The 60,289-nt window shown below is 33.6% G+C and overlaps 4 protein-coding genes across 5 annotated transcripts; 1 reads left to right on the forward strand and 3 right to left on the reverse strand.

The window, feature by feature from the left end:
* Window positions 1-2,289: 2,289 nt before the first annotated feature.
* On the reverse strand, window positions 2,290-9,688 carry LOC140827929 (DUF21 domain-containing protein At4g14240-like). The gene is made up of 13 exons (XM_073190888.1): window positions 9,284-9,688; window positions 8,618-8,694; window positions 5,930-6,013; window positions 5,682-5,795; window positions 5,386-5,469; window positions 5,185-5,256; window positions 4,865-4,932; window positions 4,185-4,272; window positions 4,036-4,109; window positions 3,316-3,667; window positions 3,195-3,241; window positions 3,033-3,114; window positions 2,290-2,591 (listed from the first exon to the last, which is right to left on the reverse strand). The coding sequence occupies exons 1-13, from the start codon at window positions 9,531-9,533 to the stop codon at window positions 2,514-2,516; spliced, it is 1,470 nt and encodes a 489-aa protein (XP_073046989.1). The 5' UTR covers window positions 9,534-9,688; the 3' UTR covers window positions 2,290-2,513.
* A 7,981-nt stretch (window positions 9,689-17,669) lies between these two features.
* On the reverse strand, window positions 17,670-21,021 carry LOC140827479 (uncharacterized). Its single transcript, XM_073190154.1, has 3 exons — window positions 19,186-21,021; window positions 17,804-19,119; window positions 17,670-17,715 (listed from the first exon to the last, which is right to left on the reverse strand). The coding sequence occupies exons 1-3, from the start codon at window positions 21,019-21,021 to the stop codon at window positions 17,670-17,672; spliced, it is 3,198 nt and encodes a 1,065-aa protein (XP_073046255.1).
* Window positions 21,022-27,820: 6,799 nt separating this feature from the next.
* LOC140828588 (adenylate isopentenyltransferase 5, chloroplastic-like) lies at window positions 27,821-30,228 on the reverse strand. Of its 2 annotated transcripts, none has more exons than XM_073191533.1 (2): window positions 30,138-30,228; window positions 27,821-29,071 (listed from the first exon to the last, which is right to left on the reverse strand). In XM_073191533.1, exon 2 carries the CDS (start codon window positions 29,058-29,060, stop codon window positions 28,059-28,061), a length of 1,002 nt encoding a protein of 333 aa, XP_073047634.1. In that variant the 5' UTR covers window positions 29,061-29,071; window positions 30,138-30,228; the 3' UTR covers window positions 27,821-28,058. The 2 variants fall into 2 exon arrangements, with proteins under 2 accessions (XP_073047634.1, XP_073047633.1); XM_073191532.1 differs by lacking the exon at window positions 30,138-30,228 and adding an exon at window positions 29,204-29,296.
* Window positions 30,229-45,992: 15,764 nt separating this feature from the next.
* LOC140827930 (heavy metal-associated isoprenylated plant protein 32-like) lies at window positions 45,993-48,373 on the forward strand. Its single transcript, XM_073190889.1, has 3 exons — window positions 45,993-46,479; window positions 46,662-46,737; window positions 46,956-48,373. The coding sequence occupies exons 1-3, from the start codon at window positions 46,450-46,452 to the stop codon at window positions 48,221-48,223; spliced, it is 1,374 nt and encodes a 457-aa protein (XP_073046990.1). The 5' UTR covers window positions 45,993-46,449; the 3' UTR covers window positions 48,224-48,373.
* The last annotated feature ends 11,916 nt before the right edge of the window (window positions 48,374-60,289 follow it).

Consider the following 60,289-nt stretch of genomic DNA (forward strand, 5'->3'; position numbering starts at 1 on the left):
CTCAATCTTCATATTATATATAATATGTTACCTCATACATACGTAATTGAAAAATAGTTAAAGCAACCATATTGATGTAATTAAAAAGTGGGATGATCCATGTAGGATGTCAGCTAACATTAACTATATGATTTTTTTTTTAAAAAAAATAACCTAATAATTTTTGTCATAGGAAGAAAGAACTGGTCATTCAATAATATTTCTATGAGAGCTGATTCCGGAATATTGTACGACATATATTTTGTTTTAATGTAAAAGAAAAATCTAAAGGAGAGCATGCACATGTATAGAATACATCCAATTCCATCCTTGAGTACGTCAGGGAATTGAAATCAATATGAAAAAATAAACATTTTGTGCCAAATTAGGGTTAGAAACTTGATCTTTTTCCCATGGAGTTTTTGGAGGCAGACAAATTGATGACTCTGCATATTCATCTAACAGCGGGGGCCCTCTGAAATTCGGCATCCAATCAGGAGCCGACAGATATCACCCACAACAAAATCTTGCCCTAATGTAACCTGTATTTATATTCCTACTACCACTTGTCAGATTGACCATATCTCAGCTACCAAAATTATTTTTCAATCCTTCTCCAATTTCTTCTCCTCTCCCCCAAGAACATCAAAATCTTGATCTATCACTAAACTCTTGAATATTGTTCTCCCATCCACCTAAATTAAGCGTATTATTATGGATTTGATTCGAGTGCAGAAGTTCCGGTTATGGCCCAAGTACTGCTGCCGATACATACAAGAACAAAGGACCCGCATATACATCGTATGGAGGTGCTCGGTGACGCTCGTGCAACTGAAATTTGAACGTGTAAACTTTGAAGATTGAGGACAACTAATGCGAAAATCGATATATGTATCGCTAATTTGTATATATGGTGGGAATAATTCAAGCAATTAATTTGATGCATGGATATAATATCTATTTTAGTAGCAGTTCCTCTACATATTGAAAAGTTTGAAGCTCAAATTTTTATTTCGTGTAACTTTTAGCTTAATGAAGGGCTGGAAGTTTGAAAATCATGATCTTGTGTAGTATCTGAGCTATTATATATTAATGCAACACTCTTGTAATATATTAATGAAAGTACACAAAGGTATATGATGGTGATTTTGACCGACGTCAATATATCAGCGACGGTTTTGACCGCCTTCACTATATCGGTCGTCATTGATCATTAACGACGGTCGACGATGTTTTAAAACCGGCTCTATTGTGACGTTTTTTGGAGTGACATGCGCGCGTTGTTTGTGTATATAATACGCATATGTGTGAGTTATTAACAAATAGGCAGTTAATCTATATTTTATGCATTTGGATTCAATAATATTGTGCTCTTAATTAATTTCTAGCTTGTTGATCTAGACTAGCTTCATATATTGTTCATATTTCATTTCTTAGAGTAAAGATGAATGTGCGTGTTAATTAGATAATGTAAAATATTTTTTGATTCATTAATAAATTGAGGGGTTTTGTATAAGATCAAATAAGTAATTTTAATTAATTATGAATGTTGAATATTCTCCCGTTTGTTATAATATGATATGAAACAAAGTATTTGTCTTAAATTTGATTTTTCTACCTCTTGTTGATTAAGGCAAAAATTTGTGTGAGACGGTCTCACGGGTCGTATTTTGTGAGACAGATCTCTTATTTGGGTCATCCATGAAAAAATATTACTGTATTGAGTATATCTAATATGATATACGATAATGAAACATTTAATTATCCAAAAATGATTCAAATTCATCAAAATAATTGGTTTTCGTAGTTGAAAATATAATTACCTCAAAAAATACAAATCGTAGTCGATGAATAAAATAAACCAACAATTGTTTACTCTAAATTTCCAACTTAACTTGAAGAATTTCAATGAGAAAATTAAATACAACCGATGGCTTTTGCTCATATAAGAAATTATCGAAAATTTCACAATTTTGGTAATGACAAAAACCTTTGTGAGACGATCTTACGGATCGTATTTTGTAAAACAGATCTCTTATTTGAGTCATTCATGAAAAAATATTACTTTTTATACTACTTTTTATTGTGAATATCGATAAAGTTGACCCGTCTCACAGATAAAGATTCGTGATACCGTCTCACAAGAGACCTACTCTTTTATAATTGAACGAGAGTCTACAGTATTACTAATTGTACAGCTTATATCCTCCAAATTATATGTATTCATTATAAATCATAACAATAAGTGTATATGTCTCACGAACATCTCAACAATCATTCCTAAATTGACGACAAATATCATACAAGTGATCACACCAATCATATTAAATTTTTTATTAAATATTTATTGTCGCACCAAACTTCAACAACACTAAAGAACCATTTGGCATCGCACTTTTCACAACCTCAAGTTCTATTTTATTGCATTGCAAAATTTAGGGTCCATACATAAAAACGACCACGCAGCATCGCTGAGCTTCTTGATGACTATGTTACCTACACGAACGTCTCGGTTTCCGTATCGGCAGCTGGTTTCATCTCTTGTTTGCTGGAACTTCATCATCCTCACCTGGTGGTTTCTGGAGAGGGTGTCCTAGCTTACTTTGACTTCCCTAAGAGGATGCGAGAAAGGATAAGATGAATTTTGATAAGCAACGATCAGAAATATTTTGATATTATGTTATATTCTAATTAATAAAATTATATTTTATATTATGTTATATTATGTTATATTCTAATTAATAAAATTATATTTTATATTATGTTATATTCTAATTAATAAAATTATATTTTAAAGTTTAGATACCAGGTACACTATTATATTATAAATTTTTACATGACAATGATACTCGTGATAAAAATGTCAAGGTCAGAAAAGAAAACTGGATATACTACGTGTTTTTCAATATATTTTCAAGAAAAATATTTTCGAAAAACCGAAAATAGCTCGAGTCGTCTGAGTGAGTAAGTCCCATGAGTTCCACTGAATGCTGAGCATTTTCCAATCATATCGATAAAACTAGGAGAAGGGAGTTCTGTGATTATTTACTTACAAGCCCTTTTTGGACGGATACCCGTCGAAAAGATGGTGCACGAGCAACTGATGAAGCTGCAGCAGCTGCTGCCACTCGTATCCTGCAAAATGAAGCAGCATTATATCGTTTTTCAACCATAATCATCACAAATAGCAACAAGAACCTCCAAATTTCAAGCACCTTTTGTGCACATCCACAAATTCATCCGTCTCATCAACAATTTCCTCCTGTATCAACAAATAGAACCATGAGTAGAAGTATAAAATACAGGGGAATAGTGTATCTAGCGCTATTACTTTACCTGCAAGAGTTCTTCAAATACATCTTCCAAGGTGATAATACCAATAACTTCACCATCTTCAGAGTCATCTGATGGAGGCAATTTACCAACGATCATGTCATACGTAAGGTTATTTTTCGAGCCATGCCTTGGGACCTTCTCAATATCAACCACTACACTATCCACCTTTTCTTCTTTCTTGGATAATAATGGGGCCGTTAAATTTGAATCCCCATCCATGGGTTCGTTCTCTTCAGACTTCTCCACAATCGAAGGAGGTTTTTTGTTTTTGCTCTTGACAACAGCTGCCATATGACTGCTACCTTTTTGGAACTCATTGAGTATGTCATATAGTGGCATATCTGCTGGAACACTGAGAAGAAACTCTGTAAATAAATACTTCAACCATCGTAAACAAACAGTTGGATAAACAATAGTTAGGTACAGAGAAATCATATAATGGAATAAAATGAAATGATGTTGCTGCTAATGGATCTCTGATCGCCGACTCTGTCTCTGGGATTGAATACAACATGGTGCAAGATTTTATTCAAGGCATTATCGTGTTTTAAGTTGAACATCACAGATCAAATTTACACGCAAAACTTGTGCAGTTGTGCAGGAACTTTGGGAATGAAGAATATATCATGGGATAAGATGCAATAATATCGAGATTACAAAAAATCTTTTGATATAATTTGCTTCCTAACATTAATCATGCCGTTAAGTTCTCCACTGTACCGTGGGATTCTCCGTATGGAAACAGCACTCACTGGGGTCTCCGTTTCTGCTCTCACTGTAAGAAGACTCTTAGCCTGATGATAACAGAGTTACTAGTACATCATATAGACAAAGTATGAGAAAAATGTACCAATGTTAACAAATTTTACCAGTAAAAGTCCAATTATATTTTTTGGGTTCCCAGAATAGACAGGAACACGACTATGCCCACGAGCCAGAATCTTACCCATTGCTTCCCTGATGTAACAAGAAAATTTTGTGTAATATACAGATTAAAAGAAGAATTATAAAACAAGAGTGAAATAAAAGCCGCCCGCTGTCATACTGGCTGGAACCAACATCTTTCAGATTGGTACTTGTATATGAGATGCCACAATCAAAATTTAAGATATTCCAAAAAAATAAGAGAATAGTTTTACATTTGTGCTTAAGACAACGAAAAATGACAAAATGGTCAATGACTGGTTTCACTCATTGCGAGTTTGGATGCAGAAGTACTTAGCTTATGAACAATTAATTAAGCAAAGCCTTCTTAAGAGTTTTTTCCCTCAAAAAAGAGACTTTTATGTCTACATTAATAGTGAAAGATAAAGTTTCAACTTTATTAATTAGTTTTTTTAAAAAAAAACAGAAACCATAGAATCATATTTTTTAGCTTCTCAACATGGGCCTTTCATTGCATTTTTAAAAAAGAGCACTTCTTTAAACAGTTTCGCCATCTCAGCACCATCTTAATACATGCCTTTGCGCACATAGAGAAATTTCCAGACTAGATCCTAACAAGAAATTTCCACTCTCACTCAAACATTATAGAACTTCCATTTGTTACCAGTCTAACTTCGAATTGACATCCAAAGAAAATGTGGACTCGATTGGTGTCATTGCCTCCTCAGCGGTCTGTTTGAAGATGATGTAAAAGAAGAGAGAGAAACAGAAAGAACATCACTTTCAAGAAACTATAGAAACACTAAAAAGTTAAGTAATGATGACGACTGATGAAAATTAAGGTACTATTAATGAAAGACCATTAATAAAATTTTCCAATGTTAATCAAATACGGAAGCTATTGAAGATTCTATTAGCTGAGATCGAAAATGTTTGATGAGTCCCTATAATGTATGCCATATACAGCATCAGCATCAGACATACCTTCTCTGTTAAATCTAGTGCTCCACTAATAATCGTTGTCTCATCATGCGTGAGATCCCCTCCTTTCCCGGCCTAAAGATACAGAACAAACATTATCCCAAACGAGGAAAACATTCAGCGCATAGAAGATTTCAGTAGAATAACGGGTACGAACAGTTAGAAAAAAAAGAGGCATAATAGATATATTGGACTTTTTATTACCTCACGACCGTGAATAGAAACAAGAGCCTTCAGCTGAGCTCGTCTAAACAACACCTCATTATGTCCCAGTACACAATCTAGAATCTATGATAATGAAAATAATGAATAAAAATGACAGTCAAAATATATCTTTAATGAGTAGGTCTCAAGCATGATGTCACAAGAGGCAATCCATATCCATATATCAACATGCATTTGTAGCACCAAAAATTTTGAATCATGCAAATAAAATTGATTGTCAAACAATTAAATCCAGAGTAAACTTAGACATTTTGCTTAGGTAAAATAAAATTTACCTTTCCAATTGGGTAAGAGATTGGGTAGCAAATGATCATCAAAAAGCGCACAAGATATACAAAATTTGCACCTACAGCAAGTCCATACCTAGAGCAAATTGCTTGAGGTATAACCTGATAGCATCAAGTAACAAGAGAATTCATCATCATATGAGTCTCGGTACTTAATTAGCATATGTCAGTTCAGTAAAGAATGTATCACTGAATAACATTACATCAAATACATAACATAGTAGATGCATGTGTACCTCTCCAAAAAATAGAACAAAAGTCACCGACAATATAATAGCAACATATTGATTGAAAAGCTTATCCAGGTATATCGGAAGGGCCTGCAATATTCAAGAATGGTTTGAAAGCAGAATATCAGCGATGTAATTCGGTAAGATAACCCATACAAACCTCTTGAATTGAATAAATAAAATAAAAAAAAAATTCCCCAGACTAGCTCAAGAATATTGCAAGCAAACAAAAGTTTACACAACTTTCACGCCTTTCACAGTCTTCTCTTTTAATCACATGCACATTTTCCCTATCAACTGTAACACATAGTATAATTAGGCCCCAAGCCGGTTCATTTTTAATTGTGAGCAGATATCTGAGCCATCATTGAAAAATTGAAACAGAAAAATCAGAGCCAAAAGTAAAACCAAAATCAAGACTTGTGGTTTCATTCCAATTCCTAGAAACAGTAAACAGGAACTAACAGGAACGACAAATTCATCTTAAGCGTTAAAATCATGAGCATACATCGATAACTTGATCTATATATTTTGACTTGCTTGATTTATATATATTAAATTCAAACACTCTTATTTTCTTCCCTGATACAAAATTAAATATCCATAATATTTGTGATATTTATTCAATATTTAAATTAATTAATTTAAATGTTGATGAACCCACAAGCAGTACCACTTTTTTAATAAAGCTAAAAGAATAACTTCAAGGCAAATCTGACCAAATCAAAACTAGAACATAAAGATTTGGAACCAATTCGTGTCCAAGCTCTAGTTATGGTACACCTTCCATTTGAACCTAAACCGCAAGTTATGAAATTGCAAGCAGGAGCCTAATGTAATTGTAATGACCTGAATCCTTATTTTGAATGAAGTACTAATTAAAAAATGATTAAAGAGTTGTTAATTAAGCATTATTAAGTAATTCATTAATTGAGGATCAACATGCTGGTATTTCTAGTTCAGACGAATCTGTCAGATTGTTTTAACGAGGTACGTGATGTACTGACTGAGATATCCAATCGTAGTATACACACTTATATGCTGCATATTTATCGGTAGTATAATACGCGTTATACTGTTTTGACATATTATGCGTGACATATCATGCGTGACATATCATATTGGGCCTGATATCTTTTGAGCTATGCCTCATTTGTTAGGGCCGCTCAGCCATGTTCTGTATTGTGAATGGTTGGGTATCGAGAGATACAGTGTGCGACAAGACCCGCAGGCTCTGATCACCCTGGACATTGTAGGTCCAAGTCTTGATGATAAGTATAGGAACCAAAACATGCCTAGGGTAGATCAGAGACTACGCACTCAGAAGCCTCTGGACTGAATATAAGATTCTTGACTTGATCCTTGGTATCCGAGCATACTGCATTTCACATGCATCATATTAGGTTGTATACTCGTACATTCTCGTATTGGCAATTGTCGCTCACATCCTCGTTTTCATTTTGGACACACCATTCCACGAGATAGGTTTTAGGTTGGACGGTTCGGACGGCCAGGGCAATGGCTAGAGCAATTGGATTTTCGGTGGTAATCCAGTCGAGGTTTTATTTGATTTATGATTTCGATTTAGTTGTATTAACAATTAATATTGAGATTATTGTATTGCTTTCGCTGTTTAATTGTTTTATCAAATATATTATGCATAATATTAGTCTGTATGTTTAGTAGTGGCTTGGGTAAGTGCGCTACAGTAATAATACTTGTAACACATAAAAACTCATTGCCAAATGCATAACTGAGAGGCCTGTGGAAATGGTTTGGCACGAATAGCAAAAGGGAAATATTTAAACATATGTAGATGGATATTTTGAATGATTAAAATTCTATACTCCCTCAGTTGATAAGACAGCTACGAGAAAAATAAAGCAAAGGTACCTCTAAGACTTCGAAGCCCACACAACTCATTTGTGAGGCAGAGGTACCTCAAGTTTAGCACTTTACTTTACCTAAATAATCTTGCATGGGTTGCAGCCATGCATATCAAAATGAATTAAGTTTAATGATTTTTCCAGCAAGTTGCCCAAATAATTTGCAGAAATTTCCAATCAGTTGTCCCAGTCCAAGAAGCAGATAAAATGGATGTCGTAAAATAACAAGATCCAACAGGAAGCCCACTTATAGAGCAAGGTCTTTTACTAAAGAAGATGAGATCGATAGCCAATTTAGCTAGATCATACTAACCTCTCCTTGCTTAACAAGCAAGCCTCACTCACTCGTTCTACCAAGAAGGGAATCTCGATTTGGATCGTAACCATTAAAAGATGAGAGGGATTGCCTAGTTCTTTTGGGCTCCACTTTACTTTTGTCAGATAGCCATGTATTATATGATTATGCTTACCTTATGCTGTTCTAGTTCCAAAATTCGATTTTTAGCTGCTCTCTATTCACTGGGATTTCTTAGGCGACCGCTACCTTGATTTGTTAAGTTACTTGATATTCTGTATCTGTTCAGATTTGAACATTATGAATGGCCAAAAACACATGGAAACTACAGATTTTTGTTCATTACAACTTCACCAATTAAACTGTTTAATTTCAGTTAAAACGCATCACTTGCTTCAATAAAGCACATGGACAAATAATAAGAAGCAAGAAAATAGGTACAGCTCCTCGCACAATATCAACATTCCACATTCAAGAAATTTCATTAAACAATTTTAAAGTCATAATCGGTACCTCCATAGCAGCAGCATTACATAAAAGCAATGTCACAAGAAGTTGGTGCTGCTTCTGAACCACTGGAAGTATTGCAGCTGAACATTACAAACTAACCATCAAAATCAAAGGAACAAATAACAGGACAACTTCAAGCATAAAAATTTCAAGACAGAGCAGTAGAAAAGTGATAGATTTCCAACATAAAACTGCAATATATATAAAGCATATTCTAAAGCACCGCCAGATTCAGGATGGACATTTATCCTCATTTTTCAGCTGAGCCAGAAAAAATACCACAACTGATGCTTGAACATAAACGAAAAACACACGTGGAAATCAGCAGCCCAAGCCACAATTTAAGTCTACGGGGCAACTGAATGTATGTAATTGATTAAGCTTGCATTTTTCAGAAAATCACGCATCAAATTCAAACTCCTATTTTCATTGAGAGATCAGCTTGTGATACAAACTGTTGTCAATACAACATATCGTATAAGCAAAAAGGTAATTTGAAGACGGACACAGGAAACACAAAAACAAAATAAAAATGTCATCTTTTCCAAAAATCATGACAAATTCCAATCAAATCCCCCAATCATATTTCATAAACCATCACAGTACACACAAAATCAACCAAAAGAAACAAAATACGGATAGAATTCAGGGCAAGAAAAGCGGGCAGACCAGCCTGTTTCTTCTCAGAGGGAGTGCCGCTCCTCTGAAGGATCTCGAGGTCGACCAGCCCCAATGACATGAGACCCAAAGTTAATCCCGACATGATACCGGCGAAGAGAACCAACACGCATGAGATCCCCGCGTACATGAACCACCAGACAGTTCCGAATTCAATCTCTGCGTACAAAAAGCCGCTATCTTGGAGCCCCCCATGCCTGATAGCCACAGATGCCAGCGCCACAGCATTCACCAGGTGCATGATCGCCTTCTAGATTGCTCCCCTCCCTCTCTTCCCGTGGAGCTTCACCGTGTGTGTTCTGCGTTGCGTCACTTTGTGAGGACGAGAGATGGAGAGGAAGAGACTAGAGAGAGTTGGGCTTGCCGTTTGTGAATTGTGATCTTTGAAGTGGGACGAAATCCCAAGCTCGTTGGTCTAAATCGCAAAAATTATCAAAAAATAAATTCATTAAAACATCGTTTAAACCTAATGTATAAAAAAAATCACAAGTCGAAACATTCTATTAATCTATTTTTAATTAAAAAAATCATCAATATATTATTTAAATCATTTAAATAGTTTGATATATAATTTATCATCGATTTTTTTTAAAAAAAAATAGATGAATCGAATGTTTTGTTTTTCAGAAATATATAATTTTTTTCATACACGGTGTTTAGTGTACTTATTTTTTAATAATTTTTGTAAATAGGACTTGTTTGAGTAATTAATATTATTTTCTTCATTCATGTTGTTTAGTCCATTTTGTTTAGATTTTGAGTGAGTCTCATGTGAGACCGTTTCACGGATCATAATCCGTGAGACGGGTCAACCCTACTCATATTCACAATAAAAAGTAATACTCTTAGCATGAAAAGTAATAATTTTTTATGGGTGACCCAAATAAGAGACATGACTGACAAATACAACTCGTGAGACCGTCTCACACAAATTTTTACCTTAGATTTTAACCCAATTTAGCTCAACATCCCATTTTACCCTTGATTCTATATTTATTTACTTTTATTATTTTATTTAATCTTTTGCAATTAATTTTGTTTATATGGTTCATCATGCATTCGTAAAATAAATTAAATTTTGTATAAGTTTTGACAAATGTCGTAGAGTCTTATCCATTGAGTTTTAAAGACTAATCTTCACAGGCTAACCACGCAATCACAAGTGATGGTCCATATCGAGATTCTTTCAGCAACATCTAGCACAACATTGTTTCCTTTCATACCTAAAGATACATAGTGAATAAATTTATTTTGAAAATAATATATGGGATGAGCAAAAGCCAAGTGAATTTATTCACTCATATTAAATTAGTAACCTTCTATAAACGATGAGATAACTTATTTAACTACTTATTGTAGCTGGAAATATAATACGCATAAACTGAAATGAATTATTTCAAATCTTATTGAGAGAAAATTGAAGATGATGCTCGATGCTTTCAACTTTCTTCTGTCTTGATATATATATATATATATATATATATATATATATATATATATATATATATATATATATATATATATATATAGAGGTCTTTAGCGGATTTGAAATCCGAACTCATACTTCAATGATAACTTTTCTTTATTGCATGCATGTTGTTGTGATTTATTGATGACATCTATTTGTGAAGTGACCCCTTTTTTTGTTATTACTTCTTGGTAGTAGTTGAGTGGTCATCTCTTTTACTGATTGAGTGGTTGGATCGCATATCTTATTTAATTTTATAGGAAAATCTTTTATTTTTTCATGGTCCCCGAGGAAAATGTGACTTTTGTGGTCTTTCATCACCTGGAATTGTCTTTGAAATATGCTTCCGGCTAGAACTTAGCCGAAAACCTTTCCAGAACTCCGGTTTTTTCTGGTTTGGAAATTATGGGTAAAATCCTTTTGATCATCTTCTAACATAAGTCATATTACAAAATCTGCGACGAGTTTTTTTACTTCTTGGTAGCTTGCTATTCTATATAAGATTTCTTTTCTTTCAAATATTTTTTCTACAAATCATGTAGTTTTTACTGTCATTATATTTAACAAGAAAGATATTTTAACTAAATTTTCATAAATTTTAAATGAAAAAATTGACATTGTCCATCTCTGTGAGACATAACCATAAGCCACATGCTTTTATGGTGGCTGTGTCATTTTCAATAAGTCAAAAAACAAAGAGGTGTTTCATTTTCTGGAGGATCTTTGATAAATTTATAAATATTAATATATGGCCTCCTGAGCTTGATGAAATGAGAGCTTGATGAAATGAAAAACCCTCATGCGATCTTTTCTCAACTGATTCTGGTGATGCACTAAAGAAGTATAGTTCTAGAATGTCCCATATTGACAAATAGTCATTATTTGCTCATATTTCTTTAACATCTTCCTGGATCCATTTTAGTAATGCAAATATCTCTGAGAAGCTAGGCGATGTGGTATAGATTGAGGCAAGAGTCCCAAAATCATATCATGTCTTTACTTCCTTAGGATATGGATTTGGTTTCATCCACATCCTTTGAAGTTTTTCTGCTATGGCAACCCGACTTGTGGCAGGGTTGATTCATATATTGTTTAATTTCTCTCGGTTGTGTTGGTATATCTGAAATGGAAAAACTGGAAACTCATTAGTATCCACTTTAGATTTCCCTTGTCAGTTTAAGGTATGAGGTTGATATATTCATCTTCAACCACGAGGTGAAAAGTTGAATTAATGACTCGAGATAAGAATTCGAAATTTCGATTTTTACTTGGACGACTCATATAAATATGATCCTGACTCAACACTCGTACTAGACTTAAATGAATCCCATGCTCCATGTTTAAACTCTTGTTCTCGAAAAATCTCTTTTTGAGAAGCCAGTGTTATGTCAATAGCATGGATGATAGGTTTTTGCAATACAGATGATAACTCAGTATAAATTTGTAAACAACTTGTGATACGATCAGAGATAATGCTCTTATCAACTTGTCGTAAACTACCTGCAACTTATGCATTTAGGGCAAGCTTGTTGAACTCATTTTGAATCATTTAAAGGAATTGTATTTTCATGATGACATCCACATCAGTGCTATCTATCTCTTGTTAGAAAATTTGCAAGAATATTTTCATGAGATTTAATGACAAGAATATCAAAATCGTAGTTTTGACATAAATCTTGTCATTTTAATAATCTAGTCTAATCAGGTTTAGGTTTAATTCTATTTTCAATAAACTTTAACATGTATATTATCAAATTTCAAGTGAATTTATTGTCCAGTAAATCATGGTAATTTTTCAAAAGGCTTTTTTACTGTACAGTATTAATTTTTGTTGATGTGTCATCATATGACTTCTGTATTTGATAATAACTCACTGCAATATTTGTATGATTGTTCCCTTTCTAGTGTGAGATTTGTAAGAACTGTTGTCTACCAATGATTATTGACATCTGTGTATAATATCAGATTATCTTTATCTCGAGAACTAGCTATTTTTGGAAGATTTTTGTAAATCTTTTTTAGTTGGATAAGTCAATGCGTTTGTTATTCTATCCATAGGAATCTTGTATCTTTTTTGAGTAATTGACTAAAAACCTTTATGTGTTTTGCTATATTTTTAATGAACATTTTTCAGAGTTGACAACTCTTAAGAAACTTTAAAGTTGTCTTTTTTCTTCGAGTTTATCTGAAAAATTATGCATTTTTTCTACAATGTGCTCTAGCAGATTATTTCTGGCTCGTCGGTTTCTACTCCAATGAATTCAATTTTCTTTGTATAGATGACTGCCTTATTTCCATGTAGGACTAGTCTTTCCTGTTTACAAACCTTTGAGAAAATATCTAAATGTTTAATATGTTCATCTATATTTTTAGATGTTATTAAAATATTATCGATATAGACAAACTGATATGAATCCACATACGAATAAAAAGCAAACACGATTAAATATGAATCGCGTCCTCAATCTAATAACGAACTATAAATTCGTGTTGTCCCGATCTTTTGATTCAAGCAATACGTGATTTTCACCTCTAAACTATGACAAGTTTAGCAACAAATAATCACAAAGAAACAACCGAAATTTGACGAACCTTCAAAGAACGAGCCACAATCCGCGCAAGAACGATCAACAAACGCCACAAAGTTAAAACGTTGATAAGTTTGATTTGAAGAACAAAGCAAAACTTTGAATCTTTTGAGACAAAACTCTAAAACTTTGATACAATATCAATAATAATCTGAATTGTGTGTAAATTTTCGTCCATATCATGTTTACATACTCAAAAGATAACAATATCTAGTTGCCAAAGTAATTAGGACTCTAATCAAGGAAACAAATAATGTCTCGAAAATGACTCACGCTCGGGTGGTAGAATTTGACCGCTCGAGCGCCGAGGGTTCTGGACTATTCGCGCTCGGACGGTAGAATTTGACCGCTCGGGTGCCGAGTGTTCTGGAAATCACCTCTTGGGAAGTACGTCTGGCGCTCGGGCGGTAGTTTTTTACCGCTCGGGTGCGGAGCATTCTGGCCATTTTCTTCGTTCATCACTTGAATGATGTTCCTATGACTTCCAAACTTACTCCCATGCATCACAAACCTTTCAGCACTCTGCACCTTGTTTGTAAGTCCTTCTTTATTGCTCATAAGTCCATGCAATGCCTCTTAAACCTCTTCAGTAGTCCCCTCGTGATTGGTCCCTCTGGCAACTCTAAGGGATCCCGTGCTTTCCTTAGGGCTTGCTCATCCGTGTTCGCATCACAAACATAAAGTCAAGATAATTTTTATTTGATATATCTGAAGAGCATTAGCTAATCTCATATATAATACTTATCAAGTATAATGACTTTATAGTGTGAAAAAAATTGTGAATTTTTGCTTTTTCCTTCATCCGAATCTGATAGAATATGAACATATCGATGTCTTTCATTTGATTACTTAGATCAACTAGGTTAATTTGATCATCAATCAATTCAGTTTCATAGAATACAACATTAACAATTTCTTCAACATTCAAAGTTTTCTTATTAAATACGTGAAAATCTTTATTGACAGCAGAGTATTCAAGAAATATACGAATATCTGACTTATCATCAAATGCAGATAAATGATTTTTACTTATATTATGAATATAATATTTCCATCCAAATAGATGAATTTAAGATATATTAGGCTTACTCTCATTCCATATTTCACATGGTGTTTTACTAGCCTTCTTGTTGATCATTGTGCGATTATGAGTATAACATGCGGTGTTGATTGGTTTTACCCAAAATCTTTGTAAAATTCTTGGATCAGCAATCATAGTGCGAGCAATTTCCTTCATGGTCCTATTTATTCGTTCAACGATTCCATATTGATTATAAGTTTCGGTAATTGGGTACTCGTGATTAGTTCTTTGTTCTGATAAATAAGATTCAAGAACTTTATTGGTGAATTCAATACCACGATTACTTCTAGTTTTGATTATTGAAATTGATTTTTCATTCCGGATTTGTCTAAGAAACTTAATTAGTTGGGCACATGTATAGTCTTTATCACTCAAGAATATAACCATGTGAATCTAGAAAATTCATAAAAAATTATCAGAGTATATTTCATTTCTGCTATGCTCATTACAAGCATAGGTCCAAAAAAATATGTGTACAATAGTTCTAAGCATCTATATATCAGTTTGCTACCAATATTTTTAAAAACTAGATCCGATCTATATGTCTAAATGACATGTTGAACATACATTATTCTTAACAAATTTCACATCACATTATCCTACCAATAAATTCAATTTACACAGATTGCTATTTGATCTAAAATTAATATGATTCAATAGTTTATTTTGTAACCACCTTATACTGATTAACTACTACAAAACAGGAGGCTACTATTCCAATCAAGCTTATAGGTATTAATATTTATAATTCCTTTCAACAAAGTTCGATTATCAGAATCTTAAATCAAATAGTTTCTCTTATGAAACCATTATCACAAAGATGACTGATACTGATTAGATTATAACATAAGTTTTCAACGAGCATAATATCATTATTACCCATGATTATTTTACCCATAACCAGTGTCTTACATTTCGCATTATTACCATATGTGATCCAAGTACGTACCTTACTGCTATCATATCAGTTGTGTCACGTCCCGAGACCGGGGTTAGTCGACACCGGCGTTATCTCGCAATCACATAATTGCAAAACAACAAGCCTCGTAGTAGATCAAAATAACCAGTCTTTTTCATAGCCAATGATCGTCTTTACAATGCGATAGAAATAAAATGCGGAAGCGTAAATACATAATACTGAAATCGTAAATACATAATACTGAAATCATAAGACTGAATAATCAATCGATCACGAAATAGACTGCTCTTCACCATCCCCAAAAGTATTCTTGCTCCTCATCCTCAATTTGCTTCTCATTCTTATCTGGGAGGGGAGGTAAGGGGTGAGTATTTTGGGGGGAAATACTCAGTAAATGGGGGCCAATCGTGCACGAAAAATATCGAGGTTATACATATAAACGAATTATCACAATGTCAATATTTAGTATGTCGAAATAAAAGAAAACGGATACAGCACTGAAATCATCTCATTTTCGATGGTTTTTAACTGATCAGTCCCCTATATGTTACTCCTCTAAGGGGTGAGGCCAAAGGAACGGTTATTATAACCCACCGCATCAGGGCCTAAACAAAGATTTCAAAGTTCGGAATTTCCTTTACCATTTCTAAGTCGAATCATTACAGTGCTTAACAAATACTCAACATACTTTCAATGAACGAAATTTCCAAGAAAGGTTACATACGACGTAGAACGAATATATCATGCCGATATAATTTTCAAAGTCATAGCTATTTCGAAAATAGTAGTCAAGAACCCACTTATTTCGAATAATATATTTCGAAAATATTATGCCAATTGAAATAGTAGCAAAAACCACTTACCGTATTTCGATTGCTCAAAGAAACGTAAACACGAACGGCGAGATTGCGACAGAGCTTCTAGAGGGCGAAGAGCTTCGAGACTACAGCGTTGCTAGAGAGGATTTCGAGAGTGGATGCCAATTCGAATGAGGAGCCCTCCTTTATATAGGCACAAGAAAACCTTCTACAAGGTAGGCTCCAGTCGCTCCCTGAATGACGCCGCGTTGATGGCTCCCTGAATGACGCCGCGTTGATGGCTCCATGAATGACGCCGATGGCTTGATTTCGGCTGGAGTGATTTCGGCTGGTGCATGGAGTGATTTCGGCTGGTGCATGGTCTTCACATTCTCCCCTCGTTAATGTAAGTTTCGTCCTCGAAACTTGGATCCTCTTGTCCTTCGAAAAGGTAAGGGTAATGGTTTCTCATTTTCTCTTCGAGTTCCCAAGTGGCTTCTCTTTCGGTGTGATTGGACCATTGTACTTTGACGTATGGGATCGTTCGTTGTCTTAGCACTTGGTCCTTGGCATCCACAATTCTGATCGGGACTTCCTTATAAGTAAGGCCTTCATTCAAGTCTCCCTCGATTAAGAGTGGTTCAGCTTCGAGGATGTGGCTTGGATCCGAAACATATCTTCTTAGTTGTGACACATGGAAAACATTATGGATTCTAGACATACTCGGTGGGAGTGCCAATCTGTATGCAAGTGTCCCCACTTTCCCTAGAATTTCAAAAGGTCCAACATATCTAGGGTTCAGTTTCCCGGGTTTGTTGAATCGAACCACACCTTTCATTGGTGATACTTTCAAGTATGCTTTGTCTCCCGCTATGAATTCCACTGGTCTTCTTTTCAAGTCAGCCCAACTTTTCTGTCGATCTTGGGCAACTTTGAGCCTCTCCTTGATTATAGCGATTTTATCCACTGTTTCTTGGATCAATTCGGGTCCAGTGATGGCCTTTTCTACTACTTCATCCCAATATAGTGGTGACCGACATTTTCGCCCATACAGAGCTTCATACGGCGCCATTCCGATGCTGCTGTGAAAACTGTTATTGTAAGCAAACTCAATCAGAGGCAGATGTTCACTCCAATTACCGCTAAAGTCTAGGGCACATGCTCTCAGCATGTCTTCTAAAGTTTGAATTGTCCTCTCTGTTTGACCATCGGTCTGAGGGTGGTAGGCCGTACTGAGGGTGACCTTAGTTCCCATGGCTTGTTGAAAACTTTTCCAAAAACGAGATACAAACCTCGGGTCTCTGTCTGACAATATGTTGACTGGGACTCCATGTAATCGTACGATATTATTCATGTACAACGTGGCTAGCTTGTCCAAATTATAGTTCATGCGGACTGGTAAGAAGTGCGCAGATTTGGTGAGTCTGTCTACGATTACCCAGATGCCATCATGGCTTTGTCTAGACTTTGGTAGCCCAACCACAAAGTCCATGGAGATGTGTTCCCATTTCCATTCTGGAATTTCTAGAGGTTGAAGAAGTCCCCCAGGCCTTTGGTGCTCAGCTTTGACCTGTTGGCACACAAGACATTTGGAAACAAATATCGCAACATCTTTTTTTATTCCACTCCACCAGAAATTATTCTTTAAGTCTTGGTACATCTTGGTACTGCCAGGATGAACTGAAAAATTCGACTTATGTGCTTCTGACATTACTTCTTTTCGAAGGTTATCCACGTCTCGTACGCACAATCGTCCTTTCATCCAAAGGACTCCTTTGTCGTCGATCTGAGTATCTTGAGACTTTGCTTCCTTAGCTTGTTCCTTAAGTTTTACTAGAACTGGGTCTCGATCCTGGTTCAACTTGACGATTTCTCGCAGACATGGTTGAGCGGAGAGTGCAGCTAAGGTAACCTTACCCATATTCCCCCGACTCAAAGCATCAGCTACTTTGTTTGCCTTGCCTGGATGGTAGCTTATAGTCAAGTCATAATCCTTCAACAGCTCAATCCATCGTCTTTGCCTCATATTCAATTCCTTTTGGGTGAACAAGTATTTGAGGCTCTGGTGGTCTGTGAAGATTTCGCACTTGGAGCCATAGAGATAATGTCTCCATATCTTCAAAGCAAAGACGACTGCTGCCAGTTCGAGGTCATGAGTGGGATAATTTCGTTCATGCGGCTTCAACTGCATTGATGCATAGGCAATCACTCTTCCTTCTTGCATGAGTACACATCCCAACCCTTCCTTCGATGCGTCACTGTAGATGGTGAAATCCTTATCTTCCGTGGGCAAGACTAACACTGGTGTAGACGCGAGCTTTTCTTTCAATGTCTGAAAACTTTTCTCGCAGTTGTCATCCCAAATGAATTTAGAATTCTTTTGAGTAAGCCTTGTTAATGGTATGGCTATGGAAGAGAATCCTTCAACGAATTTCCTGTAATAGCCTGCCAATCCAAGAAAACTCCTAATGTCTGTGGCGTTTCTCGGTTTCGGCCAATCTAGAATTGACTCCACTTTCTTTGGATCTACTGATACTCCTGCTTCCGATATCACATGCCCTAAAAAAGACACACTGCTTAGCCAGAATTCGCATTTCTTGAACTTGGCATAGAGTTCTTTCTCCCTTAAAGTTTGTAGGGTGAGGCGGAGATGCTCTTCGTGATCTTCTTTGCTAGGAGAGTAGACAAGGATGTCATCGATGAATACCACTATGAACCGGTCCAGGAACGGCTTGAATACTCTGTTCATTAGGTCCATAAAGGCTGCTGGTGCGTTCGTCAGACCAAAAGACATCACTGTGAATTCGCAGTGTCCATACCTTGTCCGAAAGGCAGTCTTTGGGATGTCTTCAGCCCTGACCTTCAATTGGTGGTAGCCCGTTCTCAAATCCAATTTGGAAAATACTGTGGCTCCCTTAAGCTGATCAAACAGGTCGTCTATTCTCGGAAGAGGGTACTTGTTCTTGATAGTGATCTTATTCAATTCCCTATAGTCAATGCACAGTCTCATGCTCCCATATTTCTTCTTGACAAAAAGTACTGGAGCTCCCCATGGAGACGCACTTGGTCGAATCTGCCTTTTGTCTAGCAATTCTTGAAGTTGTTCTTTTAGCTCTTTAAGTTCAGCTGGTGCCATTCTGTATGGTGCCTTGGAGATGGGTGCTGCTTCGGGCACTAAGTTGATTTCAAACTCAATTTCACGATCCGGGATTGTCCCTGGTAGTTCTTCCGGAAAGACGTCTGGGAATTCTCGTACGATAGGGATATCCCCTGGTTTAAGTTCAATCTCCTCCTTCACTACGTTAATCATTGCTAGATAGATATCTGCTCCGGATTTCACGGCTTTCCATGCTTGGGATGCGGAAAGAAGTGACTTCCGTTCCTTGGATTTGCCATGATACACGACCTCTCTTTGGTCCGGGGTTCGGAGTCTGACACTCTTTCCCTTGCAATCGACCATCGCGTTATTTCTTGCTAACCAATCCATTCCTAAGATGACGTCAAACTCAACCATGTTTAGTTGTATCAATTCTGTCTGGAATAGTTGCTCATGGATACAAATTTTACACTTTCGGTGCACTCTATGTGTTTCGACTGTCTTACTAGTAGGAGTCGCTACTCTAAATGGTTCAACTAGTAATTCAGGTGTAAGCCCTAGTTTCTTAGTGAATCTTTTAGATATGAATGAATGAGTAGCACCACTGTCAAACAACACATAAGCTGGCATTTCATTGACAAAAATAGTACCTGCCACGACATCATTTGCATCATCTGCTTCTTCTTGGGTTATTGCAAACACACGAGCGTTGGGCTTATTTTCCCTTGGCTTGTTGGGGTTAGCGTCAGCATTAGGCTTGGTGCCTCTCTTCAATGGCTCGGGACAATTAGCGATTCGATGCCCTAATTTCCCACAATTGAAACATGCTCCTGTCTGTCTATGGCATTCTCCAGAATGACGGTTATTACATTTGGGACACATCTTTGGTTCTTGGTAAGTTGAGTGGGACGAGGTACCTTTGAATGACCCGTTGGACTGATTTGGTCTCTTGAATGGTGGCTTCCCTTGAGATGGCTGTCCAGTAAGAGGCCGTTTATTCCTGTTCTCGTCCTCCCGACGCTTGATGTCTGTCTCAGCTCTTATTGCTGCTCCCATCAAATCCGCAAAGCTCGTAGGTTGGTAAACTGCTAAGGATGACTGAATACGGCTGCTCAATCCCTTTTTGTATCTGTGCATTTTCAGAACCCCATCTGCCATGATTGTCGGGGCATAAGTTCCAAGGTCATTGAATCGGGAGGTGTAATCTACCACTGACATGTCTGGAGTTTGCGAGAAGTTCTCAAACTCACTCAATTTCTGTAGTCTGACTTCTGCTGGGAAATATTGTTTGAGAAAGACATCTATGAATTGTCGCCAAGTGATTGCTCCGGCGGCTGTCAGGGTAGGTGAGACTGTTTCCCACCACTTGCTCGCCTTATCTTCCAGGAATGGTGTTATTACATCTACTTTGAGTGCCTCGGGTATCTCTAATAATCGCAGCTGGGTTTCCACACTTTTCAACCAGTTCTGGCTACTTTCAGGGTCGGCGTCTCCCTTGAACACTGGGCAACGGTTCTTACGAAGGGACTCGTAATGGTACTTGATTCCATTCTGTGCCGGTGGTGGTTGAGGCTGCTGATTACCGTTACCATTGGGGTTTCCCAAGCCCTGGATAGTTGTTGCCACTATGGTGGCTATAGCCATCAAATCTGCTTGGCTCAGGCCCATTCTGGGAGGTGGTGGCGGTGGATTTCCGTCAGGATTCGGATTCTCATTATTGTCATTGTGGTTGTTGGCGTACCGTGGGTTGCGATTGGCTCGTGGAGGTCTTCCGGCCATTTCCTACAAGCGTACAAGTTTCTAAGATATTTGTTGCACAATTTGATAGAATGCATTGAATAATTTGTGCGAAAATAAATTGATGCCAACAAGTAATCGAAATAACAACTTTTATTGATTTCTCAAATAAACATAAACAACTGAATGAGAATTTATTGGAATGGAAAATGGCGACAACGGAAATAAACTAAAAAAAAGGGTTCACTAAAATATCCTAATCTGATATCTCTCCATTCCCCACAGCTACGTCAGGTGGGGCTTCTTCCTCCTCAGAATCCTCCTCCGGCATCTCCGGGTCTAAAAACTCTGCCAGCTGCATCTGCAGACTTTGATTCTCCGATTCTAATTCAGCAATCTGTTCCCTATGAGTCAGAATCTTCCCTATCGCGTCGTCCAACTCATTCTTTGCACGCGCGCAGTTTGCTTGATCCTTCTGGATGAGTGCCTTCTCCCTTGCCCTCCTTTCGTCTATCTCCCTTGATAGCCTTTGGTTATTTTCTGATAATTGCATGACCACCTTCCACGATTCTTCCATTCTTTCCTTATCTCTCACCCGTGCGTGACGAGCTTCAGCCAATTCTACGGTACGTCGGTCCAATTCGTCCATAGTTCGTTTGGTTTGGCCCCTCGTCAGTTGTAACGACTCTCGCAGTTCGCCGTTATCTTCATTAACGAGTTGGAACATCTCATATACCTGATCGATCCTCTTTTCTGTTGCCAATAGCTTGGCAGTCAGATCCTCCAATTGCTTCCTCCTCTGCAGATTGCTAGCTCTCAGCCTCCTAACCGTCCTATCGTGGAGTGCTGGAGCCAACTCATCTAAACGTAGAAGGGACTGGGCGCGCGGGCGAGGTCGGGGACTGTCTAGTTGGAACGTCTCTCTATGGGTAATCGAAGCTACACTCTTACGGGCAGTCAAACGTGTGCGAGCCATTTCCTGGAAAAAGAAGAGAAATGCTCAGAATATCAAAAATAGGCCAGAATAAAAATGTCAGAGTCGTATAGAGTCAAGTAACGGAAAATAAAGAAAACTTTTCGAAAATTTCCAAAAATGGAAAGTTTCGAGATAGACATATGGGTTCGAAGCATATGTCGAGAGGATTCCAGAACAGTTGACGGAATCAAATTCGGAGTTTCCTACGAAAAGTTATAGGAGTTACGAAACCTTCCTAAAACGGCAAAATCGAGGTTTCGGAGGCCTAAACGAAGGAATTTCGCGATTTTTCGCCGGGGCTCCCGATGGCATTGGCCGATTTATAAAATTCCAGTCTTGATCGTTGGGCCGTTTCGGAGGGGATAGCATTGGCCGATTTATAAAATTCCACCGAAAATTTTTTTTGAACATTTTCCTTTCCCAACCGGATTATGAATCTGGCTGCTCTGATACCACTTAAATGTCACGTCCCGAGACCGGGGTTAGTCGACACCGGCGTTATCTCGCAATCACATAATTGCAAAACAACAAGCCTCGTAGTAGATCAAAATAACCAGTCTTTTTCATAGCCAATGATCGTCTTTACAATGCGATAGAAATAAAATGCGGAAGCGTAAATACATAATACTGAAATCGTAAATACATAATACTGAAATCATAAGACTGAATAATCAATCGATCACGAAATAGACTGCTCTTCACCATCCCCAAAAGTATTCTTGCTCCTCATCCTCAATTTGCTTCTCATTCTTATCTGGGAGGGGAGGTAAGGGGTGAGTATTTTGGGGGGAAATACTCAGTAAATGGGGGCCAATCGTGCACGAAAAATATCGAGGTTATACATATAAACGAATTATCACAATGTCAATATTTAGTATGTCGAAATAAAAGAAAACGGATACAGCACTGAAATCATCTCATTTTCGATGGTTTTTAACTGATCAGTCCCCTATATGTTACTCCTCTAAGGGGTGAGGCCAAAGGAACGGTTATTATAACCCACCGCATCAGGGCCTAAACAAAGATTTCAAAGTTCGGAATTTCCTTTACCATTTCTAAGTCGAATCATTACAGTGCTTAACAAATACTCAACATACTTTCAATGAACGAAATTTCCAAGAAAGGTTACATACGACGTAGAACGAATATATCATGCCGATATAATTTTCAAAGTCATAGCTATTTCGAAAATAGTAGTCAAGAACCCACTTATTTCGAATAATATATTTCGAAAATATTATGCCAATTGAAATAGTAGCAAAAACCACTTACCGTATTTCGATTGCTCAAAGAAACGTAAACACGAACGGCGAGATTGCGACAGAGCTTCTAGAGGGCGAAGAGCTTCGAGACTACAGCGTTGCTAGAGAGGATTTCGAGAGTGGATGCCAATTCGAATGAGGAGCCCTCCTTTATATAGGCACAAGAAAACCTTCTACAAGGTAGGCTCCAGTCGCTCCCTGAATGACGCCGCGTTGATGGCTCCATGAATGACGCCGATGGCTTGATTTCGGCTGGAGTGATTTCGGCTGGTGCATGGAGTGATTTCGGCTGGTGCATGGTCTTCACAAGTTGAGCCGACCCTTCAAAGAGTCATGCTTTGCTAACTTAATCTAAAGCCAGACCAATTGGGCTTGGCGTAAGAACTCCCTGGTATATATCATATACCAAATTTCTTGTCTTTGTTCATTAAATCAATAAGTTATTGTGAGAAGCCAAGACTTATAGAGTAGAGAGAATTTAACAACCTATTATCGTGAAGCTTGATTAAGTGGATAGGGCGATTTATGCAATTTAGGACAAATGATATTGAAATCCAAGGAATCTTAGAATGAATGTTCAAGAACATGCGAAGAAGGAAAAAGAAGTTATTTATATCAATGCCAACTCACTAATTAATTATGACTAAGCTGCAGGTTGCATGCGTAAGTGGACTAACTTTTTGTACACGTATCATCTCCTATATATTCTATTTTGGTGTCTAACACAATATAATAATAATCTAGCTAGCTCAAATATACCTAAAAAGTTGATTAATGTAACCAATATTTTAGCTTTCTTTTTTTTTTTTTTTTTTTGCTTAGAAATCCCGAATTCCAAATTTAGTTAAATTATGGCTATTTATCAATTTTAACCATTTGATATCAAAATATGTCAAGTTGCGATTTCATATACGTTAATTAAAAATAGTTCAATGATTTTTTTAAAAAATACCAAGTAACCGGGTCGAATACAATTTCCAGTCCCAAAAATCGGATCCTAAACCGCAATCATAGAGTGATGGATTCCTCCTTAGTGGAGGAAATAGAAAAAGAGTGATACATATAAGTTTGTATAGATGTTAACGATTTCCAGCGTGAAACCACTTCTTTCTGTCTACAAGCCTCCCGCTGCTGCTGGTTCCATTCCTCCTGAAACAGATTTTATCTGCCCAAAGGAATGAATCAAAGATATCGACCCAACACGTACGTACGCAAATAAAGAGTTGTTTAAGCTAAATGCAAGCAGGGTCTTTGGGTAGAGAGCCCGAGCGACGAGGGGTCTTAGATGCACTACAAATGAAGTTATACATGAAAGTGGTCTCAAACAATGGATGGATAGGAATTAATGATGGCATCCATAACCTTTTCGAGTACTTTAGCATTGACTTCAAAGGCAAAATATTGTTCTTTGGTGGGGTTGCATGTCGAAACTGTCTAGCAATGAAAAGCAGTTTGGGAAAGTCACATAAGAGGTGACCTGTAATGACAAATAGATGAATGTCATATCATTGATGTTCACATAGATATATACGTACAATAGATAAAATATTTTAGTTAGTTTTAAAATTTAAGAAAATGGATATGATAGTGATAAAAGAAATACATAAATTTAATAAAATAGATTTTTATGATATTTTTATTAAATGAAAATGAAGTATTTTTATATTTTAAAGCAATATTGTTGGTATTTTAAAAAAATTCACCACGATTCAAATAATAATATACTACAAATGTAATATAAGAGATTGAGTCAATGTAAACATCAGAAAATTTCATAAATAAATTTTTATCATATTTTTAAAAAATAACCAATTTCATACAGACGTTGGAAAAGTCAATGAATGTGATATCTATCCACAGCAGATTATATACAAACTGCTAAATCGTTGACCAAATCAAATTTAGGTGAAAGGACATGCATATGATCCCATTTAGTCAGAAAAAATATTTAAATATTATACGAGATTGTGAAATTTATCATCTACACAAAGATCATAAAACCCACAAATCCAATCGCAACTTCACTTTCTTATTTTCTTTATTTTTAGCTAAATAACTGACTTTTATTTGAATTAACTGATAAGTAACAATTATCAACTATTTTAAATATCATGACTCACATGACACACTACAAAAAAACGCTATGTTAGCGACGGTTTTTTTTTTTTTGTAGTGACAAAATTTTAAATCCAATTTCTTTTCCTTTTCTTTTAGAAGGAGTTTGGAAACAAGAATTCATGATTTCCAATCTATATATGCCAGCAACAAGCTTGGTATTTGACCATGTACGTCATTTAATATTAAATAAGAACAATTTTTTTTTTTTTTTGGTGGGATAAAATAAATACACTCGTAAAAAAGGTACGTATAAATATACTTGAAAGAAGTATATTTCTTGCTCATAGACCATATTCATGCGATTGTGGCACAATGTAATAAAACATTATTTTTTTTTTATTGGCTAAACCTCCAGACATAAAGTCATAACAAGCAAACCATGTCAGCCCGCGAGTAAACCACGTTAGGAAAGTGTATAGTACTGTAAGGCTGCGTTTGGTTGGAATGATAGGATAAACTAATGATTAGTACGTAAATGATAAAGAAAATGATTTTGGTAGGATTGTAATATATGGTGTAAAATAATATTATGTTTGGTAAGATTTTTAAGTGTAGGATAATTTTGCATTTTTGGATGAAAAGACGAAATTGCCCTTCCCCATCGCGAAATCGGAAATGGTCTGGAAAATTAGCAACGGAATTTAAAAACTGTCGCTATTAGCGACGGTTTTTGAGACACCGTCGCCGATCTTGTTTTGAATTATTTTAGTTACTAAAAAATTTGACATTTAGCGACCGTTTAAAACAAACCGTCGCTAAACTGGCGGTCCGTCGGCGGTCGACCGGTGGTAGGCCGGCGGCGGTTGTGGTGGCGGCAGTCGGTGGCGGGAAGTGGTGGTAAGTTTGATTTTAGGCGGGAAGTGGTGGTGAGTTTGAATTTAGGAGAAGGGTAAAATTGGAAAAATAGGAAGGTATTAAGAGTGGGATAAATAATCATAGGGGGTGAGGAGGTATTATTTTAACCTACCTAATATAACCTAATCATTCATAGGAGGGATTGACTTGGTTAAATAATCACCCCAACCAAACGCCGGATAGAGTAGGATAAAATTATCTATCCTACCCAATCACCCCAACCAAACGTTACCTAACTGTCTCAACTGAAAAATTGTTGATAAGATAAATCAAACTCACAATCTTTTGGCTCCGACCTCACTTACTCCACTCAATTGACTCAAGAGGTGATGTAATTAAAATTTTGAATTAATAATATGTGACGAATTCGTAGAGTTGATAGAATAATAATATTTTCTATATATAAGAGACCTTGAATTGAAATCATATTAAACATTTTAATGAATAAATAAGTCCTATTGCTATACTACCCTTGGATTTTCATGATGGTCAATTTATGAGGCATATTCATTTTGTTTGACACCTAATAATTTCTGTACTTGGTACTATTTTTAGTCCTTTGATGAATATGTTATCGAATCGATTGCCAAAATGTGATGCTCTTCTATTTATTTTTCATCTCAGCACATCGCATTAGCAATATATAAATACATATATAAAAGTTTATGTGAGACGGTATCCTTGATCAATATTCATGAAAATAGTAAGTTTTCATATCTTTTTATATATATATATATATATATATATATATATATATATTCTAATCTTTGTTGTACGATATATTTTAAAACTTTGATCAGGTGTATATTACTCGTTAAACGAAAATAAATATGTTTCATAAATTATTTAACATCGTTTTCAATAAGGTCAATGATAGAAAAATTACAAATGTTTAATTTACCCAAAAAAAATAGTAGAAAATTTTAAATGTGAATGTGACAACTGTTTGGCGGTAGAGATAATTAGGGAGAAAAGATCGATTTAGTGTATTGAAGTATTTTAATTTGTTAATAATATTTTCTTTTTTAAAAAAAAAGGTCAGACATAATTTTTAATTTCGAAATATACTATTTTCCTTATTCCAACCTAGCTAGTGACCACAATGACTATTTATATTCTAATGATAACTTAAATTACTTTATGTGATGCAACTCGATCAGGAATAGAATCCAAATAATTTTTAATTGAGCGTAGAAAATGAGTGGAATTTTTTAAAGTTGAACTTTTGAAAATCCAAAGGAATGTAATTGTTTTTTCTACATTAATTTATCACTCAGAACTTCTAGTACTGGTTAATATATACATGAATTACAAATAGAAAAAAAATTAAAAATCACCGCTCATAGTAAGTAAGAGGGTTCCATCGTCATAAAAAAATATTAAAATTCTTCTTTGATAATATTATATATAATATGTCATTACTTTTTTTTTTTGGGTAAAAAGGAAGTACTAAGATAAGAATAATTTTCTTGTGTATGATGTATTACTAGTTTGAGAGTGAATTTTGCAATTCCACGAGGAATATGATACCCAATCTTATGAAAAAGAAATAAATAAAAAGATTATTTATTCAAAAACCACTGTTTTACACCATAGAGTTGTCAACTCTATGAATAATACAGGAAAATTAAAGAGTGAAAAGAACAAAGATAAAAAAGAAATGAGAAACCCTTCAACTCTCCCAATCGTACGGATGACCATTTTAGGTACTTATGCATGACTCCAAGTCAAACTATATAAATGGAAAGAATCATTCGGGTTCTTGCCACGTGGTGCGTTTTCGAATATTTGACTTCATTTTTTGAGGTTCCAATATGAGAGGGATAATTAAAGGATGTGTATATTGTTTGTAAGAAAGACTCGAGAAACTAATACATGGTAGCAGAGACAACCTTGCCACCAGAGGAGGTGGTTGTCTGAACCATGGGAGGTGGAGCAACAGTACTAGTCGAAATGAAATGCCCGACGATCATGGTGGCGGGGACCGTCACCGCTTCTTCCCATGCTTGGTCCGACTCTGCCCGGCCTTGACGGAGGATAGCTTCGGTGGCATCGAGACGATGCATCCTCCACTCCAAGTTCTCCTCCAACCTAGAAATGTTCTCGAGTTGACGAAGAGATAATGTGCATGTGTTGGACTTTACTCGATCGATAGCCGCATTGAGAGTCTTGGCTCTAGTTTCATCATCCAGGACTGATTCATTCCGAAAGTACTCGTCCATCTCCGGCACGCCGATAGACCGCTTGATGCCATGGCTGTAATCGCCTCTGGAATCGAAAAACTCCCTCGCCTCCGCCACCAATCCGGCATCCACCATCTGATCAACCCTTTTCGACACGAACGAATGCAAAACCGGCGTGGCAACATTCACGCAAAGAATACAGCACTCATACTTTGACCTAAACTCAAAGTCATCGAGGACAAGTGCCTTTATGTAAGAGTTAGATCCTCCGGCAATGATGGGCAGTCGTCCCCTCCTGGTTATGGCATCAGCAGCGATGGTTGCATGATACACGAAATCTTCAGCCGTGAAATCCTCGTCGGGATCGACGATCCCGAGCAGATGGTGTGGCACGCCACGACATTCCTCATCCGTGACTTTATTGGTTATCACGCTCAAACCTCTGTAAACTTGCATCTTGTCTGAGTTTATGATCTCCCCGTCAAAACGCGTAGCTAAGTCGATAGAAAGCCGGGATTTCCCCGTCCCCGTGGCCCCCATTACAATCACCACCTTGTCCTTGCGACGCTGCCCGGGACTTCTCGATTGGCCCACCATGTTCCTGAGGTCCTCTATTCTCTTGCAGACAGATAATGAGATCCTCATGTACGCGATCTTTATGTAAAAACAGAAAAACCGAACAAGCATGCTTGCAGTTTCTGCAAGAAATAAATGGTACTGTAAAATGATTACATGCATATATATATATATGTAAATATATTTATATATAATTGTTGGTTTCGGTTAAGCCCAAGAAAACAACTAAAGAAATTAAACCTCTGCAAATATACCTTCAATCCATCGATCGAGCATGGGAAACCAATAAAATATGCACAAAACCTCCTTTTTGTTATGTCAGAGCGATATTTGATTAAAAATCGGAGATCAGCTCGATTTGCGGAATACTTTGAGGTGGTGGAGTTATTTATAATGTGATGGAGAAGGAGATTTAGCCATGCATATATTTCTTTTTCAAACCAAGTGATTAGATTTCCACACAAGATTCGTCCCTCCTTATTTGATTAATCCGATGACCTTAATTATATACATTAATACATAATCTTATGAAACATATGTTATATTGTCTGCATTTGGACTTAATATTACAGCATATGGTCAATTCTTATCCAATTGCATCAGATTATCGATCGAATAAAATAGTTAGCTTTGGCAGAAAATTTACAAAATCTTTACTTTGAATTAACAAGCCATATATATCTCGAAAATTCTCTTTAAAAATTAGAGATATCACACACACACACACACACACACACACACACACACACATATATATATATATATATATATATATATATATATATATATATATATATCTACAAAATTACATAATATATGCACACTCAATTGTGTAAGTTTCGTAGATCCATCTCATATACTGCATGATATATCATGTATATATTTTAGTAAACGAAGATTGTAGATATAAAACATATTTTAATACACACACAATTAACACAAGATTTTAAATTCTCGACTTTTCTTAGGTTGTTCGAGTTTGTCATTATCATCCAATAAAAAAATATTATTCACGTTATCAAGCAAGTCAAGAATAATTTTAACTATAGTGGCCTCTCATTCTACTATATATTATAATCTATATAAGCATCTCATCATTAATTATGTTGTGAGCCGAAACTTTTTGTTGTCATAAAAAATTATAGATCAACTGATTTTTTTATTGTTGTTGAAAAAGAAAATACTTACAATGATGTTTAAGCAATTGTTTCTTCTCCCAAAACTCCATCGGCACCGAATGAGGAAGAAGACGAGGTCGATAAACTATAAGCTCCCAAATTCCCAAATGTAACGTAGACACACAAATGTTGTGTTGCCTTAAAAAAAAAAATTACGAGGTTAGTATAAAACTGTATAAAATTCAACTTTCCAAAAATTAGCTTTCGGACTTTGATATGATTTTATTTCAAAAATTCTAAAGATATGTATATCTACTTTTTATTATCTATATGATCAAATTTCGGTATTTGTCTGTTACCTTTATTTTGCTTTTCGTAATTTGTGATTTTTTTTTTTCTACAAAAGCCTATTTGGAATAGATGAGACGCATAGATGAGACGCCAACGAGGTGTTGTCATATCAACATTCTCGAAAAAATGACTAAAATTCAAAAAATGAAATGATACGAGACTAAGATCAAAATTGGCAATAGGTAAAGAAAATCTCAAAAATATAAATATATAAGATAAAAAAATAAAAATATTTAGAAAATGTGAATTAGAAAAAATATATTTGAATTGGTTAATAACGGATTATAATAGATTTTTATAATAATTTGAGTTATCATTTTTCATAAAGCAACAACGATTACGAAAAAATATTATGAGTTCAATGTACACATATACTTGCATGAGTTTGGCCTGAAGCCAGGACGTTATAGATATTTTGATGGTTAAACCGATTTGCCAAGCATTTATACTTTCCTTTGGTTTGTACTGGATCATGAATTTTGCTAAAAATTGAATCATGCACGTTAACTTTTTCTATTTTATCAACTTGTTCCATTGTACTTATTTCACTCAAAATCTGCCTAATTTTATACTTTTCCATGAGATGGATCGACTTGATCTTTATTTATAATGAAAAGTCATATGTTTTTTCTTTACATAAAATTATATTTTTTCATGAATCGGATCATGTCAAAAATTCATATCATAAATGTGACTCGTGAGACTATCTCATTGAAGTTTTTGTGTTAATAAATTGACACGATGTTTTGGTTTAATAATTATATCGAGATCATTAAAAATGGCTCACTAGATGCAAGATTATTGAGAAATTTGATAAAGAAATATGCGTCAACCAAATCTATTTTATGTCAAAGAGGAAGGGCGATCACCTTTAATCATACTTTTCATCAGAATCAATAGTTCAAAAATACTTTCAATTTATTACTCTATGACTATCATTCTTTGGATCCCCCTATTAATTAAGTAAATAAACAATGTTCTTTAAACAAGCCCCCGTGCAGAACCATTGGCAAGATAATGTGTGTGTGTCTTATGAGAGTGTCTTTTGGCTCTCCATATTCTTGAGTTAGTTGTGACTTGTGGCTCATTATTGTGGAAGTGTCTTTTGACTTTCCACATTCTTGAGTTAATGGAAGACTTTTGGCTCTTTCATATTCTTGATTTAATGGAAAGATTAATTGAGTTAATTAATCTTACATGAGTCTTGATATGCATTTTAGAGCTTATAAATAGTGTATTCATTTCTTCATTTCAAATACATGAAAATCTTATCTCTTTCAATCATTCTATTGTATTTTATATTGTTAGCTTTCCATTTGTCCTCCATTAAATTTCAGTGATAAAGTGAAGGTACGTTTTTCATTTCTCTGTAGTAGTGCCTCATGCTAAGTCAATGCTGGTTGTTCCGTTAGATCCTGAGAAACTGACGTCCAAGACGATCCTCGAAACACATACAGGAGGTGACAAATATGTTTTAAGGACAATGTACTTCGTACAGACCTCGGTTTGATTTACTTTAAGCTTTGCTCTAGTGTATTTTCTTCACCATTTAATTTACTGATTTTTTAGGATATTTTATCATTTGATATATTGTGCAACACTTCCAAGACACCACAGTTGATCTGCCTTAAGCTTGCCAGAAGGACTCCTTATCAAGCTGCGTCAATTTGCACCAGACAACAAAAGTCACTTAGACTTTCATCGAAAAATGTTCCAAGAAGAAGAACAAGTCTAATGCAGTTTTGTATTTAAGAGACAACTGTTTGGACATTAATGGCTCTCCTGGACACACTCAACTTTACCAAAAACAACTGATCTTTTGCAATTTCATCAAAGCATTCCAGTTACTCGATCAAGAAATTTATATATCTTGCTTGAAGAAGCAGCGGCTGATCAACTCCTTGGCCCCGATGGCGTGAAAATGAATGAATCTTGTGGAGGTACTCGGCGGATATATGGAGAACAAATCCAAAAATTATCATTGGTTCAATTGCTCTTCTATATCGTTTGGTTATAATCTCATTCCCACTCCATTTTCAAATTGCAACCAAATTTATTTTATTACAAAAAATACTAGTTATCCCATAATTAATGTGTATGTTATGTCTTGTAATCAATTTATAAAAATAGCTTTCTGTTTCCTGGGATTTACCGAGACAACAATAATGAATAAACGAGGAAATGTGGAAGATGGAACCGATATTTGATATTCCTTTTGACATTGGTTTCTTTGCAATTTTAGATTTGTTATTTTTGTTTTATTTGTAATTTTTGTCATTATTTCTATATAAGACTGACGTCAATATGGCTCTCATATATGTAGTATTGCATCAATTTCACATCAGGATGAAAATAAATAAATAATTAAAAGACGTTGAATTAGATCTAATTTTGACAAAATATAGAGTATCAAAGAGAAACAAAAATTACAATTTTCTCAATTTTATATATTCTCTTTGATAAAAGATGAAATATGAAATGTTTCGGTTGAAGATGGTCTTAGCTTGTTATATTTAAAACTGCGTACACAAGTCACCACGCACAAAAAATTTCCACGAAAAAGATGGTTTTGAGTGTGTTTATTTATAGTGGGCACTAACTCTTTTCTTTAATTTTTTTCCCTATAGAAACATGAAAAATTAGTTGCCTTAAATTTAGGATTTAGATATAGTAAACTTTCTTTTTCTTTATCAAATATTAAATTACAAATATAGACTCGAGTAAACTCTAAAATAATAATGAGTAGTCGTGGGGTTGGCATTTTAACGTAAAATCATATTGTCAATTTCTCTATATAATGGGATGGATATATGATCCTACCAATATTTTTGCCAAAGACTTCACATACATTAAAGTCATCACCAACTATAAGTTTCCCGATTCTTGGTAACATTCAAATTAACACCAAGAAATCTAGATGCATCATATACATATCCTCCTACAATCACAAAATTTAACAAGATCCCACGTGCGTTAGACTGCTCGATAACATGTGCGGTGTTAGGCTTCTTTCGCTTATAAAATTCTTCCATGGATGCCGGGATCAAACGCATGGAACGTGAACCTGGAATTTCAGTGAAAAAGATTTTCAAAATGGTTGTATATCTGTTTATATGAAACTGAGGTCTGATTTCTGTTGAGATGACTCCTTTTAGACTTTAATGACATGTAAAAGACTGATTGTACTAATTATTAATGCTTTCTTATATTGAATGACCAATATGTCTTTCTCTGTTTCAAGCTTCATCCTTTGTCTTTGGAAAAGAACAAGTCTCATGAGTTCTTGTTTGCTCAAAGGACTAGATGCACAATTATGTATTTTGAGGTTCAAATTATTTTAAACTCAAATATTTATGATTTACTCAAGAAAGGTGTTACTAGTACAAAAACAATAGTTTGAAATTGTGTTTTGCACATATAATTAATATAATATAACATATTTTTACTGATAAAGAAATAATCTTATTAAAATTTAAATTTTATCTCATGATATTTGACAAAGTAAAGAAAAAACTAGTGGTAGTTTTTCTTTTAGGTTCTGAGTATGTATACAATTCAGGGCAAAATTGGGAAAGCCCAATCAGGAAGTCAAGCCTTCTACACACAGCGTCGAATCCACCAAATTCAACAAAACGAGAAACAGATGGGCATTTCTTTCAGCGCCACCAGTAGAAGGAGGAGCCTCACTCCATACTACCCGCCACCCGCTTACCCTCTCGACCCTTGTGCTCCTTATCCCGTGAATTCCCCCGTATCTTACCCCTACTACCCTTCGAATTCGTTCTGTGCGGGGAGTCACAGCAACACACTTGCGGGCCAGCTTAGTTTCGGTGCCTTTAACTCCCAGCATCTTCCCTTTGAGTGGCAGCCAATGCTGCCGCTGCCTCGGGTGGTGGGGCCGCCGTGTACCGAGCAAACGCAGGCTAAAGTTGTGAGGAGTGATGGGAATGTGCATAAAGATTCTGTGAGGCTTGAAGTTGATGAAACGAACCTCGATCAATTCGTGGTTTCTTTTGTTTTTGATGCTTTGGTTGATGGAAAGTAAGATTTTTGGCTGCAAGATAATTTTTTTTATATATACATAAAGTTTTATTCTTTTTGTTGATTATTTTATGTGCTTTGATCGTTTGGTACATGGCTGATTTAACTGAAATGCATTGTCTTATTTTAAATTACTAGCAAGAAGCGTATGGCACGTAAATATTAGTTATTTAATAAAAATTAAAATTTTATTTTTTTTAAAAAAATAATCTGAATCATGTTTTTATTTATATTAGTTTAGTTTTTTATCATATTAGACAAATAAATTAATCAAGAACTTATATAATTTGCTTTCAAAATTGTTTCTCAAATTAAAATTAAAGCTGTTGATTTTATGTTATATAATAAATTATAATGAGCATAATATATAGAATGAATTGAAATGAAACAAATTTTGAAAAAATATATTTCTAAGCACCACATATAAGGTATAATAACCTAAAATCAACCAAAGTATGGATTTTATAAATGCATAAATCATAATTTATATAAGTGAAGTACACTAAGGACAAATAATTATCAATTTAAAATATTTGTGACTAACTCATCAAAATATTATCAAAACTAATGAAATAATAATATTGATAATAAAATATAACCTATAATATCCAATTTAAATATTATTTAACTTTCTACATAACTTTTTTACCTTTTGATTTAGAATTATATATCATAGATAAATTAATTTTCATATATATTATTTAATGAATAATTTTTTAAAAGTACGAAACTATAAATATATATATATATATATATATATTATATTTGTATGTGTTTAGTGATTGTATATTTGTTGGGATCACGAAAGAATTTAAATGGGGTGAATAAACTCTTTAAAAAATATTTGCTTTTAAAAAATTTGTTTTCAATCGTTTTTAGGCGGTTGAAAGACTTCTCAAACGGTTAGAAATATGAACAACGTGAAAAGTGTGGAAGATGGTTCAATATTTAAATAATATTTTCAACTGATTGGCAATCTAAACAACAAGATATAGTTTGAAATGTAAAAATTATGAAAAGTAAGGACACGGTAATTGTTATTGAAAGTTCCACTTACTGAGTTTTGTAAACTCATTCCAGTTATGTCATGTGATGCAGATAAAAAGGAATAGCGATAGAAGTGTCGAGGTATGGAAGATGAATGTGCCAAAGCTTGGAGAATGATGTTTTGAGAAAATGTAGCAATTATAAAATGGTTTTGAGTATTTTACCTTGATTCATGTTTTGAACAAGAAAATTATGTTTTTAACTTTTGTCAATCACTTGGTATTTATGGATATGAGATCTATGTGTTTAGTGGATGTTTTGAGAATATATGTGTATTTTGGAAGATTGATTGTGGTATTATGTATTTTGTTTGCTTGGGAATATTTGGTAAATCTACATTTATGGGCAAACTTTGCCAAAATTTTTATTAATTACTATTTTCTCCTAATCTTTTACGAGGCTTCTGCATTATAGCATTTATAGTTTAATGTCTTGGGGTGAGGGTGTTACAGCATGTCCTATGCACAATGGTGAGCTAAGACTAATCACTTGACTACATGATACAACTAGTCACTTTCAAGGATCAAACTTCAACCAAAACGATAAATGATGGAAAGCTTTATGATTTGACGATTTATGATTTAAATTATGCTTACAAATTTATGATAGCTTATTTTGAATAAAAGTATGATTTTTAATGCATGTCTTTGTAAATGTATTATTTGTTACTCATGTTTAGAACGTGTCGAGTGAGTTTTACTGAGTCAGTAGACTCACTAGGTTTGAATGTTACAGGTAAGGATGGGATCGAGGGAAACGCTGACACTTGAATGAATCGAGTCCGACAGTACACTCCCGATGAACATTATTTTCTGCATTAGCTTGATAATCAAAGTTTTAAAGATTTTGTTAATAATTTAATTAGAGATTTTTCTAATTTATTTTGAAGTTAGTGTTGATCATGTTAATGATTAACGTAGGATTTTTGTTAATTGACGAGTTAGTGATTTGTGCACTTTAAATTTTAAATGTTAAATAAATTTTTGAATTTTGGAAATGTTGAATATTTTATAAATATGAATTTTGAATTTTATGTTAAAAAAAAATTTTTAGTAGGATTTCAAAATCGGTAAATTACCCAAAAATACATCTGTCAATGTTTTCATTAAAATTCAGTACCTAGCAACTATTTTTTAGAAATCAGTACCTACAAATCTATACATTTAGTTTTAGCTACTCATTAAACAAACTTTACATTTTTACCCTTTATTATTTAAATAAATATATTATTTTATCCACCAAAATTATATCATTTAAAATATAATTTTATCAAAATATTGTTTCTCAATTATCATGGAATAAAAGTAAATACTTGTTTTGACATACAAAGTACCTATAATGGGGTTTCACATACTTGATTTCGCTCTTTGAATACTCTAAATATATAATAAAATACTATATTTTCGAGCATTCACCGTAAATTCAGTCATTGTTGGTATTTTCATGAAAAATGCATTAGGATGACTTATTCTTGTCATTTTATTTTTAAAAAAAACATAGGTCATCACTCATCATGAAATAAAATTAGGTATTTATTTTGACCAACAAAATACCTATTTTGGAGTTCCAAATGCTTGATTTTACTCTTTGAATACTCCAAATGTGTAAGAAAATACTGGATCTTCGAGCTATCACAATAAATTCAATAAAGTTGGTATTTTCATTGAAAATGCATTAAGATGGCTTATTCATGTCATCTAAATTTTGAAAAAACACAGTTTCTCACTCATTGTTGAATTAGAAAAATTAGTTATTTTGATCAATAAAATACCTATTTTCGGTTTTCAAATATTTGATGTGACTATTTGAATACTTCAAATCTTTAAGAAAATACTTAAGTTTCAAGTAATATTAAGTGACTTTTGAATGTGTCATTTGTGAAGTTAAAATGTGATACTTAAATTGGTACAAAGAGTATGTAATTAGAGTATATAAATACATTATTTTACCTAGTAAATACTCATATCCAATTATTTGATGATGCCAAAATATAATTTGAAGTTAATATTAAGTGACACCGATGATGATTTTCGTGAAGCAAAAATGTGATACCTAAATTAATACAAATAATACATATTTCTAGTTCACAAACACTTGATTTTACCTTTTAAATACTCAAATTCGATTGAGTATGTCAAAATATATAATTTGAAGATAATATTGAATATTTTTTTATGATGAGATTTTTAAATAAAAAACGCGCTGCCTAAAATTGGTACAAATAGTATCTATTTTGATTTCACATATACTTGATTTTACCATTTTAAGACTCAATTTTGATTATTTCGGGATATAGAAAAATATAGTTAGTAATATTGAGTGACTTTTGATGTGTCATTTATGAAGTTAATAAAATGTGATACCTAAATTAGTAAAAAAAATATCTAATTCGAGTCTACCAATACTTTATTTTACTTCCTAAATGAGAAGTATTTTAATTTGAGTTTGCAAATACTTGATTTCGTAAATGAGATACTCACAATATGTATTAAAATACTGGATATTCAAATAAGCAATGTAAGTTCATCAAGTGTTGGTATGTTTATGGAAGATATATTTGGATGACATATTCATCTCATTTAATAATTAAAAATAAATAAATTCATGATTCTCAACTAAGCATGAAAATTTTAAAGTACTTAGTTTTACTTGAGAAGTACCTAATTTGAATTTGCAAATACTTGATTCGTAAATGAGATACTCATAATATGTATTAAAATACTATATATTCGAATATGCAACGTAAGTTCACCAAGTATTGATATTTCTATGGAATAAGCATTTGGATGACATATTTATATCATTTAATATTTTTTCTGTAAAAGAAAAAATAAATTCCCAACTAAGCATAAATATTTTAAATATTTGCTTTTATTTGAGAACTACCTAATTTGATGTTGCAAATATTTAATTTGGTACATGAGATACTCATAATATGTAATAGAATACTGGATATTCGAACATGCAACATAAGCTCACCAAGTGTTTATCTTTCCTTGGAATATGCATTTGGATGACATATTCATCTCGTTTAAAGAAAAAAAATACTAATAAATATAATGAATAATTACCAATAAGTATTATGTCAAATAAGTATAATTGTCAAATAAGTCATTCAATGAATATAAAAAAGTATTGTCAATTAATATTTATGAGTATTTTATAAATAATTGATCCAAGAATCGATAGATATACTTAAAGTGCAAACTTCAAGCTCATTTACGAACTATGTTCATAATGCATCTCTCGATTAGTCCATGATGAATAATGAACTATGTTTATTTATTTAAATGATATGAATAAGTATACTAATGAATTTTCCATTGAAAGATTGCATATTCGAATATCCAGTATTTTAATGCATATTGTGAGTATCTCATTTACGAAATCAAGTATTTGCAAACTCAAATTAGGTATTTCTCAAGTAAAACTAAGTACTTAAAAATTTTCATGCTTATTTGAGAATTTTTTTACCAAAAAAATATTAAATAAGATGAATATGTAATCCATGCTTAGTGATCGATCAAAACTTTCATTGTAAAATTCTTAGTAAAAATTAATAATATTGAAGCTCGAAATAAGCGCAAGTGCACGATGTCAAGTAATAATATAGTTATTGACTTTCAATAATCGCAAGTGCACGATGTCAAAATGTTCAATGCTTAGTGTTGAGCAAAACTTTCATTGTCTAAGGACTGCATTTCTCAATTATTATTCTCAGTTATTCAATTTTTAGCAGCGATACTTCAGATGATTGTTTACTACTACGATTATTAAATAAAAACTCAATGAAATGGTTCAAGGATTAAATGATGCAATAAATAAGCTAGAATGATTGATTAAAGTTCAATGAGAAGTGAATTTGTTGAGAATTATCAGTTCACCTACCCCTCGCTAATCTACTCAATTCATTCGACAATGATCTATGCTTTCGACGAGATTTCATATCCAACTGAACACGTCTTCTCAAACTATGCCAAACTAATTCAACTCAGTGAAGTAATTAAATCTCTTTAATTATTTATAGATGGTGAATTGCATATCGTTTTATTAAATCTCATAGCTTTCGACCTACTGGACTATGACTATAGACGTGTATCCGACTTCATATTTCTCTATAAATTGTAAATCCACGGATTATGCTAATCGTTCCTATCACGGGCTATTCTCTCGAAGAACATTGTCCGGAAATCTTCAAATCTTCGCTCTAAGCCTTTTTTCTCTTTCAAAGCTTTGTGGCTGTTGAAATGTCCTTGAACATGTCATCCAAATACATATTGGATGGAAACACGAGCACTTGGTGAACTTACGTTACATATTCGAATATCCAGTATTTTAATACTCATTATGAATATCTCATTAACCAAATCAAATATTTTAAAACTGAAATTAGATATTTCGGAAGTAAAACTAAGTACTTGAAAAAGTTCAATACTTAGTTGCGAATTTGTTTTTTTAACAATTAAAAAAACCACTACAAGAAATTTGATCAATAATGACAAAAACTTAATGAGGGTATACAAAAGTGGTCATTAAAAGAGTATTTTTTTGATGTTTTTATGAGGGTAAAAAAATATGGTTAAATTGTTGAATTATTAGTGACGAATTCTTAATTTCGTAACTATAGATAACTAATCCCGTCATTATTTGAATTAAAATTAATAATTCCCCTCATAGTATAGTTGGGTATATATTTTTGTGTAGGAAAAGAAGAAAAGAAGAAAAAGCCCAAAAAAAAAAAAAAAAGCCAAACCCTTTCCCCTGCATCCCGTCGGCCACCTTCCTCCTCATCCAACCATCACCGCGTCGCCTAAACCAGAGCTCCGACCAACACACCAGGTAAGCCTTGACACCAGGAACTCGATTAGGGCTTGAATCGAGGGAAAGTTGAGTTACAACGAGTCATGTAGCGACCTGCTCGACGCGTGTTCTTCCTCCAATTTTTGGTGTGCTTTTGGTTCGATTTCTTGGTTCATTTGTTGTCTTTTGGTAGGGATTTGAAGCTTAGTATGTCGGTTGGTTTTTCCCCTGTAATTCTAGCCTTTTCCAGCCCATTTTTCAGCTCGTGAACAGTAATTCCGACGTGTTCCCGGTGGGTTACCGCCTCGAGACGGCTAGTGACTAGAGTAAGCTTTGATCTTGCGATTTCCGGGTCCAAAATTCCAGCTTTTGTTCGGTTTAGTAGGCTGCTAAATTTTGGATTTTTACCCGCTTCGATTTAATTCGTGTTCGTCGATTGTAATGCTTTATATTGACGTATATAATGGGTTTATATTGTAGGTTCGATTGTTGGAAAGATTTGAGGTATAATTTGACGAGTTTATAAATTAATATCGAATTAATTGTGCGATTATTTTGAGAATTGTGATTATTTAGTTGATGTTTGGATTTTTTGGATTTGATTTGGGAAATATTTAGTAAATAAAATCGTATTGTTGAAAAGTTGGAAATTTAAATTGAAATTGTCGATTAATTCGATATTTTAATGTGTAATGAATAATTATAGTAACTATTATGCGTATTGGGGAATTATGATAATATGTTGTTTATTAAAGCTGTTGGAATTTATTTGGAGCGGGATTAGCCGATAAATTGGATGATTTGAAAAGTTGGAATTTAAATGACTTGTTGGATATTTTTGAATGTTATAGTCGAATATTGAGTTTAGTTTGGGAAATAGATTATTGTTGGATTTATTGTGCAATTTGCGACCCTGCGCGCGCTACTTCTTTTTCATTTTAGGTGTGCTTTTGGGCTTCGTTTTTCTTGGTTCTTTTGAGTGTATTGAGTAAGGATTTGAAGCCTTAAGTTTTCCCTGTATCATTGGTGATTTTGTGACCTCTTGTCTTTGTGAGATTTTTTATGATCAAAGGTAGCTTGTATCGTTGGTGATTTTGCGACCTGAACCGCGCACTGAGGATGGAAGAGAAGCTCGTGCTGCTGGTGAGGACCTGTATTAGGTGATTGCGGCAGGTAAAATCGACATGAATTAGTAACCGAAATTAGAAACAAAGTTTTTGGAGAAACATTGTCGTAGGTAATGAACAAAGTACAGACCTTTGCTATATTATGCATCTATTAGATTAATAATATGTTTTAATATAATTCTCTCTTCTTCTAGAGTCGGAAAAGTTGAATTCATATGAATATGATATTTATGCATAATAAGGATATGATTTTTAAGTAAGTTTTTCGTTGCTCACGTCCTTCCTGGTCAGTTTCTAATTATTAAATGTGCCTTTAAGAACTCATTTGGGGTAAAAAAGACGAGCAATATTTATATCCATGTTGTAGGGACCAAAGCATTAAAATTTAATTTAGAGTAAGAGTTTTATGATGTCCCTGCACATTCATGTTGCAATCGATGTTTTGATTGGCTTTTTTTTTTTTGTCTTCAGTGATTATGGAATTGCTGCTAAAGGATTAACCGCGGTGGTGAAGGATCGTGATGGTCGTGGTCCAGCGACCATGCTTACAAATTATATTCTACAGTCACTTAGTCTTTCTTCTCCAGATGAACTAATTGGGTATCTCCCTGAATGAACTTGTGACTCATAAAAATTTATTCATTCAGTGCTGCTAGATGAACTAATTGGGTATCTCTCTGAATTAACTTGTGACTCATAAAAATTTATTCATTCAGTGCTGCTGAGCAATGAATAAGTGGGTTAAGCTTTTTTTTATGGCAGTTAGTTTTGGCCCATCTTTGCTTGGCAAGTAAATTGTTCAATGTTTTATATCAATTCAATTTCTGTTGTCAAGACCATGATGCTGATGTTAAGTAGCCATTTGAGTCTGATGAAAGTTGAAATTGTTGGAAGCATAGGATAGTCCAGGAAGGAATATTTCTTATTGTTTCTTTAAAATAATTAACTTTATTTTCAATATATTTTGATATAAACTGTTGCATGAAGTGAATTTGGGTATTTGATCATTTGAGTATATTTTTATTTTAATTGACTTTTCCTATTTATATTTTACAGATGTCACACTAACGGGACTTAATAGGTTGCCTTAATAGGATGGTGCTTCAAAGAAGAATTCAACCATTGATAGATTAGAAAATTATTACTTGATAGTTTGTATATTTTGAATATATGAATAGATGCTGATGCAGTTGTTTTTATAAAATATTTTGTTCAACAAAATTATTTGTTCTAGAATTCGTCTTTTATTAGTAATGTCATCTTTTAATATAATGACAAATTAATATAAATTTTTTTTTAAATTTCATCATAATTAAAAATATTTTTTAATGAGGGTAATTAATAATTTAATGAGGGATAATTTTATTGTTAAATCGATTTTTAGTGAGGGGTAAATGATGATATAATGAGGGATAATTTTATTGTTAAATCGATTTTTAAATTAGTTTTAATGATGGTAAAATCCCGTCACTAAATATGCTAAAACAATAATGACGGGACGTCATTCCCATCATTAATTATATTTACCTAGGAGGGCAATAACGACGGTCCATGACGGGATATTTCCGTCATTAAAAGTATTTAACTACGGGTTTTGAATATTTAATGATGATATTTCCCGTCACTATAGGTCTATTTTCTTGTAGTGAACTATTAGATGAAATGAACATGTCATCCAAATGTATCTTGGATAGAAATGCGAGCACTTGGTGAACTTACATTGCATATTCGAATATCCATTATTTTAATACTCATTCTGAGTATCTCATTTACCAAATCAAGTATTTTAAAATTAAACTTATGTATAAAACTAATTATTTGAAAAAGTTCAATGCTTAGTTACGAATTTATTTTTTTAACAATAAAAAAATAATTAAATGAAATGAACATGTCATCCAAATGCATCTTGGATTGAAATGTGAGCACTTGGTGAATTTACGTTGCATATTCGAATATCTAGTATTTTAATATTCATTCTCAGTATCTCATTTACCAAATCAAATATTTTAAAATTGAAATTAGTTATTTCGCAAGTAAAACCAAGTACTTGAAAAAGTTCAATGATTAGTTACAAATTTATTTATTTTTTTACAATAAAAAAATAATTAAATGAAATGAACATGTCATCCAAATGCATCTTGAATGGAAATGTGAGCATTTGGTGAACTTCCGATGCATATTCTAATATCCAGTATTTTAATACTCATTCTGAGTATTTCATTTACCAAATCAAGTATTTTAAAATTGAAATTAAGTATTTCGCAAATAAAACTAAGTACTTCAAAAAGTTCAATGCTTAGTTGCGAATTTATTTTTTTTACAAAAATAATTAAATAAAATGAACGTATCATGCAAATATATCTTGGATGGAAATGCGAGCACTTGGTGAACTTACGTTGCAAATTCGAATATTCAGTATTTTAATACTCATTTTGAGTATCTCATTTACCAAATCAAGTATTTTAAAATTGAAAATAGGTATTTCACAAGTAAAACTAAGTATTTGAAAAAGTTCAATGCTTAGTTACGAATTTGTTTTTTAACAATAAAAAAATATAATTAAATGAAATGAACATGTCATCCAAATGCATCTTGGATGGAAATGTGAGCACTTGGTGAACTTACGTTGCATATTCGAATATCCAGTATTTTAATACTCATTCTGAGTATTTCATTTACCAAATCAAGTATTTAAAATTGAAATTAGGTATTTCGCAAGTAAAACCAAGTACTTGAAAAAGTTCAATGATTAGTTACAAATTTGCTTTTTTAAACAATAAAAAAATAATTAAATGAAATGAACATTTCATCCAAATGCATCTTGGATGGAAATGTGAGCATTTGGTGAACTTACGATGCATATTCTAATATCCAATATTTTAATACTCATTATGAGTATTTCATTTATCAAATCAAGTATTTTAAAATTGAAATCAGGTATTTCGCAAGTAAAATTAAGTACTTGAAAAAGTTCAATGATTAGTTACAAATTTGTTTTTTTAAACAATAAAAAAATAATTAAATGAAATGAACATTTCATCCAAATGCATCTTGGATGGAAATGTGAGCATTTGGTGAACTTACGATGCATATTCTAATATCCAGTATTTTAATACTCATTCTGAGTATTTCATTTATCAAATCAAGTATTTTAAAATTGAAATCAGGTATTTCACAAGTAAAATTAAGTACTTCAAAAAGTTCAATGCTTAGTTGTTTATCTTTTAAAAATAAAAAATATTTAAATCAAATGTACATGTCATCTAAATGCATCTTGAATAGAAATGCGAGCACATGGTGAACTTACATTGCCTACTAGAATATCCAGTATTTTATTAACTTTTATGAGTATCTCAATTACCAAATCAAGTATTTAAAATTGAAATCAGGTATTTCGCAAATAAAAGTAAGTATTTCAAAATTTTCAATGCTTAGTTACGAATTTTTTTAAAAAAATAATAAAAAAATAATTAAATGAAATGAACATGTTATCTAAATGCATATTGGATGAAATGCGAGCATTTGTTGAACTTACGTTGCATATTCAATTATCCAGTATTTTAATACTCATTCTGAGTATCTCATTTACCAAATCAAGTATTTTAAAATTGAAATTAGGTATTTCGCAAGTAAAACTAAATATTGAATAAGTTCAATGCTTAATTGCGAATTTGTTTTTTTAACAATAAAAAAAATAATTAAATGAAATGAGCATGTCATCCAAATGGATCTTGGATGGAAATGAGAGCATTTGGTGAACTTGCGTTGCATATTCGAATATTCAGTATTTTAATACACATTCTAAGTATTTAATTTTAAAAATCAAGTATTTTAAAATTGAAATTAAGTATTTCGCAGGTAAAACTAAGTATTTCAAAAAGTTCAATTAGTTGCGAATTTGTTTTTTAAATAAAAAATATTTAAATTCAATTTACATGCCATCCAAATGCATTGGGAATGATGAGTGGAAAGAGAAGATGACCAATAGAAATATGTATTTATATCAATTTTTATTAATTAAAAAGGTAAAAAAGTAAAAATGCATAAAACATGTATTAAAAACTAACTTGATTTTTTGTCAAGTATCAAAATACAAAAAAAAAACTGCTGGGTACTGAATCTTAAATAAATTTTTGACGGATGTATTTTTCTCCAAATTGCCCATCCAAAATTAAAAAACAATGGTTTAAGTAGTAGTACTATTTTTATCCAATAAAAAGAGGTATGATGCCCATGGCAGCAATCTGCAGAATACAATATTTTTGTAATATAAGCAGCAATAAATGACCTTAATATAATTGTACCTAAAAATTTACAGAGGGTGGTAAATCTGAAAAGAACTGCTTGTAATAAATATCCACAAATTCCATCCGATTTTTCAAACTTACCATAGTTACCGTGTGAAACAATTGACCATCAAACGAGCTAGGCTGAGCCAAAAGCCATGAAGCTTCAACTCTATATAAAGCCAAGCCAAGCCAAGCCAAGCATAACCCCAAATGCCCAGAAATTAAGAAACAATATATATATATATAAGTATAATTTATAGATTATGGAGTAATAATCTCTGGTTTAAACTATGGAAAACACTTGATTTTAATAGTACTTTGCTGGAGAGTTATCCAAAAATCAACCTTGGAAATAAAAAAAATTAGAGTCTGTGTCTTTTTCTTCTTCAAACACAAACAAACAGCTCTCTTACTCTGAAATAAAGGAAACCAGTCCTCTGCAGAGAAGTTTTAATGTCTACCACAATTCTTGAAATTCTATCTCGTTTCTGTGAAGCTTCTGCGGGACTGAACAGTTGTCTTCTTCTCTCAAACTTTCTTTGATTAGCGAGTGGTTTTTGCCCATTTTTACTAAGAGGGAGAAAAGTTCAGGGAAGAAGAAAGAAACCACTCTGAGTCCTTTTTTTGTATTTGAAAATAAATTCTTTTCAGATATATCGTCAACTCGCTTTTTAATTCACCACATTGTATTATTGTTCGCTTCTGTTTGTTGATTTGGCGGAATAAAATGAGTAAAGAAGAGTTCTTGAAGATCCAGGTACTTGCTCTCTAGCAATTTTTCATATGGTATTTGTGTGTGTGTGTGAAATGATGTATGTTTTGGCTTTATGAACCTTGCTGTGAACTCAAGCTCTTTAATGTCGCTTTGGTTTTTGGAGTTTCAAGAAATCAACGTGTTTCACTTTCATTTAATAGTTTTAGTAGTTGTTTCTTTGGCAGACTTGTGTACTTAAAGTCAATATACACTGTGATGGTTGTAAGCAAAAAGTGAAGAAAATCCTGCAGAAGATTGATGGTACATCTCTATATCTACGCACAATTCGTTTTCATATACTTGTATTTCCTTGTAAGCTAATCCATGCCAAAAGAATTCAAATCCTTGTGCCGGAAATCATTGTATCCAGGAGTTACTCCTGGGAAAACCCGAAAAGGGATGTGTGAAAGATTATATCTTGGTTGAATTTGGCAACATTTTTACAAATTCTGAGTGTGCAAATTGTGTTTGTATACTAGGGGTGTACACCATAAACATGGCTTCAGAGCAGGGGAAGGTAACAGTATCTGGAGATGTTGATCCAGACATACTGATCAAGAAGCTTACCAAGAATGGGAAACATGCAGAATTATGGGGTGCGTCGAATGCAAACAATAATCTTCAAAGCCAGCTTAATGATCAGCTGAAGGCATTGCAAATTGAGCAAGCAAAATGTCGCAACATCAAAGGGCAGAGTCAGAAAGGTGGCAACAACCAGCTAAAAGGTGGTCCTCCGGTGGGTCAACTTCAGCAGCTTCGACAGATGAAAGGCTTTCAAGATCTGAAAACGCCACCACAGTTTATGAATGATCTGAAAATGCCTCTTAACAAGGAGCAAAATCAGAAATCTGTCAGGTTTAACTTGCCTGAGGATGAAGATTTAAGTGATGATGACGATGAAGACGAAGAGGATGACGAGGAGTTGGATGATGATGGTATCGAGGATGCTCCGTTGAATAAGATGAAGCCGATGATCGGTAATGGCCAGGGTGGTCCACAGATCCCAAAAATGCTGATGAGTAACATGACGGGAGGAAATATCGGAGGAAATGGAGGTGGAATTGCCAAGGGTGGTGGCGGTGTAGGGAATATTCCTGTTCCGATGAACGTTGGCAGTGGCGGTAGAAATGGTGACAATAAAGGTTATAATGGAAACAACCATGTCAATGACCAACACCAAGGTGGTGGAAAGGGTGGGAAGAATGGTGGCGGCCAGCCTCGAAGAAGCAAAAATGGCGGTGCAGGGGGCAGCGTTGAGGTAGGTGGTGGTGGTCAGAGCATGATTAGTGGTGCTGGCTCTGGTGGCAGCGGTGGTGGTGTGGCCAACGGAAACAACATTACGGAAAATGTGGCCAAGAAAGGAGTTGGAATGCCAAATATGATGGGCATGAATCCTGGTGGCAGCCTCCCGGTAGGCCCGACAGGCCAAATCAACAATCTTGCAGCCGTTCAAAGCCTACCTACCTCGGCCATGAACACCAGCGGAGGCGGAGGGCACTTTCAAGGTGGCCCCCTACCCGAGCACCTAGCCCGAAACCCCTACTATCAGCAGCAACTAGCAGCTATGATGATGAACCAGCAACAGGCCAACGGTAACGAGAGGTTCCAGCCGATGATGTATACCCGGCCTCCACCAGCCGTAAACTACATGCCGCCTCCTTATCCACCATACCCGTACCCGTACGCGTACCCGTATGCTTACGCCATGTACAACGATGAAAATACCTCAAGCTGCAGCGTTATGTGAAGATCAGTACTGATACCAAAACTGAGGCTTGATTCTACTCTTTAGTCCTAGACTTACTGGCCTTGACGATGGATGCCATGATATAAGGTTTTACTGTCGGTGATGATGTGTATATGTTGGGAAACATGAATAAAATAAGGAAATGGGATTGAATGAATGAAAGTAAAATGGCTCCATTTCTTTGGCATTTCTCTTTTAAGTTTCTTGAGAATTGAATTTCTGTTGCGGGTGATTTTAATGGGGGATACTCGTGCGTGTATGAAATTTATTTGAACCCACCACACACACACACACACACAGTGGTCTCGTAGCAATTTTACATATATTACAAATTCTTGTTAAAATATTTTCCAAAAAATAAATAAATTTTCCAAAACTTTTTTTAATTAGATTTAGTTTTAGTTTGGTAGTTATATAATCTATACTATCAGTTTGAATTGTGAATTTACTTAGTTACCCTTTCACTCACCATTACTTCATTAATGTTTTATTTATTTATTTAGGTGAGATATGAGTTTGCATTGTTAATTTACTTGGTTAACATTTCACCCATCATTACTTCATTAATGTTTTATTTATTTATTTATGTGATTTTTTCAATTTTCTGATCTAAAGATTGATATTGAAAATAAAAATAACTTTATTTCATTATTTTAGTTGAATGGTTTGATATTTTATTTTATTTTTAATTTAATAAATTGTGATATTTAATTAATGTCTTAATACACATATCAAATTTCAGAAAATATAATTCTTTATGGTACTTTTTCAATGAAAATGGACATTGAAATAATGTAGATTCTATATGCTCTTTTGCAAATTTTCTTATATTTTATTTTTCGTGTAATTTGATTAGTTTGATTTATTTCAACTAGAAAGAGAAATTAATGATAAATTAAAAAGAGCAAAAATTACTTTCTACTTTTGTATTAAATTTATTAGATAATCCTTATAATTTTTTAACGAAAATAATTCTTTTAATAAATATGAATTATAGTGATAATTTATTTTCATTCATTAGAAATTAATTTTTTAAATATGATATTTTTTAATTTTGTATTACTTATTATTTTATTTATGTATATGTTTTATTGCACATATTTATTTGATTGATTTTATTTAAAAAATTTATTCACCATGAAATATTAATCATCAATATTAATTTACAAATGATCCATTCTGATATAAAATTAATTATCTATAATATAATATGTATTCTTAAAAAACAGAGAAAGTTAAACAAAATCGACAAGGGGTTAAAAATTAGCAGATTTTAAGTTTGTTAGAATAAATGCTAACAGCAGTAGTGTAGAAAAAAACTTGTAGAGATAAAGTAATAACCGAAACAAATGTGATGTTTACAGTATGACTATTGTGTAAAAGAAAGCAAAACCAAACCGAGACATGTAGCGTGTACAGTTTTCTTAAAACAGATTCGCCATCTCCAGTATATATAATAAATATTTTAAAAAACGATAAAGTTAAACTAAATTCGCAAGGAGTTAAAAGTTAGCAAAAACGAAATTGATATTTAACTTAATAACAAGTTTAGGGGTTTTATTTTAATATCATTATGATAATTTAGTTAATTAAGAGAATTTTATTTGACAATCGTTCCATGCACTTCATTTAAAAATATTGTGATTTTGGTTTTATTAATATTCATTATTCTATTACTTATTATTTTATTTATGTATATGTTTTATTGCACATATTTATTTGATTGATTTTATTTAAAAAATGTATTTACCATGAAATATTAATCATCAATATTAATTTACAAATGATCCATTCTGATATAAAATTAACTATCTATAATATAATATGTATTCTTAAAAAACAGAGAAAGTTAAACAAAATCGACAAGGGGTTAAAAATTAGCAGATTTTAAGTTTGTTAGAATAAATGCTAACAGCAGTAGTGTAAAAAAAACTTGTAGAGATAAAGTAATAACCGAAACAAATGTGATGTTTACAGTATGACTATTGTGTAAAAGAAAGCAAAACCAAACCGAGACATGTAGCGTGTACAGTTTTGTTAAAACAGATTCGCCCTCTCCAGTATATATAATAAATATTTTAAAAAACGATAAAGTTAAACTAAATTCGGAAGGAGTTAAAAGTTAGCAAAAACGAAATTGATATTTAACTTAATAACAAATTGAGGGGTTTTATTTTAATATCATTATGATAATTTAGTTAATTAAGAGAATTTTATTTGACAATCGTTCTATGCACTTCATTTAAAAATATTGTAATTTTGGTTTTATTAATATTCATTATTCTATTATTTTTTTTCCATTGTGAATAATATTTGGATGAAAAATATATTTGTTAATTGTATAGAGCTATCATTATATTATAATCACACGAATTGAAAAATGTTATATAAATAAATGTATAAAATTAACTATCTATAATATAATATGTATTCTTAAAAAACAGAGAAAGTTAAACAAAATCGACAAGGGGTTAAAAATTAGCAGATTTTAAGTTTGTTAGAATAAATGCTAACAGTAGTAGTGTAGAAAAAAACTTGTAGAGATAAAGTAATAACCGAAACAAATGTGATGTTTACAGTATGACTATTGTGTAAAAGAAAGCAAAACCAAACCGAGACATGTAGCGTATACGGTTTTGTTAAAACAGATTCGCCCTCTCCAGTATATATAATAAATATTTTAAAAAACGATAAAGTTAAACTAAATTCGCAAGGAGTTAAAAGTTAGCAAAAATAAAATTGATATTTAACTTAATAACAAGTTCAGGGGTTTTATTTTAATATCATTATGATAATTTAGTTAATTAAGAGAATTTTATTTGATAATCGTTCTATGCACTTCATTTAAAAATATTGTGATTTTGGTTTTATTAATATTCATTATTCTATTATTTTTTTTCCATTGTGAATAATATTTGGATGAAAAATATCTTTGTTAATTTTATAGAGCTATCATTATATTATAATCACACGAATTGAAAAATGTTATATAAATAAATGAATATATTTGATTTATCGTCATCATGTATTTTTATTTATTGTGTTTTGATATATTTAGATTAATAAATATTTATAAACAAGATCTTATTCAAACGATTTTAAAAATTATCTAAATATTTATTTTTCATTATTCGTCACCTACGTGCAGCGCACGTGATCATTCCTAGTGTATCAAAATATTTGAACTCAAATAGAAATATTGATACTTCCGCTACAGGCCACATGCTAAGACTTGAGTTTTACATTTTTTTTTTATTATTCGACTCAAGCACAATGTAAACATGGTGGCAGTTAAATATTAATATAGTGAAATATATTAATAAAAACAAATACTTTGCATTCAATCTTAATGCATCCACTTGACGAAAAAACTACTAGTTCTGCATAGTTGAAATCAACAAAGCTGATTTTAGCAGATCTCATCAGTTTGATTCAATTCAAGTGACGAGCACAACTGATGATCAGTATAGCTGACAAACGCAACTGATAGCAGACCTCAAAATCAGTTAGACTCGTGAAAAGTTGCCAACAAAGTAGAAACGAACGTTTCAATATCAGAAACAGTACAAAAAATTTTCGAATGATCATATTATTTATCTAACGTATATATCATGAAGAAATTTGTTAAAATAAGAGAAAACCCAAGTGTGAGGATATATTTGAGCTTCAAAGTTTAGAAGAGTGAGTCTTCACACAAAGATATTAAAGATTGTGTTTGTAGTCTTCGTATAAGAAACGTTAAACATTATGCGCATTGTGAGGTTGCGTCCTACAATGGAGAGTGTGTCAAGAATTTTAATTAGGCAATAGATAAATCTTAAGTTGAAATAGGTTTGCACAAAGACTTATATAAATCAAAGTCTTTTAGTAGTTCATTTTCAAAAAAAGAAGGGGTGTCGTCGGGGTGTCGTCGGAGTTTTTAATATCTAAATTTTCAAAAACAAATTTGTTTTTATTTATTTATTGCAACTATTTACTTGCTATTGTTTTAAAATATATTGTTTGAAGTATTTTATGTCTAATGCCTGTTAATATTTGAAAATGCATCATGCATGTGTAATTAATTATAATATAAAAAACACAAATAATCTGACATTAACGAAATTTGAATGTGTTGGCAGCTGAAATTAATACGATTCTCTTGATATCATTTTGTCATCATTGGCAACATCGTTCAATCTTCGAAGGCAGAGCAGATTATCAATATCCACTGTGAAAGATAATATTGGCCAGTGGCTAATAATAATATATAAATACATTGTGTTAATTTGGTAACAATGCATTTACTTGATCTTTCTTTTATCTTAAGGTCGAGAAATTTCATGTTTTGGTGTTAAAAAATAATTAAGATAAAACTAATATAAACGGAATTGATCTAATTGAACAAAACTGATACGGTCTCAAACTAAAATATTTCTTATCAGATTATCGGTTTTCTTCAAACAATTTCAAATATTTTTGTTTACCCACATTCAAATGACCAGAATCATTTTACACCAGCAGACAAAACTGATCGTAACAGTATATGATACAAAGTTGATTGTAGTGGTGTATGTTTGTCAGAAATATGTTGACACGAACACATGCCAACGGACTAAAAACCAAGGAACAATTTTCTTTGAAACATAAACTATATATAAAGAAGGAAATCAACTTAATAATGAGGTCATTCCAACTATTAAAAAAAGATCAAATATTAAAACTTTCATATGAACAAAACTCGATCAGTTTATCACACTTTCAAATATTATTGTATCTGGTCCTTTAAGGATCAACAAATGCTAAGATAGTATTGTAATTTATTACTTTCGAATAGCAGTTTGAATGATGTTTATTATCACTAGAGATATACTAAGAGTTTTAGTTTAACCGTGTTTAAGTTAAAGGTGTCAATTCGGGTGGGTTGGGTCGAGTTAAACAATAATATTATTCAAAAATTGCTCAACCCGAACCCGAGCCAACCCGAAAACTCTCAACCTGAACCCGAATCAACCTGAGCAACTCGATTAACCCGATTTTCAATTTTTTTAAAAGAAAATTAAATAAAATTCAAATAATAATAATAATAATAATAATAATAATAATAATAATAATAATAATATTTTAGTCTAAATTTGAAAGTCTAATTGTAGAAAAATAAAGTATATTTTACTAAATCAAATAAAAATTTGTTTAAAAAATATTCAAAATAAATATTAAATTATAAAAATTATTGATATAAATATACAATAAATATTTTTTCAGACATACAACAGGATATAAAAATGTAGGAAATAATTATTAATTATATTATTTTTAAAAAAAATAAAATTTTCAGGTCAACACGAACCCAACCCGATCATTTTTTTCGGGTCAGCTATCGAGTCCAACCCAATCTGACCCGAACTCGAAGACTTTAAACCCGAATTTGATTTTTTTCGGGTTGAACCGTGTCGGGTTGGTGGGCTGTGTTTGATTTTGACACCCCTAGTTTAAGTCCAATTTCAACTGGGATATTATAAATAGTTTGTATAATCCAAAGTCTTCTAGTATGAGCCTTCCAAACGGAAAAAAGAGTGACGTAAGAGCTTGAGTATCTGAACATACAGAAACATATTTGTCCACTTTCGGCTTACCTGAACAACTTTCTTTGTGATTTATTCTAATATGTCAGTTTTTTTTCCGCACCTATATTGGGTATTATTTAAACATGGTATAAATTCGACATTGCGCAGAAAGAAGGTTATCCAATAAGTCCAATCAAAAGATCGTGCTTGTATATTTTTGTGAGCCACAAATTAAAGATTACTAAATTTAATTAGACAGCCACCAATTATATATAGGGGAATTTGTCAAAAAATCCCTATTTCCATTCTCAACCTTCTCTTTACTCCCTACCCCACTAAAACTTTGTTTCAACTCCCCATTTCTCTCAAATTTTCAAATTTGCCCTTATATCTTCATTTTAAATAATTGATTTTTTTTTCTTAAATAATGGCCCATCATGCTTACGTAAAATAAATTAAATCTTATACCTTTTTGACCGGAGTGCCACCGGGTTATATCCACCGTATTTTACGAACTGCTCCTCACAGTCCAACCACACGATCGCAACCGATGGTTACTAAGCAGATTCCTTCAGCAACACTTAGCACAGCTCTAATTCGTTTCTTACCTTAGAGCGTATGGTAAAAGATAAAATTTTGAAAATAATACATGAGAGGGGCTAAGAGCAAAGATTTTTTTATTCAAACATCAAACATTTATTAATACATAGTAACCTCCTGTAGAGGAGGAGAAACTTGTTTAGCTACTCACAGTAGCTGAACTTACTACACACATAAACTTGAAAGAAAATATTACAAATGATTTGGAAGAAAAATGAAGAGGTTGATCGATGCCTTCATCTTCCTTCTGCTTCTTTATTTATAGAAGGCTCCTTTGGATTTGAAACTCGGACTTCAAATCTTGATAAGCCTTTACAGCTTGTATATGGACCCTGCGGTGGTTGAGTGGTCCCTTCTTGTTCTGTCTTTTTCTAGATTATTAATCTAGAAATTAACTTCTCATCCTCCTTTATCTCCCTGAGATACCATTGACGATGAGTATATAGGATGTTTGCGGTAATTTCGTCTCCTTTTTCCGGGAAACAGTTTACTAGCCATTTCAGAGCATCCGCCTGCTTCCTCTTGTAACTGATTCTCTTTTTCAAAACTTTTAGATATAGCCGATACATCTTTTAAAGTTTTGCTCTTTGTTTTTTTAACTGGTTCCATTATGTCTTTATTTATAGATAAAATTTCGGGACCAGTTATTTTGCTTTTTTTTCAATGGATTCTTTTTAGTTTTGGTATCCAATGCTCTCTTGTCTTTTTCCACTTTATTATCAGTGGTTTGCGAGTCACCTACCACCTATTATTGGTGGTCCTTGTCTTTCCACTCACATGAATTTTCACATGGTGGTTCTTCTTTTGGTTAGTGGGTGTGTCACATGTCCAATATTAATTTTGTCGAGGAATCTTTGGCTTTCGCTGTCCTCAAGGAAAACGTGATTGTGGTCCATCCCCATTTGTGCTTGTGTCGGTAAAGTGTTTCCGATCAGATCTCGGCTTGAATCCTTTACCGAATTCAGGTTCCTTCTGGTTTTGGCATTCAAGGCAGATGTTTTCTGACCATCTTCCTATATGTGCCATGTTACAGAATTTTCGGCGAGTTTCTTTACTGGCCGGCAACTTGCTGTTCCACAAAAGATTTCTCTTTTTCTCGAATAAATCTTCTGCAAAACTTGTTGTTTTTTCTGTCATGGTATTTAACAGGAATGATCCGTTCACTGAATGGTTGTAAAATTTGAACGGAAACTTAACTTTGTCCATCTCAGTAAGACAGACCCATAGACCCCAAGCTCTTCTGGTAGACATATCATCTTCAGAAATTGAAGCAACCAGGGGTGTTTCTTCTGTCGGAGGATCCTTGATAAATTTTTGAACATTTGTATCCGGCCTCCTTAACTTAATGAAATGAAAGGCTTCATGGGAGTCTTTTCCTGCAGGTTCTGGTGCTGCACTAAAGAAGTATAGCTCCAAAACATCTCCTCTGGACAAATAATCATTGTTTGCCCAAGTCTCGTGAACAGCTTCCTGGATCCATTTTGTTAGTCCTGATATTTTCGGAAAGCTGGGTGATGTCGTATAAACTGAGGCAAGAGCCCCGAATTCATACCATGCCTTGACCTCCTTTGGATATGAATTTTGTTTCATCTATACCTTTGGATATTTTCCTGAAACATCAACCCTGTTGGTTGCTGGGTTAATGCCAATTCTTATTTTCAATTTCTCCAAATTTTGTTGATAAACCTGAAATGGAGAAATTACACCTTCATTAGTACCAACCTTAGCTTTGCCTTTGTCAATACGAGGCCTAAGGTTGATCTCTCCCTCTTCAATCCCCGAGGTGAAGGGTTGACTTGAGGACTCAAGATAAGGATCAGGAGTCTCAATCTTAGTTTCAGCCGACTCATCTCGTGATGATCCCGACTTAACACTTGTGCAAGGGGTATTTGAATCCCCCGTTACAGGTATAGAGTCCTGTACTCGAAAACTCTCCATTTGGAAAACCAGTGGTTTTTGAATGCCTTGGAGTATATGCATTTACATTACAGACCATAACTGAGTATATGCATGTAAACACCATGTAATTCGATCAGAGACAATTCTCTTATCAGCTTGTTGTAGCCTTCCCGCAACTTCTGCGTTTACAGCTAACTTGTTGAACTCGGTTTGAAGCATTTCAAGGTGTTCCCTCAAATGCCTCTGCATCTTGATAATAGCATCTATGTCAATGATGTCCATCTCTTGTTAAAAAATCTGCATTTTCATGAGATTTAATTATCACAATATCAAAAATATAATTTTGACATAGTGCTTGCCATCGTAATAATCTAGCCTTTTCAGGTTTAGACTCAATTCTATTCTTAAAAAAGCTTTAACTTGTGTGTTATCAACTTTCAAAGTGAATTTCTTTGCAAGTAGAAATAATGGCCATTTTTCAAAAGCCCTTTTTACTGCATAAAATTCCTTTTCGTTGATATGTCATCTTATTGTTTCTGCATCTGAGAATAACCCACTACAATATCTGCATGGTTGTTATCCATCTGGTGTGAGCTTTGTGAGAACTGCTGCCCACCAATGATCACTAGTATCGGTATATAATACCAGATCATCTTCGTCTTGAGGAATAACCATTTTTGGAAGATTTTTACAAACTTCCTTTAAATGGATAAGTCCTTATGTGTGTTCCTTTGTCCATATAAACCTTGCATATTTTTTCAATAATGGACTGAACACCTTCCTGTGTTTTGCTAGGTTTTTGATAAACATCCCAGCAAAATTAACAACTCCTAAAAAACTTTGAAGTTGTTTATTGTCTTTGAGACTTTCTGGAAAATTCTGCACTTTTTCGACTATGTGGTCTTGCAAAATTATTCCTGACTCATCGATTTCAATTCCAAGGAATTAAATCATTCTTGTAGCAATGACTGCTTTCTTTTCAGATAAAACCAGTCCTTCTTTCTTGCAAACATTAGAGAAAATCTCCAAATGTTTAACATGTTCATTCATATATTTAGATGTTATTAAAACATCATCAATATAAACAAACATAAACTTAAAATAATCTTTAAAAAGATTATCCATTTTTCTTTGAAATATCTTAGGTGAATTAGCTAATCTCATTGGTAATACTTCCCAAATATAATGTCCTTGAGGTGTGGAGAAAGCTGTGAATTTTTTGCTTTCTTCCTGTATCCGAATCTGATAGAATCCGGACTTGCAATCGAATTTAGAGAATATCTTGGCATTGCGAATGCAACTTATCAAGTGTTCTCTACTAGGTATAAAATACCCATCAAACTCCAGAATTTTATTAATTTCTTGATAATTAATAACTAATCTGGGTTTTCCTTGTTTTATCTCACCATGGTTTCTTACCAGAAAACCTGGACTGCTATATGGTGACATACCTGCTTTGATCAAACCAAGGTCCAAATGTTCCTTGATTATAATCTGTATATCCCTTTAATCAATGATGTTCATTGGGATGGGTTTGTAACGGACAAATTCATACTCTTTGCCTTCCTTAATCTTAAGGCAAGCTTTGAGTTGATTTCTGTCCCACCATGCCAAAGGATCTTCATTGTAATTTTTTTTGATCCTTTTCTTGACACCTTCCAATGATACCTTAGATTCGAACTCTACTTCATTTGATTGTAGAGTTATCTTAAGACATTCTATATCATCTGGTTGGAGTTCTTTATCTGCTCTCAACTGGAGCATTGTTTCTCCAAACCGTCTTGAATCCTTCATTTTTGGGTTCAAAAGTTTTCCTGAATCACCACGCTTGCTGCGAAACTGTATTAGCAATTTTCTGTAAAATGCCTCTCGAAGTCTCTGGACTATGATTTTGTGGGCACATGGTGTTGTGAACACTAATCTTCTAGTCTCATTTTCTTGTGTATAGGATTTGAACATTTGTAGGAAATTATTTTCTAACAATATGTCAGCTCTTGTATCATGAAAATAAATTGGTGGTGTCTTTACCTTGTACCAAGGTATTTGTCCAGCACCGCCAATCATAATTTCAGTCATCTTAATCCCTTTACATAAGATTAAGATTCTTCTGGAAAAATCTCTTCCAGCAATCTTGGGTAACTCTTCTTCCAAATTATTTGGAAAAACTCCTCGTTTTGCTGTACATATTCCAGCACCTGAATCAATATATGCAGCAAAGTATTCTTCCTTATATTGTTCATACAACATTCCTACTGGAATGTATATGGAGAATGGACTTGTGGTCATTGGATTTTCCACATTTTATCTTCTGCCATAAACTCCATTCCATGCTCTAGACGTTTCCAAGGTTTGTGTTCCTCGAGAAACTCTAGTCCAAGAATCAGTCGATCTAATTCTTTCCCTGGAATTCCTTGCATGTGAACTTCCAATTCTCCGATATTAATTCGTCCTTGGTAAGTTCTTATCATAGGTTGTTCTAAATAGTATATCGAATTACAAGGAAATTGATTCATTTGCTTTGTAATGTCAAATACTATTTCTACATCCTTCCACTCTTCTGGGCATCTAAGCTTTTCTATTGTAGAAAAACTTTTCAAATCCTGTTGGGTTTCTATGATAGGCTTTTTATCCCATCTATAGCTTGTAATTCTATCTCCTTGAAAAGATAGTCTTCTTGATTCCAATCTAAGACTTTGATTCCTTTGTAGAATCGGTTTGTCTTGGATCTGGATATCTGTTTCCTGTATTAAAGGAAACTCGATTCTTTCTGGATAAATTGCCTAAGCACGAATATCTCAGGGATTTCTATAAACTCATTTCTAATAAACAATTCAGAATGATGTGTATTAGATAGAGCATATGAAATTTGATAGGTAATAGAATATGATCTATTACCTTCTTTCATCAGCCTTTTTTCCTTGAAGTTCTGATGCAATGTCAAGGCTCGGCTGAAATCCCGATCTGCCAGGTTGTAGGCTATCCTTGGATAGATTACTCCTACAATTTTTCCTGCACAGAGGTTTCCTGAGATTGTTCCCAGTACTGAATCTTGTAGATTCCCCATTCTTTTATCGCATATAGCAATATCAATTGGTGAATCTATCCCTTCTTTGAAAGTAGCCTTTATCATAATTTGAATTGCTCCGATATGAATCCAGGACATAGTCCTTGCTACTTCTATCTTGAGTTTTTGTAATTCCTCCTTAATTTCTTCCGAAGGAATTAACTGCATCTACATTCTATTTCCTGTAAGTTCCATTGGGATTGCCATTTCTCTTCTAGAAACTTTATAGATTAGATGATGCTTTCTGTTTCTTAGGCCAAGATTTCCTAAGAACTTTTCTACCTGTCCTGCAGAGAAACCTTGATATCTCTGTAGACTCGGATTTTCTCTCATGATTTTTTGAACCATGTTATGAGATATTGTTGTCTGGCTAAAAAACCCAGACAGATCTTCATGTGTTTCGTGTCGAAACACCTCGTCTTCAGTCAGATTCCGATTCTGTTCCATCAGATTCTTCCTGACTTAAGACTTCTTCTTCTTCATATATACTTTCATCTGAGGCGATATCCTCAAATCGGTATACTTGAATAAGATCTTGGTAATAAACTGCTTCTTCAATATCCGGGGTAGGATCAAAGCGTTTAATACCTCTTTTTTCATTTTCTGGACAATTGTTCGAGATATGACCTCTTGCTCCACATGTCCAGCAATTACAGTCTTTGAAACTTTCATTGGCCCGAGTATGAGCTCTTCTGAAAGTTTTCTTGGTAGGTGTTCTTCCTGTGCTTCGAGATGTACTCGATGCTTGGGATGATATCCTACTCCTCGATGGTCCGCTTCTTTGTCCAGATTTATAAGATCTGGCTTTCTGTCTAGACCATACAGTTCTTGGTTTCCAAGAACTTCTTCCACTTCGTGCATAAGGATGAGTTCTAAAACTTTTCCTTTTATGCTTCTGTGGTTTACTTCCAATAATTGTTGGAAGATCATTTTCTTTACAACACAAATGAGTTCTTT

Source organism: Primulina eburnea, chromosome 3 (assembly GCF_022965805.1).
Source record: "Primulina eburnea isolate SZY01 chromosome 3, ASM2296580v1, whole genome shotgun sequence".
Taxonomy (NCBI): domain Eukaryota; kingdom Viridiplantae; phylum Streptophyta; class Magnoliopsida; order Lamiales; family Gesneriaceae; genus Primulina; species Primulina eburnea.

Excerpts from the sequence above, each read along its gene's own strand:
- LOC140827930 (XM_073190889.1), top strand. The coding sequence starts at position 46,450 with ATGAGTAAAGAAGAGTTCTTGAAGATCCAG. Across the intron at positions 46,480-46,661 it reads AAGAGTTCTTGAAGATCCAG|ACTTGTGTACTTAAAGTCAA; the intron begins GTACTTGCTCTC and ends TTTCTTTGGCAG. Across the intron at positions 46,738-46,955 it reads AATCCTGCAGAAGATTGATG|GGGTGTACACCATAAACATG; the intron begins GTACATCTCTAT and ends TTTGTATACTAG.
- LOC140827929 (XM_073190888.1), bottom strand. The coding sequence starts at position 9,533 with ATGCACCTGGTGAATGCTGTGGCGCTGGCATCTGTGGCTATCAGGCAT. Across the intron at positions 6,014-8,617 it reads GTAATGCTGCTGCTATGGAG|GCCCTTCCGATATACCTGGA; the intron begins GTACCGATTATG and ends TGAATATTGCAG. Across the intron at positions 3,242-3,315 it reads TATTTGAAGAACTCTTGCAG|GAGGAAATTGTTGATGAGAC; the intron begins GTAAAGTAATAG and ends TTGTTGATACAG.
- LOC140828588 (XM_073191532.1), bottom strand. The coding sequence starts at position 29,225 with ATGCTCGATCGATGGATTGAAG. Across the intron at positions 29,072-29,203 it reads GCTCGATCGATGGATTGAAG|AAACTGCAAGCATGCTTGTT; the intron begins GTATATTTGCAG and ends TATTTCTTGCAG.
- LOC140827479 (XM_073190154.1), bottom strand. The coding sequence starts at position 21,021 with ATGGCCGGAAGACCTCCACGAGCCAATCGCAACCCACGGTACGCCAAC. Across the intron at positions 19,120-19,185 it reads CGTCTCCATGGGGAGCTCCA|ATCACTATCAAGAACAAGTA; the intron begins GTACTTTTTGTC and ends GAATTGAATAAG. Across the intron at positions 17,716-17,803 it reads CATCCTGGCAGTACCAAGAT|GTCAAAGCTGAGCACCAAAG; the intron begins GTACCAAGACTT and ends GTGTGCCAACAG.